Raw genomic sequence first — 60948 nt, forward strand, 5'->3', positions numbered from 1 at the left:
AGCTATTTTAAAATTTTAATTCTAGAAATGTATGCAGTACTAGACTGGTCTCCACCAGAGATGTTCTGGAGCAACACAGGTTTCCAGTATCCCTAAAATGCTACTGGGTAGCTAATTGCCTGTATAGAAAGCCAGGTCTAATTGAGACACAGGATCCAGTGATAGGCATCGATTTTATTATTTTTATCAATAATAAAATTCTGTTACTGTCATTCAAGCCAATAGCAGGCTTTTATTCGGGACATAGAATCAACGGTCTTCATTGTTGCAGAGACAAGTTGTTCCCAAAAGCTTGACCCCAGAATAAGGTAACAAAAGCATCCTGCATTATAGCTGGAAGTGAATAAGATCACCATAAACTCACAAGTAATATTGTGAGATAATTTTAGATTCTGTTTTGTATGTTGTATTTTGCTCTATGTAACTAATACAAATATTGTGCATATTATTCTGAAACGTTTTAATCAACATGGCTTTGAAGTTTGCCCATGTTCATACATGTAGCTGAGGCTCATTCTTTTTAAACTGCAGATAATAGTAGATTTGGGGGATGTACACAGCTTCTCTGTACTCCTATCCACGGACGTATTTAGTCTGCTTTCAAATTTCCAGTTACAAATAACACATCAATAAATATTCTTACGCACATGCCCTTGTTTTCCATGAATGAGAGCTTCTTTAGGCTATGTGCCTAGAACAGCTATAAGCATTATTGCTAAATGCTCTCCATGGTGATTTTACCAATTTGACCATTGTGAGCAGTGTCTTCAACAGAGAAGCATCCCCACTGCCCCATGACCTCACCGACATTGCCAGTCTCTTTAAACTTTGCTAATCTGCAAGTTATAAAGCAGTAACTAATGTGTGATGGCGCATCCCTTATTATTAGTGAGGTTGGGCCCTCCTATGTGTCTTGATTATTTGATGTACTGTTGCTTTGAATTTCCTGTTTATATCATTTGTTCATTTTCCTATAACCTTTTTTCTTTGATTTTCAGATGTTCTTTTAGAAAATATGGTGTAAAATGCCACACAGTATCTTTCCTCTTGTTTAAGATCTTCAGCAGAGGGTGAGGCTGAAGCAAGGATATACTGAGCACCAGCCACAAGCCCACTGAGGGAGATGTTCCCTAGGAACTGGCCCCACCTGCACCCCCACCCCAATGAACAATCACTCCACATATGAGGAAAGCTCATAGGTCGCCTTTTGGTCTTTGTGTTTGGTTCAGGAAAAGAGCTTATTTCTTCCTCACTCTACCAGAGTGAGGGGAGATTCTCCAAGAGAGTTATTCCAAAACTTCAAGTGCTATCAATAAAGTGGGACTGGATTTTGATTCCTGCTGTGTACCAGCTTAGCTGGTAGATCATCTGAAATGTCGCTGAGCCCCTGAACTAGAGAAAAGTAGACTTGAGAAGAGGTGGCTTGGTGAGGCCCTGCCCGATGAAGTGGGGCGTGTACACATGCTCTCCTCAAACTTAGGCACATGCCACCAGAGATTCTGATTCCTAAGAAGTAGGGAGATGGAGCCCCAGCACACCCACAGACTGAAAGTAGACTGTGGTGGGGAGCTGAGCTGAGCTGGAAGCTCCAGGTACAATGTAGCACAGACCCCACAGGTGTGCATGTGAGGGTACTCACTGCATGGCAGCCTCAAAGCACAGCTGGGTTTCTCCAAAACCCACCTTTGCCAGGGTCTCTACTCAGATGTGAGTTCCTCATAGGACATGAAGGTATCAACATCCATCTACTTGATGCTCTTGGGCAATGATCAGGGATGGCAGTTGTGATGCCCCAGGGAGAGCCACCATATGTAGTCAAAGACAGAGACGTGGTTTTTTCTGCATCTCTCACTGCTCCACCTGAGGTGGGAGATAGGGAGGAAGAGGACAGGTATGTGACAGCAGCCCATCACCACCTTTATTCCAGCCACTAGAGTCTCAGCTCCCATCTCACCTGAGCAGAGTAGAGGAAAAGAACATCTTTGAATCAAATGATTAAAGTTTTAACATGAACCAGAGCTGCATCTGATAAACCTCAAATGACTTCAAAGCCCCAGAAGTGACTGTAACACTATGAAACCTAGCAAAAATAACTGAAGGGAGCGTCTACCTAATGGAAAAAGGGGAGTGGCAATGAGGAAAAAATCAAGTTTGTAGCACATTGTCTTGAACTCAACTACCTGGCTACACCTGTCTTCCACCTGCCACAACAGTCTATAGGGCTGCTGTGATTATAAAGTGAGATTTCATTTGACGCTCTTCCTACCTTGACGGCACATGTTCATCCATCTACAGTCTACAGCAAAATGTTCATCCATCCAATCCTAAAGCCTAGGGCTGAGTGTTGTGTCTTTATGGGATCGTTCCTCTGTGTCTCTGGGGCAAGAAGGAGGCATGGAGAATCCGGGCTTCAGTCAGCTCTCTGTATGAGTTTTTACCGCTTCCTGACAAATCAAGGTTCCATGTTTTTTAAGAATCCCTTTAGGAAGCAAAGGGAAAGCACTAGGGCGCCCCCTGCAGGACGCATGAAGCAATTGCGGGCACCCACACGGGCTTGGGACTTAAGGCTGCTCACCTGGCTGGGTGCTAGGGTCCCTTCTTTGTCACTGAGGTCAGACTAGCAGATACCTCCCTCCACCCCGCACCACCGCCACTGCCACCGCTCCACGCACCAGCAGGATCTCAAAGCATGATCTCAGTACTTATTTCAGGCTGGTTTCACCCGATGACAGTTTCTCCGAGTACTGAGGGAAAACCACTGTAAATTATTTATTCTAAATAAGCCAAAACAGAGTCTCAAATGGACACACCTGGTGGGGGTATTAACCATGGCCTTAACTGAAGCCAGCTGGCTTGGAGGAGACGATGGCTCTGTTCCAAGCTCCTAGATGGCTCCTGGCGGCAGCGCTTTCCCACGCTCAGGCCTGATGTGGTGTGGAGCCGGGCTGTCACCTGGTCCCTAGGTCAGAACCAGTTGCGGAAGCGGGTGCCTCTTCCTTGGGTCGGAAGGCGGGGGTGTCACAGTCAGGTCAGCCACAACCCCTTGTGCCTAGCGTTTCATTTTTTAATAAGAAAGACAGAGGCTCTCATCAAATGGCTCTCTTCCATGATTTCCTTCCTCCTCTCTCTCTGCACCTCCTCACCCTCCTACCGCCAGCCATCTTCCTGCCCCTTCCTTGTGGCTGTTTCCTCCATCCATTAGGTCATGCACGCCATCAGGGCAGAGACATGCTTCTGCGCTCACCTCTGTATCCATATAGGAGGCCCATGTGTTCAATGAGTGGCAGAAGGTGAAAAAAAAACTGCAAAAGGCCAGTTTGGAACTTTTGTCACAGCATGGCTAAATGACCACCTGAGTTCTCTCATTTCTCCCTAAAGTGGCTGCCATGCACCTTTGGCTTGGAAGGTAGACAGGTGTGGTGGAGGGAAGTAAAGGGTAGTCCTTTGAGGTCCCTGAATGCTCTTTCACAAAGGTGAGGTTTCCCAAAATCCAAGCAAAGCCCGCCTTTTGGTCTCACACCCTAGAAAGGTGGGACAGGCACCTCCTAACACTAGGGTCCCCACTGGACTCCTGGGAGCTGCCTTGAACAAAGCCTGAAGGGAGTCCCCGTGCTCATCACTGAAACAGGAATCTCCCACCATTTGATATTTGTCCTTCAAACCCATAGCTCGGATTATAGATACAAATAATATTAGGCCAGATGGTCCTTACCTGGCTTGGAAGCCATACTACTGATATGCAAATTTCCCTGGGCAGGAGAGACCCGAGCAAATCTTGCCATTATTGCTCTTGGGTCCATGTTCTCATCATTCATTCATTGGGCCAAGCTCTGCAGAGTCTAGGGTGCCAGCAACATGCTAGGGGTCCTCAATTCCAGAGACAGCCACAGCTATACCTTCCTAGGCATTTACTGGCTATTGTATGAGTTGAGAGATAAAGACCCTTTATTTTCACACAGAATAAGATAGAGCCTACCTATTATTCATTCGATTAGAAAATCTTTTGGCATTCTGACACCTAACTGATATTGCTTGAAACAGAAAAGTTGGAAAACTGGAAAAGGAATTGATTTTCAAGCATGGAGGCTGGGAGTGAACATCCTTCGTCACCCACCCAGCTGCCCCCAATCAAGTATTTGGCATGATTTCGATGACCAGATAATTGAGTGCTTACAAGAAGACCTACAGTCTTCTCAAGATTCCAAGTATCCCCTTTAGAAATGTCTCGAGAACCGGGCATGGGGGCTCATGCCTGTAATCCTAGCACTTTGGGAGGCCAAGATGGGCAGATCACTTGAGATCAGGAGTTTGAGACCAGCCTGGCCAATATGGTGAAACCCTCTCTACTGAAAATGCAAAAATTAACCAGATGTGGTGGCACACACCTGTAGTTCCAGCTACTTGGGAGTCTGAGGCAGGAGAATCACTCAAACCCAGGAGGCAGAGGTTGCAGTGACCTGAGATTGTGCCATGGCACTCCAGCCTGAGTGGCAGAGTGAGACTCCATCTCAAAAAAGAAAGAAGAAAGAGAGAGAAAGAAAGAAAGAAAGAAAAAGAAAGAAAGAAAGAAAGAAAGAAAGAAAGAAAGAAAGAAAGAAAGAAAGAAAAGAATGAAAGAAAAAGAAATATCTCAAGAGTATCTGTGCTCTGTCAACTGTGATATGAGAAATGAAATCAGAGAGGGTGACATGAAAGCAGGGTCAGGAATAGCCCAACCTCCCAAGCTTTCTCTTTGTTTTTGGTGACTTCAGCCCCTCACCGGAGAGCAGCTCTCCACTGCAACTGCTGACCTCAAGCCCTTGCCTCCTCCATCTTCTTTCTCTCTGGGACCACACACGTGGGAATCATAAACACAAAAGACCCTAAGACTCAGCATGGACTTTTTTTGTTTGTTGTGCCTTGGTTGGGACTGGGAAAAGAGATAACATGAGTCAGGTTTTATGGTTGCTACTGTTTTAAGTAATCTACTCTCCCAGAGTGGTTACTGGGAAAGGCTAGATGCTTCTCCCCTTCTTTCTGGAGCTCTGTGCTTTCTTCATCCGTGTTATGGCCTGTTAAGTTTTTAGGATGGACCCAACTGGACAGACGCAACAGCAGAGCCTGACTCTGCAGCAGGGCCTTTGCTACCCCTAGCGAGACCTGCTTGAGAATGTACCCTGCTGAGAATCACCAGCAGCAGAGCAGATGCAATGGATAAACACACAAGACAGGAGACTAGCAGGGCTAGGAACTGCACAGCCACACTTTGAGACAGAGAAGTGCATTACTAGATCCTTCAAGACTAAAAACATCCCAACACAGCTTGATCACTTCTTTTGAAATGCACAAATATAAATATATATATATAACAAGAAATGTCCCAGTGTCATTACCAAACTAGAAACTCAGACTTGAGCCTGGGACACCTTAGAACACTTTTGCTTTCTGACATCTTCAGCCAACATTGGCGGGAGCCACAATTGGTACAAGCTTTCTGGAGGGAAATTTGGAAAAGTACATCAGATGATCAGATATCAATCTATTCAATAGATAAATTCTATTTCTAGTAATTAATCTAAAGCAAATGATCAGATGAATGAACTTTGTTTGTAAAAGTAACAAATTGGAACAAACTTAAACATCCATGTGATGGCTCATCTTTTATGTCTACTTGCCTGGGCCAAAAGATGCTCAGATTAAACATTATTTCTGGATGTGTCTGTAACGGTGTTTCCAGGGGAGATTGGCACTGGAATCAGTGGACTCAGTAAGACAGATAGCCTTCCCCAGAGCAGGAGAGCATCATCCAAATCCCTTGAAGGCTTGAATAGAGCAAAAAGCAGAGAAAGGAAGAACACTTCTCCACCCCTTTTTAAAATCTGCCTCACTCACTGCCTGAGTGAGCTGAACCATCTCTGCTGCCTTCAGACTGGGATTTATATCATCATCACCACTAGTTCTCAGGGTGTTGGACTCCAGCTAAAGAAACACTTCACTGGCCTTCCTGGGTCTCCAGCTTGCATAGAGCAGATGATCACGGGAGACAGTTGTATATACATATGTTCTGTTTCTCTGAAAAACCCTGACTAATGTAATTCATAAATCTAATATTGGTATAGCAAGCTCGAATCTGTGAGAATATTTATATATATACCAAGGGGATAGTGAATATTTTTATAGCTTCCTGTTTTCATAAATTTACCCAATGAGCAAATAATTAGGAAGGAAAAAGCAGTTTATATTTTGAAAACAAAGTATCTCCTTCCCTGGTTTCATCTGACTGTTCAGAATAGCCAGGGTGTCTTATTTCACAACAAACTTGTCTAAATGTCCAACGGTTGCGAATTTGCTTGTTTTAAAATAATTTTTTAACTGTTCTATTTTTCATGAATGAACTCTCACGGCCAGTCTTGTTTCACAAACTCATGTCCTCTACCGCTCCCTGCACTGGATTATTTTGAAGTCAATCTGAGACATCATAGGATTTCATTCACAAATGTTTCAGTATGTCACCTGCAACATAAGATGCTTTCAGAAATCTAACAATGCTACCATTAACATACCTGAACATTTAACAGGATTGCTATAACACCGTGAAATATCCAGTCAGCGATACATTTCCCTGGGGCCATGTTTTACAACTGTGTTACCCCTGAGCAGGTTACCTAATCTCTTACACATGTACTTTCTGCATTTTAAAATGGAGGGGATGTAGGATAATTGACTGAGAATGAAGTAATGTACTTGAAGAGCTTGGCTTAGGGTCTGCCACACGGTAAATGTCCCACCCCACCCCCTACCCCGGCGTCATCAGATCATTTGTGATGTAACACACATTTTTGTTCACTAGGCTTTTGTATGAATTAACCCTTACTTTGTAAATGTCCTGTTCATGTTCTCTGGCTCTTTTTGTAGTGGGCAATAAGGATACCAACATTGTAGTATCTCCTTTCTACAGAGGAAGAAACTGGGCACAGGCTTGTAAGTTGCCAGGGAGATGTAACTAGCATATTCCATCAGCAAGTAATGGAGTTGTGATTGGAGCCCAGGCACCCTGACGCCAGGGCCAGCTCTCTGAAATCACTATGACTAGAGTCCCCTCTTGTGGGTATATAGTAAGGAGAGCCTGCTGGTCCCTGCTTACCACTCTTGGACAGACTGCAGCAGTCTCAGAAGCCCAAGAGTTAGGAACACATTCAAAAATGGCACTATCGTCACCTTCTCCACGGCAGAAAAAGACGAAGAATATCCTTGGCCTTAAGTTGGAAAGTCCCGAGAGGCTAATGTGTGCACCCCTGGGTGCCCGCCCACCTGTAAGTCTCCATTCTGGCCACCTGGGTAGGTTGCGGCAGCCTGAGCGGGGCTCTGTGAGCTTGGAGCCGGAGAGCAGTTCCTCAGCACCCACTAGAGGGCGCAATGGCCCCTTGGACAGGCACCGAAGTTTTTGTTTGCCAAGCTGGGGCGTCAACGTGTTTGTCCTGTGTCTCAAGAGAGGAAATGTTCTTCTCTTTCTCAAGGTTCTTCACCCAATGGGCTGCTTTCTTTTCCTCTTGATGTCATCCTTTCACACAGGCAGGAAATTATGTTCACTTCTACTACCCTGTGGTCATTTAACACCACAAACAAAGCTGATTGACCGGGAAGTCAGATAATTAAAAGGAGAGCCATAATAAATTCTTGATAAAACCTTGTTAATGGAAGAAAGCAGAGTAGCCAAACAATTGTGATTGACGTGGGGACCAGTAGCTTGAGAGGCTGAGCTCTCCAGATTGCAGAGGAAAGGCATACGTGGGTTATTAAAACAAGTTGGCAAGCATTTTGAACAACTGAGCTAGACTTGAGCAAAATAGAACACATAGAACAAAGCTTTTTCCATTCATGTGTGTATACTGAGCTACCTACTAAATTATGTTTCTCACTGTACTTTGAGGTTGTAAATATATGAAAGCCTTGGCTGGGCTTGGTGGCTCATGCCTGTAACCCCAGCACTTTGAGATGGAGGCAGGCAGATCACTTGAGCTCAGGAGTTCGAGACCAGCCTGACCAACATGGTGAAACCCTGTCTCTACTAAAAATACAAAAATTACTCTGGCATGGTGGTGTACGCATATAATCCCAGCTACTCGAGAGAGAGGAGGCAGGAGAAGCACCCGTGCCAGGGAGGTGAAGGTTGCAGGGAGCCAAGATCACGCCCACTGTACTCCAGCCTGAGGAATAAAGCAGGAGTCTGTCTCAAAAAATAAATAAATAAATAAAGCAGTGGATGCCAACCTTTCAGCTAAAACCCAGGGGCCTTAACTTCTGCTCTCCTGGCTGTGTCCTGTGCTTGACCCACTCTGGGACAGGGAGAGAATGCCAATGTGGCTCTGTGACCTGGACACACTGTGTCCTGCTGGAAAATCATCCCGCCTCTGCCCAAGTCTCTCTCCTTATGCTATGTTTTCATTTTCCAGAAACATGTTAACTAGACTGGTGGCAGTGTTGGGAGTTTAGGGGAGTAAGCCTTGATGACAATAAGAAAAGAGAAGGGTCTGGGTGCGGTGGCTCACGCCTATAATCTCAACACTTTGAGAGGCCAAGGTGGGCGGATCACCTGAGGTCAGGAGTTCAAGACCAGCCTGGGCAACATGGTGAAACCACATCTCTACTAAAAATACAAAAAATTAGCTGGGCTTGGTGGCAGACGCCTGTAATCCCAGCTACTCAGGAGGCTGAGGCAGGAAAATCGCTTGAACCCAGGAGGCGGAGGTTGCAATGAGCTGAGATTGTACCATTTCATGCCAGCCTAAGCGACAAGCAAAACTGTCTCAAAAAAAAAAAAAAAAATCGAAGAAGAAATTTGGAGAAATGAGGCCATCAGGGAGAATGAGGGGACCAAAACACTCACCAGGACATAAAGCTTTGGTCTCCAGGCTCCCCGAGGCCAAAGGTGGGGGACATCAATTAATCCACCACCATCTTGGTGAGTGTCAGACTGAGAAACAGTGCATACACTAAGTGTGGAAAAAACAGCTATTGCACATGACCCTTATGTTTCTCTATACCTACAATCACAGTTTAGGTTTTGCCCAACTTTTCAGTGGACCACACCACTAAGGTAGTGAATTTAAGGGGAAAAATATTTGAATGTTGACAAGCTAACTGTCAGATGATTGATTACAGTAGAAATCGCTTTTCATTTTTTAAATTGATAAAAAAAATTTACGATTTTGACAGGCGTGGTAAACAAACAAAATTGATTTGTATTGCTCAAATGAGAATAAAATTTATTTCACAAATTACTGATATTTTTAACACTTACAGTTCAATTGTTCATTGTAGAAAAACAGGAGAAAGGGCATTTTTTTTCCCCAGGTCGCGTGTTTTTAATTAGAGCTAACAAGGTGAGGGGGTTACAAAAACTCAAGTCGGCATTTCCTGTAGACCAGCAGGGATCAATTTTTCATCATGATAGAAAATCAAGAGTCCACTCTCGGGCTGTTGCCCAACACACCCCTCAGCGCTGGAGTATGGGGGCAGCCGCATACTTGAGCCCCTCATCTGTCACCAGTGCCCACATGGTCCACATCTCGAGGGGGCTCAGGAGGTGCACCAGCAGGAGTCCCTCAAACAGGCAGGGGCCTAAGGGTTCCAGGGGCCGCCGGTTTCCAAATGTCTTGAAGCCAGCATGATGTGTAGGGCTCAGCCCTAGCCTCTTCAGGCATATACCTGAGCGTGATGCCGGGGCAGAGGCAAGGAGCTAGTGCAGCGGAGCCAAGGCTGATAGTGCCCATGGAAGCACAGGCTTCCATGTAGGGCTCAGCCCACCATGACATGGGGATGCCCCCAGCTCTCACCCACCATGACATGGGGATACCCCCAGCTCTCACCCACCATGACATGGGGATGCCCCAGCTCTCACCCACCATGACCATGAAGACGCCCTCAGTTCTCACCCACCATGACCATGAAGACACTCACGGTTCTCACCCACCATGACCATGAAGACACCCCCAGTTCTCACCCACCATGACATGGGGATGCCCCCAATTCTCATCCGCCATGACCATGGGAATGTCCCCAGCTTTCACCCACCATGACCATGAAGACACCCCCCAGTTCTCACCCACCATGACCATGAAGACGCCCCTCGCTCTCACCCACCATGACCATGAAGATGCCCCCAGCTCTCACCCAACATGACATGGGGATGCCCCCAATTCTCACCCACCATGACCATGATAATGTCCCCAGCTGTCACCCACCATGACCATGAAGATGCCCCTCACTCTCACCCACCATGACCATGGGGATGCCCCCCAGCTCTCACCCACCATGACCATGAAGACACCCCCAGTTCTCACTCACCATAACCATGAAGATGCCCCCAGCTCTCACCCACCATGACCATGGGGATGCCCCCCAGCTCTCACCCACCATGACCATGAAGATACCCCTAGATCTCACCCACCATGACCATGTCGATGCCCCCAGCTCTTACCCATCATGACCATGTTGATGCCCCAGCTCTTACCCATCATGACCATGTTGATGCCCCCAGCTCTCATCCCATCCTCCTCTTCTCTAAGCCTAAGCTCAACCAGGTGTCTAGAATGCCAACCCCAGCCTCATCCTGCAGCAGAAAATAGGTGTAGAAATGAGGCAATGTGGAGCGAAATAAGTCATCTTCCAACCATAGATGTCAATCTAGCAAGTCTTAGGCAGTCGTGAGAGTACTCTTCTTGCTTCTTGAGCCTAGTTCGGGGCCTGAAATCAGGAAAGATCTGCTTTCTGCCTTTCTGATGTGGTGGGAGACGGGGGCCGAGGAGGAAAACCTGCCATGGGAATGTGAAAATCTCCACCTCACAGTCAGTTCATCTGGTGGTATATCCCTGAGGCTTCCGTTTCTCTTGGGCTATCTTTGTAAGGTGGTTATGCCAGAGCATCACAGGCGAGCAATGGCAACTATGAGAGCCCCCAGAGGAAAGGTGAATTTGGATGAGAAGAGCCAGGGCTCTGAGGTCCTTCTCAAGTGGAAAGCCCGTCTCCGGAAACAGCCTGGGAGATGAGGGTGGAATTGTATGAGGGAACAGCAGCATTTCTCACAAGTCCCCGAGTGTGCGGGAGGGGACATCCACACACAGAGTTTCCGTCTCTCCGAATACTACTACTGGAGATGTGTGGCCTCTGCCCTTCAGACCCAGCAGCCACTGTGCCTAGAGCCAAGATCTCCCTCGGTAGCTCATTCCAGACTTCATCTGGAACAGCCTCTGTTCTTACAAGGAAACCAGGAAGGAATTTTCCACTCCACACAGCTCCAGATCAATAACCAAACAAGCATGTGTAGGAGAGAAGTCTATAAATATGAAACAGGACCAAGTCCCAAGGAAAGGCCAGCCAACCATGGCACGGCAGGAAGTGGTCTGCGTCACTGTGGGGTCCTGATGGGTGTGGGAGGCCCTGGGGGCTGAGGCTCCCTGAGCACTTTCCACATTTTGGCGGGCCAGCTCCTCACGGCCTCCCATGGTCTGACAAGCACTTTCGTATGTATATCTTCATCTCACTTGGTCCTCCAGGGAAAGACCACATCTTACCAGGCCCTTTATTTAATGTGACTTGTTCTCTCCCAGGACTTTTCTCATGAGCCGACTCAGGGTATTTGAGGGGAGATATCAAATTGAGGAAGTGGGTTTTGTGGCTGACTCAGTCATTATAGGAAGGCGGATGGAAAGGTAACCCAGGGAACCAGCACCTGTATTTTAGCTCTCTGGTGCTATCCCCTCTCTCAGCCCTGCCTCTGGGTCAGTCCCTGGGGATTCCCAGAGCAATCTCTAATTCCCTTAAGCCAGGGTCTTGGAAAGGAGTGACGAGGGTTTACAGCTAATTTTTAGTATTAAAAAACGTTGTGAATCATTAAATTATAAATTGGCCTGTGATGAGGGCACACTGGCTCATTGGAAACTGACTTCACTTTGCCTGGACTAGAATTCTGGAGCCTATCCCTGAGGACTAGGGATAGGGCCCCATTGACCTCATATTTGCACCAAGCCCATTTGGGAAACGGGAGTGAATTGAGGGTGGCCGTCCGCTTTTCTATAAGCTGCCTCACTGTCCCTTAGCCGCTGAATCCTTAAACCTTCTTTTTTATGCAAATTTGGACTCCAGACCATCACCAGAGCTGTCACCTGCCAACTTGCCTACACGTCAGTGGTGACACTGGGCTACTTTAATTATTAATATTCTTGCTGCACTGCATCCCTATGATTTCATTAGGAATTAGTAGAACTTTAAAAAATTTCTCTGCATCTTGATTTCTCCCTCCAACATGGAGTCATAATTCCTCATGGAGGATTTGCTAGTTTAATTAAAGCAGGCTCTTTCTCCTGCTGCACCCAAGAGGAAAATGAGCATTGCTGATCTGTTCCGCACTCTGTCCCCTCAATCACTGCTGTTCTCTTCTCTGAGCTGGTCTCTGGAGGTGGCCTGTAGTACTGGAGCAGGGCAGGGTGGCTGTAGGGTGGCTGAGGGCATTCCCCTTCCTTCTGTGGAGTGCGTTTGAGACCAGGTCACAATAAGGAACCCCCCCCCCCCACCGAGGGCAGTGGGCACCACCTCTGGCCATTTGACTAACCCCTGTGCTGTAAGATGTAGACCGCAATGGGTAAGTGTCACTGGCTTGTGGTCTGGTGAGGATTTGGGAAATCCCCCCCACCCCATTCCAATTCGAAGGCATCTCAGCAGCCTGCCCCCTTCCTTCCCAGCCATTTCTCTCTGCAGGATGGAGGGAACCAGAGGCAGCCACAGTGAGGGGGAGTGGGAGAGACTCTGGGATGTGTCCTCTCCAAAAGGTACGCCCATGAACTTTAGAAAACAGATTCTCTAACAATTAATTATTTGTAAGCAAAGGACCACACTCACAGGACATCATCCGAGGTTGTCAGCAAAACAGAAAGCCGATCCATCGGAAGAAAAGGTATTTTCTGGAAACATCCGACTTACAGGAGACCAGCAGGGTTGGTGAATTATTTAACAGTTTTATAAGTCAAAAAGCTTCCCTCTTTTCAATATGTGTCTCTAGTTTCTTTTTATTGAAAAGTATCAAAAATGTAAGAGTATTAATGAGTTATAGCAGCCATTTTCAATGTTATTATTCTTCAAATGCATTTTATGTATGTCCTACCTAAGAGCAATGGGGAGGTATAGCTTAATGGGTGCAGAATTTCAGCTGGAGAGGATGAAACAATTCTGGAGTGGATGGTGGTGATGGCCACACAACAGCATAAATGGACCTGATGCCACTAAACTCTACACTTAAAAATTATTAAAATGGTACATTTTATGTTCATGTATTTTACCAAAATAAAAATTTTAAAAAGCAAATGTTAAAAAAAAAGAGGGTATCAATGTCAAGTCGGGGCCTCTGTAGGATGCTAAATAAATGTGTAATGTGAGGTCACCTTGGAACATAAATTCTTCAGAAAGGAGTGCTCTCCTTAGCACCGGAGAGTCCATCCAACACTGGGCACCACCCACTGCCTGTGAATGAAGGCACAGCGCCTCCCAACCCACCCTGCTCCCCATGCCATCCCGGGGCCACAGGCCTCCTGACACCCTCTCACTCCTGCTCCCATCCCCACTGGCTGGCTCCCAGGGCTGACTCCCTTCCAGCCCCCACTGACTGCTTACTAACTGTCAGTGTTGCCAACTACAGCTTCAGAGGGTTGAGCTATGCCTAATTCTCTCAAGACAGGGTCTTGGAAAAGAGTGATGAGGGTTTACAGCTAATTATTAGTATCAAAACTCTTTGTGAATCATTACATTATAAATTGGTCTGTGGCAAGGGCACACTGGTTCATTGGAAACCGACCCTGCCTTGCTTGGACCAGAATCCTATCATCTGTGTGCTAACTGCATGTCTCACAGGCTGCTCAGAATTCTGGCTGACATACGTCTAAAAGGAAGAGGAAAAGAATTCTTGCTTGCTTTGGCTTGTCAGATAAAGCCTCTTGAGGCATGGGCTTACTGGGAGGGTAACCAAGAGGTAGTCATGGCCACATCTGTGGGTCCCCACTGGTCTAGGTGGCTTTTAACTCTCTCTGGAAGAAAGTGCTAAGGCTGTGGTCACAGTTGTTTGTCTGCGTTGGCAGAGTGAGAGAGGCGCAGACACAGCAAATGACACCTGAGCACAGGCCCTGCGGACACTGGACAGTCATGGACAAATCCTGCTATCCTTGCCAACCCTCTCCTGGTGCTAGACTGCCCTCCTCCTGTCCCCTGACAGTGCAGGCTCCCATCTCAGACTCCATGGGTGCCTTATCATGGTCAAACTTTCAGGCATGTCCACTGCCATCTCTAAAACCCTCCATGTCCCATTTCCAAGGGGCCCAAGCGCCATATCCACCCAGGGCTTCATGAGTGCTCAAGTGTATCAATGAGCCCACAGGCTAACGAGGGCCTTCTGCAGAAGCCCTGTCTTTCCCTGAAGCAGCAGCTCTGATCAAAGCAAACAAATGACAACAACCGCAACAGACCCGCTCACTAGTATGCAACTGCCAGCTTCAGAGCGGAGAGCCCCGATGAAATGCGTCCTCCTCCAGCTGTGAGCCACCGTGCAATGACAAATGCCCTGTCAGTGCGTGGCGAACCTCGGGTCCGCCTCCCATTCGCTCACCTGCCACGCGGTTGCAAGGCGTGTGCTGCAGAAGCTGGACCGGAGGAGACGGTGGACACCTTCTGGGCGGCATGTGATATCTCACTGTCTTCCAAAACTTGGTCTTCGCGCACTGTGACTGCTCTGTGAAGTCCCCGTGCCACCGGATGGCCCCGTGCTTCTGTCTGATATACTGAATCGACTCCGGCATGGCTGTGTAGTCCTCCATTTTCTCCAGCTCAATGAGAATGACCTTCATCCCATCCTGGATGAGAGCATTGTAGACCGCAATTTGTTCTTCCGGCAGGTTCTTTAACAGGCCAAAGCCCAGAGATTCGGGGACCACAATGACCATCAGCCTCCTACACAGCTTAACATTTTCATCGATGACATTGGCCACGGCTGGAAATAAAGAAAGAAGGCTCAGAAGAGGTCACAATTAAAACAGCCAGGGTCATAATGCTACTGAGAATATTAGAAACAGGCTCTGAGAGGAGAAAATGGACTTTTTTTTATTTTTTGAGATGAAGTCTCACTCTGTTGCCCAGGCTGTAGTGCAGTGGTACAATCTCGGCTCACTGCAACCACTGCCTCCCAGGTTTGAGTGAGTCTCCTGCCTCTGCCTCCTGAGTAGCTGCGATTACAGGCACACACCACCATGCCCAGCTAATTTTTGTGTTTTTAGTAGAAACGATGTTTTACCACAAGCTGGTCTCGAACTGCTGACCTCAAGTGATCTTCCTGCCTTGGTCTCCCAATGTGAATTAATACAAATTTTTGTTTCTCTTTTCTTTTCTTTTTAACATTTCTCACCTCTTCTGTGAAGCCTTTGTGGCTTTCCCTGAAGCACTGATCCTCTGTAGTCATGAATCATGTTTTGCATGTGGCTTCTTGGTATGTCACTTTCCCCGGCCAACAAGTATCTGATGATGCCTGACTTTGTATTCCCAGACTAGCCGAAGGTCTGCTGTACATTAGCAGATGAACACATTTTTAAAAATGATTTTAAAAGGATAGGAAACATGTAGTTAGCTCAAATGTTGTGTTAATCTTGAACCTGTGTTTTCCTTTTGTTCTTTATAGTTATTTAAACGACCAGGATTGATGTGGCTAATTTTGAAAACAAATAACATGTCCTGATGACTGCTTGGGAAAGGGAGGGCTCTTTAAATTCCCAGCTCTGCAGATGCTATTCAGTCTATGGTCACCTCTCATAGCAAATTAAAACAGACCAGAACCTCCCTGAGGACAGGCCCTTTTGCTTGGCTGATTTTCTAGTGCCTAGAAGAGGGTCCATCACATAGAGGTTTTCAGTAAATATTTGTTGAATAAGTGAGTGAACTGACATTTGCTGGTGACTAGGAAAAAAAGTTTATTTCAGATTTCAGCCATTTTGCTGTGTAGCCTTCCAAAAAGGAGAACAAAGGGACAAGAAGGCACTGTTGTGTGAGTGTCTTGAGATGTGCTGAGCTCCATACCCGAGGTTCCTTCGCAGGTTTTCTCATTCAGTTTTCTCATCTGAGTCAGGAAAGCATCCCTCTCCCCATTTTACTGATGAGACAACTGAGGTTCAGAGATGATAACTGAATTGTCCAAAGCCACCTTCTTCAAACGGGAAAAGTAAACTTAAAACTTCCGTTGTATTTGGGGAGGGGAAAGGCAAGTAGGGTTGAGGTTTATAAAATCAGCTTTAAGCACGACCTGATTTACATATTCAAACCAATGGGGAAATCACCCAGCAGTTTGTCTTAGGGACGTGAGGGCAAATGACCACTTGCCACCTTTCGTCACTGGCTAGCTGTTCAAGCGAATGGCTTAACCATATCCTCACTCAAAGTGAGGCGCGCGCTGCTGCAAGCAGGAATCCCAGCACCGCGTGGCAGGGAGGAGCCTAGAGCGGGCAGCAAGCTTGGGCCTAAGCTCCTTGGCTAGGGGCTGGGGGCTGGGGACTGGCAGGTAGGGGACGCTGCTCACAGACGTCCTGTGGTTCCACGGGGAAGGCCGGCAGAGTCGCCGCCATTAGTAAAGTGGAGGAACCGAGGGGTCGCTTTCCTTCTTTTCTTATTTTTATACCTCACTTAAAACGCACCTTGTCCAGGGAATTCATCTCTGCCGAATATAAAGAGCTTATATCCACATTGTCTCTCCAGCACCTCTGGCAGGATCTTCAACACCAGGACGTCCACGGCATGCCTCTGGCTTTCCTTGTGGGGCTTGGGGTATAAAACGTAGGCGTCATACAGCTTCCCATCTGAAAAGGAAACGAACAAGCTCATGGAATTGTTGCTACCAAATTCTTTCATGTTAACAAACCGGAAGCCTGAGTGGCTACCGTGCCGTCCTTCGGCCTGGATTCCATGACTTCAGTGTGCCCAGCTGGCTGACTTGGTGCCAGGGGCTGCCAAGCAACATCACCTCCTCTCACAGATGGACCCCTGAGGGAGATGGTCTTATCCTCACTGCAGAGAGTGAAGCTGAGGCTGGGTAGGTTGCATTACATTTGCAATTCCTAACCCCGCCCCGTGTCTTCTGATTCTGAGACCACCACTCCCGTGATGTGGCCAGAAATTAGAATTAAAGGCAGGAGACTCGTCCAGCTCAGTCGCACATGCCTGTAATAACGAAGTTCAAGCAGGAGGATAATTTGAGGCCAGGAATTCAAGACTACCCTGGGCAGCATAGCAAGACTTTCCAAAGAAAATAATTTTTTAAAAGTTAGCCAGGCAAGATGGCTCACGCCTGAAATCCCAGCTATTCAGGAGGCTGAAATGGGAGTTTAGGAGTTCAAGGATGTGGCTAGGTGTGGCGGCTCAGGCCTGTAATCCCAGCACTTTGAGAGGCCAAGGTGGGTGATCACCTGAGGTCAGGAGTTCAAGACCAACCAGGCCAACATGGTGAAACCTTGTCGATACTAAAAATACAAAAAATTAGCCGGGCATGGTGGTGGACACGTGTAATCCCAGCTACTCTGGAGGCTGAGGCAGCAGAATCGCTTGAACCTGGGAGGCAGAGGTAGCAGCGAGCCGACATCACACCATTGCCCTCCAGCCTGGGCAATAAAAGTGAAATTCTGTCTAAAAAAAAAAAAAAAAAAAAAGGAGTTCAAGGCTGCAGTGAGGTATGATCATCCCACTGCATTCCAGCCTGGATGACAGAATAAGACCACATCTCTAAAATAAACAAACAAACAAAGCAGGAAATTCTATCCATTTACCCATGTTACCCTCAGCGTGTCTTGCATGATGGAGCACTGTTCTAACTGCACCAGGCAAAAAGGGATGACTCCCTCCTGATTCAGAACCACCAGTGAATTCCATCACTACAAACCCACAGACTCACGTCTGTGAAACAAGAAAACAAGCAATTGAGCAGACTCTAATAACCCGCAGTGCTGTTGTGAGAAGTCAAACCCAATGGCGCATGTCATCAGCATCAGTATTTATTGAGCAACCTCAAAAGCGGCCCCTGTGTTGATCAATGCGGAGATGAACAAGACACAGACCTAACTGGGCAGACCATTCACATGCACAGAGATGAAACAACACAAGGCACTACGAGGCGACGAAAGCCAAACTAACAGAAAAGACAGGAAGAAACGAAAACTCCCATGCTCTGGGGCTCTTGAAAAAAAAAAATTCACAATGAAAATGGGACAGTTCCTGGATTTCAAAGGCTGGGAGAGTTTGGGAAAAAGAGTGAGGGTCTAAGAGTGGATGGTAAACAAACTTGCAGGGGAGCATCATCAGGACATGGAAGGAGAAATAATTCCCTACTCATGAATCGTGTGAATGAATAAGGAACTTTGGCAGGACCAGAGGGCTTGAGTGGAACACGAGTAAGTCTGAGTGTCTCATTGGAAAACGCGATTTCGAGCTTTAGGCTGTCTAGAAACTCAGGCAGCCTAGTAGGTACTAGAGAGGGGTGGTGTCTTTTCTAGTGCCTTTTCATGAGAGGTTGTTTGGTGAGTAGACTCGCAGAAAGGGGTGATTCTAAGATTAACAAGGGAAAGGAAAACGTTGTACTCTTCCAGTTTTTGTCCAAATAATAGAAATAAAAACATGCACAGATCTTGACAGTTTACATATCACCTTTTCTCATTCCATCAATGCTCACACCTACCACCGCTGACCCTCGGGTCCTTGCTCACCATTCTTGGCCATCTCTTATGGAGAATGGTAATGCACACATACGTACACACGTGCACATGCAGGCACATGCAGTCAAACACATGCATGCACACACAGGCATGCACATATGTGCACACTCCTTCTCTGCCTCCCCACCCCATCATGAAAGGAAGCTGTGTGAGAGTGGAGACTTTGTTGGCTCCCTGCCCTACTGTCAGCCCCTGGAGCAGGACTGGGTTCAGAGGAGGCCTCCATCAGTGCTCACCAAATGTTCAAATGAAGCTTGATTTTAAGGAGGTTCAAAGAGCTTCTATCTATGTTGGGGACAAAGTTGAGGTCAGACTCAGCTTTTTAAAGTGTGATCACAGGGCAGGTACAAAAGGGATCACTAATTTGTTTCTTGAATTGTCAAAAACCCAACACAACTAAAACTCCTTGTGGAATCTTAAAGGTCACTGATTGGGAGCACAACTCAAATAAGTGGATACGTTTCTGTGTAAAATTTCATGGCACACATTCGACTTTCCAAAGCCAGAGGATTTTTTTTTTCTGTAGATAGAAGATGGAAAAAGAAACATTTCATAAGGTTCTTATGTTTCTGAACTTTTAGATAAGGAATTAATTTTCCTATTTAAAAATGTGATATTTATCCTTTGGTTTCTGATAATGGGCTGGGTGAGTTGATGCTGGGTTCTCCACAGAGAATAGCCTCTCCAGGAAATAAATACGGTATTTCCTGGTCTTTCCTAAACTTCTAAACTACACCAAACATGCAGGCTTATTGCCACCTGCCTCAGGCCCTGCCACTAGTATCTCTCTTCTCTCAATCTGTTTCTCCTTTTTTTCCTACTGCTTCTGATTTCTTTAAAACAACAAATAAACCATGTCTGCTAAGTGTATTCTCTCTTTTGCAAATGTTTCCTCTTTCTACACAAGGCGTCTGAGGATAAAGGTACTTGTTGCTGTCCGGCTTCAGGATCCAAAGAGATCTGAGTAGCAAGAAAGTCTCACATCTTTTAAAAATTCAAAATATACAAATGCACCCAATTTTTTTAGTTATCTTTTTTTCTTTCTAACTAAGCTTTTGAATAGAAATAGAATTTGCTGATGTTCTCAAAATGTAGTGAGTTTTCATCACTTTCAAATGACTAATTCATAATTTACTGACCAATATATTAACTGCAAAAGATTAAGTTGTAGTCTTTTGCTTTTTGCATCGGGCCACTGATTTTGAGGAGCCTTGCCAGGCAGCAGCACCTCAACATTTCCCAGCTTTGCCTCTCATGATCAGCTGTGTGGGACATGGTTGTATCTTCAGGTTATGAGTAAGGAAGCTGAGGCCAGCAAGGCTGAACGATCTCTCCAAAGTCTCCCAGCTGGTGAGTGCATAGCCCTGATCTAAACCCAGGTCCACCATTGCTTTTGCTGTGGCTAAAATGAAAAATGGGAGCAGGAAATCTCACAAAACGTATCCCTGATTAGTCCTGTGCAACTGTGTCAGTCTGAATTTTCCAGAAGTGGCCCCAGCAACATTTCCAGTCCCACATGTTCTTCCAAAACTTTGCCACACCCTCACAAAGACACAGAGTCTATTTCTACTCCCTTAAAATTGTTATGTCTTTCTTGGCTCTTGGCAAAAATATGTAAAAGCTCATTCACAGAAATTAATATTTATGAAATATTACCTAAAAATCATTCAATTCCCTACTTTCTCTCCATTTTAGGCCTGATCAAACCAGAATAGTGGAAACGTCAGATTCAATCTGGCCTTCACACAAATGCTTTTACTGAACTGCAGGAGGTTTGGTGGGTTTCGCCCCAATAGGCATAGAAGACACTAGAAGAAACGCCACACAAAATGTGCTGTTAATTTACCAAGGGAACGTTGTTACGGTCAAGCTTCCCTACCCCATGCCCTTTTGAAATGAGGACTCCCTATGGAAAAAAAAAAAAACAGCAAAATCTGCCTTTGGAAATTAGTCTCAGAACAAGCCATGTTCCTGCATGAAAATTTGAAAGGTTGTTGTGAACAGCACACAGTGGATCTTGTCGTTGCCTTTGCTTTAGCTCGGAAAGAAAATTCACCTTTAATAATTGCTGAAGATGTCATTCACTCTACCCCGACCTGTTTTCCCCTTGTCCTCTTGGCTTCCCTTTGTTCACTGGATCTATTTGACTTGATTTCATTTTAACCATTCTATTCTACATGCGCGTTCTCCAAAGACCTATTTGGAGTAAGGTGAGGCATACCGAAATCTCTCTAGGAGATGTGTACACAGACCCTTCCATCCTCCTACACGCATGCACCCCTGCCAGGAGAATTTTCGAAGCTCCAGTTGCTTGCTGGAGAAGATACAGAACTTGCTGACTTCAGCCAGGCCTGTCAATGGCTCCACCTAAAACGGTGAGTCATGCACACCAAATTATTAATTGAGTGATAAAGCTTAGCTGACCCAGTCAGGATAAACAACTCATCCTAAGGAGGACATTATTTCTCGCTTCCTCATTTTCATCTGTTAATCGGTATTTCCTGATTTAACTCAGAAACTATCATCAAGGGGAACAAGGACGTAAACAGGCCCTGGGACTAATTTCAGAGTCTCATTAGTAGCTCACTGGGAAAGCCAACACACAGAGATATTATGGGGTCGTTCTTGTAGGCGGAGCTGTAGAGAATTTCATCATAAAATGCACACATACTTTCCTGAATCAAGCAAAATAAAAATAAAGAAAAGAAGAACCCCTGGCTGCCTGTCGGCCTCCCTTGCCAAATCCTCTTCCCACTGGTGCAGAATCTGGGCTAAGTCCCAGTCTTGGCAGAGGGCAGGACTGCCTAACTCTCATCTGCCCAGCCCCCCGCTACTCAGCGTGAGTCACTATTCCTGTTTTCTCTTCCTGCTAAACTCGACCTCACTAGCAGCCTCCCCACACACTCTGCACAACACCCATAAGTCACAGCTATAGTCACGCTCCTGGGAGTCGCAGTGACTCAGTGAGAGAGAGAGAGCATGAGAGAGACACATTATGGGGCCTGAGCTTCCAGGAAGAATACGTAAAGTGACACAGCCTTCTGTTAGTCAAAAAGTAGAAAGCAACGGGACCACTCACATCTGTGTCAGAAAACAGTAAGTGGTAGGGACTGAACTGTCTTCTGCTCAAAGACATGGGTGTGCTCAGACAGAGTGGCTTCTGCAGAGGCCAGAACCAAAAACGGAGACCCCTCAGGCCCAATCGAACTATCCACAGTGCTAGAAGCACTTCAGGTTGTACTGGGCACTTAAGGTTCAGGTGACTTTTGTAATTAAAAAGGAGTTAATTGCTTTCTACATTGTTCGGGTTGCTAATTTTGAATCCTGAAATTTAATTAGGAAAACGTCCAAGTTAGAATATCTATGTTTTATCAAATGTGTGGATAACAACTTGTGCCGTGTATTTTATGTGCAAAGAAAGCACCTGATGCCAGGGACCTCTTTTATGTTTTAGCTGCCCATAAGACATTCTTGGACACCCAGTTTCCCTCCCTTTCCTGCTCTTATCACTCAAGCCCCTGGACTTAAAAGGTATACATTTGTGCGTCTCCACACAGGTTCAGCTGCACGAGCTTCTTTGAGCTTATATTTATTTTTCCATCTAATTAGGAAATATTAAAGCAGATTTATTACTTTTTCAAGGCCTTAATAGACTGTGTCTGTTCTGAGACAAAACAAAACAAAAAAAAAGTAGCATGAAGAGTCACAACCACCATGGTGGGAAATGCCAGGCTCTCAGGAGTCAGGATCACACTGAGGCATTTCCCTGCCAAACAGCACTGGAAGGGATACTGACACCCACAGCTGTGGTGATGGGGATTTGTTCTGACCTCCAGACAAGCAACAGAGGCTGCCCTGTGCCCCACACCCCAGCTGAATGCTTCCTTGTACTTCAGCTCAGTTATTCCCACTGTCAAAAAGCAGGATTTAATCACTTTCCCTTTCTTTCTTTCTCTGTTTTTTAGGTGGAGTTTCACTCCTGTTGCCCAGGTTGGAGTGCAATGGCGTGATCTCAGCTCACGACAACCTCTACCTCCCAGGTTCAAGCAATTCTTCTGCCTCAGTCTCCCGAGTAGCTGAGATTATAGGTGCGTACCACCATGTCTGGTTAATTATTTATATCTTTAGTAGAGACAGGGTTTCGCCACGTTGGCCAGGCGAACTCTGGCCCTTGTGATCCACCCACCTTGGCCTCCCGAAGTGCTAGGATTACAGGCGTGAGCCACCGTGCCTGGCGTCCTTCCTTCTTTTCTCCCTTCCTCCCTTCTCCTCCCTCTCTTCCCCAACCACCCGGTTGCTTTCTTTTTTTTCTCCCGACCTCCATTCTTCCCTCCCTCCTCCCTCCCTCTCTCCTTTCCTCGGTCTGTTTCTCTCTCTTTCCTCCCTCCCTGTCTCCTTCCTTCCTTCCTCTATTCCTTTCTATAGCTGAGAAAAAGAAAAAAGTTAAATATCTTTCTAAGTTTACACAGGGAGTAAGTGGAGAAGTCACATTCAAACTTGGGTTGATCTCTCTCCATAGCTGAGAGTTGAAGACTTAAATCCCCTCAGGCACCAAGTACAGGGCCTAGAGAGAGCTCCAACCGCAGGCAGCCCATCCCTCTCCATGAAACAGATTCTACAAAAGCACCCGCTGTGCTGAGCACACATCATGGATGGAGAGAACTTTGCTCTTGGACAAACTTTCCTGCAGTGGATGGAGGATAGACGTGGAAACCTTTGTAACATGGTTGCAGCAGGACGTAGAAGATGATCTCCTCCTGCTACTTAGCCAACATTTCCTCAATCACAAGAGCCTTAAACCTTATCTGACCAATTGGTGCTGGTGGTTAGGGACAAATCATTTCTCTAAAGCATAGGCAGTTCCAAGGAGATTCCTTTTCCTAAATTTGCCAACAACTTAGTAAAATACACCAAAGTATATTTGAAATAGTTGTATATGTATAAGAGGCTGCCAATTTTGAGACCTTTTTTCAGTGATTACACACACTTACCTTCTACAGTCCCAGTAGGATGGAAGGCACTTCGATACCAAAGAACAATGTCAATCTTAAAAATGTTGTAGATGTACACAACAGACACAGCCACAGCCATCAAGGCAATAAACCCTCCTATCAGGTAAGCTCGAAAATCTGGAGCTACAAATGACAGCAAAAAAATAAAACAATTATAATTATGATAATGATACAAAGAGTCCATTACATTGTTTATGAATATAGATCATATTATGAATGCCAAATGGAAAGGTATTGGCTGTCAATGAGGGCACTGCTTAAATATTTCTTTAAAGCCAAATAAGGAGTATGGGAGCAGAATAATCTGATCTGGACCATGATTGTTACGAAACAAGTCAGCTCCTGGGAACCTATGAGAGTAAAAGCCTGCAGAGCCCTAGTTTCCAGTGGCAGACGCAGCATGGACCCAACGGCGTGAGGACTGCTTTGAAAAGACACATGTCCAGGTTCTGCTGAGTCAACATGAGACTGTCCAGAGGTGAAGGGTGAGTACGTTCATGGGGCACCTTCTCCAGCTGTTTCTGCTGTCTGTTCTTGATGCCAATCCTATTATAACTGCTTTCTCAGCCACTCAAAGTTGCACAGCTGGACTCCCATCATTTTGAAAGAGCCAACATTTGTCTCCCCTGGAAGCCAGCACCGCTCACTCCACAAGACAGGCCAAGAGCCACACTCTTGCCTCATCCTTTCTGTGCCATCGATTTCCAGGCTGGGTGCCTGTGCAAAAGACACAGTCTCAGAAAGAATGTTTACACCCTATTCTGCTTCGTGAGTACATTGCAGAGCAATTGTGAGCCTAATTGGTGGGCAGGAGACAGCCAAGGAGCAGAACCAGCTCCTCTGGAACTTCAAGTCCCTGGAAACATGCTCCTACACATCCAAGGAAAGGAACAGCATGGCTTCTGCCTTACCACAGCCCAAACCCATACACCAAAGAAGGCCCTCTAGGAAGGAAAGAATTTAAAAAAAGGAAGAAGGAGAGAGGAAGGAAAATCCATCCTATTCTTAAAACCCACCTCACACACCACTTCCTTCTTCAGCCCCTTCCTGATCCTCCGGTCCTCACTGGATGGTGGGGTGGGCAGAGGAGGAGAGGAAGATGGGGTTCTTTTTTTCTGAGCCCCTAGGGCACTTCAATTTTTAAAAATTTTTATAGGCACATAATAGTTGCACATATTTATGGGGTACACGTTTGCAAATGTTTATGGGGGATATTTTGAAACAAACATACAGTGTGTATTGACCAAATCGGGGAAGTTAGGATACTATCTCCCCAAACATTCATCATTTCTTTGTGCTGGGGATATTCCAAATCCATTCCTCTAGTTATATCGAATTATACAATAAATTATTGTTATCTATAGTCATTTTGTTGAGCTACCAAACACTAGCTCTCATTCCTACTATCAAACTGTATTTTTTTTACCCGTTAACCAACCTCTCTTTATCCCCCGTTCACCACTACCCTTCCTAGCCTCTGGTAACCACCATTCTTCTCTCTGCCTTCATAAGATCAATTTTTTTTAGTTCTCACGTATGAGAAAACATGCAATATGTGTCTTTCTGTGCCTGGCTTATTTCACTTAACATAATGACCTCCAATTCCATGCACTTTGCTGCAAATGACAGGATTTCATTCTCTTTAATGGCTGAATAATATTCCATTGTGCATCTATGACACAATTTCTTTATCCATTCATCCTTAATGGACGCTTAGGTTGATTCCATATCTTGGCTATTGTGAATGGTGCTGCAATAAACATGAGAGTGCAGATACCTCTTTAATATTCTGATTTCCTTTCCTTTGGGTATATAAGCAGCAGTGGGATTGCTGGATCATATGGTAGTTGTATTTTTAGTTTTTCGAGGAACCGCCATAATGTTTTCCACAGTGGCTGTAAAATACTCATCAAAGAGCTTACGGCCACCTACCCTAGGCCAGGCCATGTTGTAAGCATCTTGAGGCCCAAGATTTCCCATTTACTATTGCATGTCATTAAATACATGGCACAATAACTAAGAACACATTTGGTGCCCAAAAAATTCATTAAGTCCCATTGCAGCCAGTATAGATGTGCTACACTACACACTGGTGTTCAGTCCAATCCTGGCCACCTGTGACAACCTCTCACTTCAATCATAGGACAGATCCCTCCTGCTTTCCCATCCTCCACTCCTCTTTGCCCTTTCCCAGCTCTTGTTATAATTCCTTCTGGGGGCGACATTGCCACCTCTCCCTTTGGGAAGGCTTGTGTCTGGGAGTGTTCGGTGTCTATTTCAGAGATCTTGGTATTGTTAACTGTCACAACAGGAAGACTATGCCCATAGTACTGATGAGGCTCAGAAAGCCTCTGGCACGGAGATAGAAGTGATGCTCTAAAATTCTCGGGCTCTTTACTCATTGCATTCAGGAGCGTTGATGCCCTCTGTTCTGTAAACAAGCGAGAAGATAATTAAATTGGAAACAGGACATTAATGAATAAATCTAGAGGACTTGGGGCTTTGAAATAGAAATGAAAGGGAAGCACACTGTTGATGTACCAGATGTCCTGTTAAGGTTAAGGTTGGTATTCACCATCTGGGTCATTTGACTACTACAGCCTTCAACTGAGATGGTGGGTGAGCACAAGTAATATGCAAATTCACAGAAGAACAAAGCCAATTTAAACAATTTTCTAGAGACCCTGCTTCAGAAGAACCAAATAAGATTCAAAACTGGAAGTGTCTTCAACAAACATAAGGCAGTCAAACGGAGAAGCTATAACATTAGCTCTGTCCCCAGGTAAACCAACCAGAGGTTTGGACTTAAGAGGGTGAAGTTCCTAGGAGCTCAGTCAGGACAGACAACACAACATCAGCAGAACCAAGGTTACTCCACATTTGAGATAAAACGAGTGTTGCCAGGAACTAAGGGATTTAGGAAGCATGAGCTTAAAACGAAGGGGATGAAGGACTCCATGCCTCCACAAGCTTGACAAGTGTGAACTACCTGGTCACAGCATTAGCTCCTCTGAGCCTGGACTTGGCCTCAGAATCCTTCGGAGCACAGTGCTTTCAGATAGCTCAACAAGTCAGTATCGGCATAGAAATCACCACTGGTCAGCTTCAGTCTAGGTTATCCAATAAAGAACTCAAACTTCTAGATTGGGGTAGATTTAGGTTATAACCACTTCAGGTCTTGTAGAATCGGCAAGGCTTCATACAACAGCTTCCCCTCTTTTCTCTGAGGTGGACTCTGGTTTGTTTGTTTTTGTTTGTTTGTTTTTGGAAGTCAAACTGTGATTTATTAGGCAGTCCTTTCAGGGTTAGCAGCACATTTCTGACCACTTTGTATGCTGGTGCCAGCTTGGAGTGCCCCAGGTAGGTGCTCCCTGGGGTGTCTGCTTCAGGGCTGCTGTGAGGGTGCAGGGTAGGGCTCCTCCAGCTGGGAAACCATGGGTCTCCCTCTCTTTCTCTCTGGCCTAAGCCAGGCTGCATTTCTGCTGTAAGCTAACGGGAGTCAGAGGGGAGAAACGCCAGCAGGCTCTGCTTGGGTGAAAACAGGTTTTCAACCTGTCCTCACTGACCCACCGCACATTTCTCCACTGGTCCCAAAGTCACCTCCTTGGTCACAATATGAGCCCACAAAAGAGCCACCTTTGTCTCTGATCTGGCTCTCTGTTCTGTGGCGTAGAGGAAGGTGACAACTGGGAAATGAGTGGCAACAAGTAGATCGGGGAGGCCCTGAATGCCAAGCCAGAGTTTCCGTTTCATCGCCTAGTAGTAAATATCAGTGAATCACACTGAGGAACAGTATTGCATTACGTAGAAATGTTAATGACAGACTCTCACCTGGCAGTTCTACTCTCAATGATATATCCTGGAGCAGGCGTCCCCAAACTTTTTACACAGGGGGCCAGTTCACTGTCCCTCAGACAGTTGGAGGGCCGCCACATACTGTGCTCCTCTCACTGTGCTTACCACCAATGAAAGAGGTGCCCCTTCCTGAAGTGCGGCGGGGGGCCGGATAATTGGCCTCAGGGGGGCCGCATGCGGCCCGCGGGCCGTAGTTTGGGGACTCCTGTCCTGGAGGGATGCCTCTACATGGGTACACAGACACATGAACAGGAATTTCCATAGCAGTATTATTTGTTAATAGTTCCAAACTCAAAACAGTGCAAACCACATATTTATAGCCCAGTGGATAAACTGTGACCTAGTTATTCAATGGAATAGGATTCAACAATGTAAATCAATGAACTACGCTACCTGCTATATCAATGATACACTGATAAGCCCCCACACCTAAGAAAATAAAACATACTATATAATTCTCTTAATATAAAACTCAAAAATAGGCAAAAATAAATTGTATTTTTAGGACTAGCAGCATAAATAGAAACTCAAGGAAATGACTTTCCTAAAAGTTGGAGGATGGTTATCAAGAAGGGAAGATCAGGAAGAACATCCAGGGGTTTTTCAGGCAATGCATTTTTCTTACTCCAGGTGATAATTTCATGAGTGTTTGCTATACAATGACTTGTTATATGATGCAGATATTCTGCACGTCCTGTGCCATACATGTGCATGTGTTATAACATATATGTATGTTATATTCCACAATAAAAAGGTATAAAAGAAAATCCCAGCTGCTTCTTACAATTGTGGAAGAAAGATACTATTCTCCTCATTTCACAGGTTGAGACACGGGCACAGAGAAGTTGAGTGACAGTGCTGTGCTCACACAGCTCCTAAGCAGACAAGGTAGGATCTGACCCTGAAAACCTGGCCTTAAAGTCCAGGGCAGGAGCCACTCTACCATCCAGCTTGTTAGTGGGAGTGGACAGGAGGGGAGGAATCCACTGAACTTGGCAACTCACTGGGCCTTGGCATGAGGGAGGATTAGGGAAGGCATCAGAATGACTCCAGATTTTGAGCCTGAGCAATGTGAAAGATACGGGAGTCCCTTAACAAAGGTAAGAAAAACAGAACCAGGAGGTTGGAGAGTTTAAACATGCTTTCTGACATCAGCCAGTATATCAGCACTCCCATATGCAGTTAGAAATGCAGGGCTGTCATGGGGGAAGACAGAACACAGCTGGATATTTAGAATCTGTTTGCACCTGCCTGGGGATGACAGTCGACACCATAATGGGGAAAGAGATTACAGGGTCGAGGACACAGAAAGAAAATCAGCACAGATGATGGAGCCTCATAGAGGTACCAGAGAGAGAAATGGCAAACACAAGACTGACTGGGGAAAAGTGACGGAAAGGGACACGTTATGACAAGGAAAAGCCAATGAGAAGAGAAAAAATAGGCAGTGGTGACAGATGAGCCCAAGGGTCCTCCCACATGACACAACCCAAGGATTCCCCATGCACCCAGGGTGAGGAGAGGGTACTGTGCTCACTCACAGTTAGGGCAGCTGAGGCCAGAACAACACTGGACTTCAGGACACAAAAGTGAGGCAGAGAATGTGCACACCCAGAGCTGCAAGCTGCCATGTGCAGATGCCTATTCACCGGTATTCTAAGGGAGATCAGGGACACTTAGGAGGCCAGGAGCTCGGCGAGGGCAAAGGCACAGTTGCTAACTCCGTACAGCAACCACCATGCTTTCTGTTACGGTCTAGAAAAACATTTCTGGTGGGACTTTAGCTGGATATATGCAAGCGTAAGTGCAACTGATCATTAAAGAACACCAGCAAATTCAAGTCCTCTCTTTTTCATGTAGCTAGCCATGTGCGCGCGCACACACACACACACACACACACACACACACACACACACACACAAACGATATTAATAGACTCAAGAAGAACAACTGTCTTGGTAAAGCTCACAGCATTTAGCAAAGTATTTCATATACTTCCCCTGATACGTTATGAATTCAAAGTTGTTCTCAAGATTGTGGCTTCACCCTCCACTATCTATACACTGACTTTATCACTTCCAATGGATAATCAGTTAGCTCTGTAAGGTGCTCAGAGTGTAATTTGTATACACATTGAGTCAGACAGAAGCCTTCCTGCTTAAATATTCAGAATTCAGCCTCTATAGATAATTTTACAAAGTTACATGGTAAAAACATACGTAGGCATTTTGACTTTATATCAAATTATTTATGAAAAATCTAAAAGCTCAAAATCAAAAGCAAAACATGTGGCAATCATGCTAAATAAAGAAAAGCTTTTGTTTTCTTTCTGTTTTGATGTATAAAATCTCAGTGTATTGAAAACATGGCACTTTCAAAATATACTGCAATAAAATCACAGCCTTGCTCCAAGAACATGATGAGCCATTGCATGAGCTTTTCTGTAGATTTCATATTGAGTTTGTTCTTTTAATCTCACCCTGATGCCTCACACTGAGCATTTAGAGTCACTTCTCCTTCAGATGTGTTTCCAGGCAGTCGTTTTGAACACTCTGAACAGTGTGTAACCCACTGGAGTATTACCTGGAAGCTGCAGTATAATGTATGCTGTGGACACTCCAGCATGGCACATGAAAGGAAGGCCATAATCTTCCATTTTCACTTCCAAGAAGGTGATGTTTACTGTGTACAAATTATGTTCTTGAAAAGAGACATAGCTTCTACAAAAGAAAAGAGCCAGTCATTAATACATGAGTTATATTTACCCAACATATTTTAGAATCTGTTTTCTGGAGATAAAGTGTTTTCTTGGAGAACACTTTGGACTATCATGTTATCCTAAGAATACTTTGCTGACCGGCCCAGTGATGTATGTAGAATGTATATTTTCAAATCTGCATTTTCTTCTGCATAGTGTCAAGGATGTATGGTTCTGTTAGCTACAGACACCATCCTCAGTCCCACAGGCCCTTCCCCTATTCCTCTCTACATATCCTAATTTATCCACACTGCAGAACCCAATACAAGCTCCTCTGCCTTCTGACTTCATTAGTTTTATTTACACCACTCCATTTATACCATCATAACTTGAGTTTATACCCATTCAATTAGCTAATTATTATGCACTATCTTCCCTTTGGTGCTTCTTTAGTATAGTAATAAACTATACCACTATTTCTTTCTTCTTCTATTGCAAAATACACATTTGTGTCATTTCCAGTGTTTGCCTAGTATGTCCAGGGCATTAAGCTTTGAAGGCCTATGGTTCATCATATAACTGAATGGAAATGGGACTAATCTTAAGCAGTAGTGGAGAGAAATAGATCTTACTGCTCTGAGGGATACATATGTCCCTCACTATATGGTAGGTGGAATTGATAACATGAATCATTGAGAGGCAAAGACAGTAGGAGAAGGCAGTAGTGACACCAGATTCACTTAGATGGAGAAACACTTGATAGCTTTTAGAGAATTCAGAAAAACAAAACACCTACTCCACCCCTTCCCTGATTCGTTTGGATTCATTATAGCAAACATCCACTAAAGTGTTATTGACTCTCCAGCATCGTAGATTTGTATTATCCTTTGTGTCTGTTATATTGCAGTCCACAATGAGGGTAGTGCCTAAAAAAACAAAATCATCAATATTCAATGAAAATTCTACAAACTTTCAAATTTATTAACACCTGGATAACAAGTGCATCTTACTCTCGAGCCTCGAATACCTTTTGATTACCAGAAATACCCACCCAGGCTAATGTTAATCTACCTTTTTCTCTTCCTAGAGAGAAATCATGAGGAGCAAGTGGACTTCCAGGACATCCATTGTAAACAGATACACATACATTGCCAAACATCATCAAGTATACAAATGCCATGTAAAAACAATTTTACATGGCAGGAAAGGGGGAGGTGATTTTATGCCTATGTTAAGGATGCAAAAACTGAAATTTGGGTAGATGGAGTGACTTACCCAAATTAATTAGAGGAAGAAATGAGATATTAACTCTAGATTTCTAACACCAAATCCAGTGACATTTTGACTTCAATAAATGTGGCCGCAACACCTTCCCTCTTTCCCTTATCCTTTCTCTACATGCATTCACAAATTATATTTCATCAATTTATAGTCTCAGTGGATTTTGTCCCATTAGTATAGTAAATTGTAACATTCAAGGAGTGCCCTTTATTCTAAGTGATTTTTTTAAAAACTGGATTGTGAAATACAACACATATACATGAAAGAGTATAGAATAGAAATGTAGAGTTAATGAATTATCATAAAGCAAATATCTACATTTTCACCCTATCAAGAAAACAGGATATTGTCTGAATCCCAGAAGTAATGTCTTTTGTCCATTTTTTAATCAAATTATTTGTGTTCTGTTTTTGTTTGTTTTTGTTTACTGTTCAGTTGTTTGAGTTCCTAATATATTCTGAATATTAACCCCTTGTCAGATGCATAGTTGACAAACATTTTCTCCCATTCTGTAGATTGTGTTTTCACTCTGTTGATTGTTTCTTTTATTTTGCAGAAGCTTTTTGGTTTGATATAATCACATTTATCTATTTTTACTTTCATTGTCTGTGCTTTTAAGGTCACATCCAAAACACCCTTGCCCATTTCAATGACATGAACATTTCCTTAATGTTTCCTTCTGGTAGTTTCATAGTTTCAGATCTTATATTTAAGTCTTTAAATCATTTCAAGTTGAGTTTTGAATATGTTAAAAGATAGGGGTCTAGTTTCATCTTTGTGCATGTGGATATCCAATTTTTGCATCACCATTTATTGAAGAGACTATTATTTGTTCAATGTGTGTTTCTGGGACTTTTGTCAAATATCAGGTGGAGGTTGATTTGTGTGTTTATTTCTGGACTCTATTCTGTTCCATTGATCTGTGGCTGTTTTCATGCTAATACCATGCTATTTTGATTACTATAGCTTTTCAGTATATTTTGAAGTCAGGTAGTGTGATGCCTCCAGCTTTATTTTTGGTTTTTAGCCTTTTGGTTTTTTCCTCAAGATTGCTTTGACTATTCAGGATATTTTGTGGTTCTATACAAATTTTAGGACTGTACCTTCTCTTTTTGTCAAAATAAGGTCATTGGTATTTTAATAGGGATTGCATTGAATATTTCCTTTCCATACTTGTTAGTTGCTTTCAGTAGTAAGGACGTTTGAGCAATATTAATTTTTCCAATTCATGAACAAAGGATATTGTATTCAAAGTGTTGAATGAAAATAAAAACTGCTATCCAAGAATACTATATCCAGCAAAGCTATTCTTCAGAAATATAAGAAAAATGAAGTCCCTTCCAGACAAGCAAAAACTGAGGGAACTTATTGTTACTAGACCAATTTTACAAAAAAATGCCTAAGGAAATGATGCAACTGAAAGTGAAAGGATGATAATTACCACCATAAAAACATGTGAAAGCACAAAACTAGCAGAGGTTCAAAATCAAATTCAGAATATTTCAATGCTATAATGGTGCTATGTAAATCTTTCAAGCTGCTATTACTAAGTTTAAAGGTCAAAATGTTCAAAAATAACTACAGACACAATTAGTAATTGAGGAACACATAACCTATAATGATGTGAATTAAGGCAACAAAAATATAAACTGTTAGGGGGAGGATAAATGTCTAGAATATTTTTATGTGACCAAAGTTAAATTATAATCAGCTCAAAATAGTCTATTATAATCACAAAATTCTTTATGAAGAAACCAGGATCTGCAAAACAACCAGAATACAACTAACAAAATGTCAGGAGTCATGTTCTCATGTTCTTACTGATCAATAATAATCTTGAATGTAAATAGATTAAATTATCTAATTCAAAGACATATAGTGGCAAAATAGATTAAAAAACAAAACCCAACAAAAAACAAGAACCAACTATGTGCTGCCTACAAGAGACTTACTTTATTCACAAACTCACAGTAGGTCCAGTCAGAATACATATACATTGAAAGTGAAGAGATGAAAAAAGATGTTCCATGCAAATGGAAAACAAAAGCAACCAGGAGTAGCTACACTTATATCAGGTAAAGGTTTAAAATTATAAGAAGAGACAAAGTAAGTTGTTATATAATAATCTAGTCTGTTGTTGAATTCTCAATTGCATTTATTTCATTCACCGACTTCTTAAGCTCAGATTTCTTTCTGGTCCTTTTTTTAATAATATCTCTCTCTGTTGAATTTCTTATTCAGATCATAAATTGTTTTTCTGATTTCATTGAATTATTTGCTTATATTCTCTTGTTATCTAGCTGGGTTTCCTTAAGATCATTATTTTGGATTCCTTTTCAGACATTTAGTAAATTTTATTTTATTTGAGGTTTGTTACTAGAGAATTATTGAGCTCCTTTGAGATGTCATGTTTCCTGTTTTTTCATGTTTCTTGTGTCCCTATGTTGATAGCTGCACATCTGGTACAACAATCACCTCTTCTAATTTTATGGAGTAGCTTTCTTAGAGAAAGATTTTTTCTGTAGATGCATCCTAGCATGTCAGTTAAATAGAGCATGTTGTCTTTGGTTCTAGAGTCACAGAAGTGTAGTCTTCATACAGTTTCTTCAATTACAATCCACATCTGCAATATCTTTGAGTATCTCAGTGGCCTAGGCTGCAAGAGTTTGTACTGACAGTGGCATGGCTTTGCAGGGTGCTGGGCTACCAGGTTGGTTCTCAGGCCAAGGGTGTGTGTGCATGCACAGTAGGTCCAATGGAAATGGGGTGTGGCCTTGCCAAGGGCAGGACTGCTGGCCTGGTTCTCAGGCTTAGGGTGAGTATATACACCCTCATGGGTATGAGGGTGAGCAGAGTAGAACTGCTGGCCAGGGGAAGTTTCCCCATTGGGCAGGACTGCTTGTCCATACAGAAAGCAGAGCACTATGTGCATTTGAGCATGAGGATCACAGTATTTCACAGGGCTTATACTCCAAGTAACCAGGATTGTGGAGTTGTAGCCACCGGTATGAACATGGTGGAATGATGGCTGAGCCCTTGGGGGTGGAGAGATGCAGTGGCTACTGGCCCCCACAATGGGACTCACTGTAACAGTAGCTACAATTCCAAGATAGTGCCATGCTGTAGCAGAGTGAGTCATGGGGGATAAGGGTGTGCACAAGGTAGTTTCCTGCATTGGAGCAATACAGCCATGAGAACTCCAGGCTGCTCCCTACACGACTCAGGGCCTGTGAGGACTGCAGATTTCTTCTGTAGCAAGAACTGCAGGTGTCTGTCATACTAATGAAGGCTGCAGGGGTCTTCTGCTTACCTTTTTGCTGCAAGAAGTTTCTCTTGGCTCCAAGTCAATCTTGGTGGGGGAAACAGAGTTACAGAGAAAGGGTAATTTCCTCCCCTGCCTATGCTGCCATCCTGAGTTTCTGTGCTCCGTAGGGACTCCATCATTTCTATGTTGTACTCTAGTGCTCTCCTTCAGACACTCTAATCAAAATGTAGCTATTTATTTGATATTTTGGCCCTTTTGTAGGGGAATTAGTGCTAGAAACCCCTAGTCAGCAATCTTGTTGACATACTAATGATCTATATTTTTATAATACATTTTAATACTTACGAGGAAATGGCTCTCTTTTTTCTTCTATTCAATTTTTCTTGGCTAACTCTTTCCAGCATTTTTGACAGAAATTTTAGAAATGCTTTTACAAGTTTTAGGATATTCAGTAAAATTTAATTGGTATTATATTAAACTTGAATTATTTAATCTAGGAGAAATAACATTTTAATACTGTTTCTATTTAGAAACATCTTTTGGAATTTCACTAAAACACATATTCTTTTATGTTCCACCTTAAAATGTTGCATTTTTAATCATGTAGACAAGTCTTTCTAATTTCTTGTTCAGTTGTTCCTTACTATTTTGTTACTTGTATTGCAAATGTGAATGCTGTTTTCCCCAATTACAAAATATATGCTATTTTAGGCATGTAAAAATTCTATTAACTTTGAGTGTTTATTTTGTATTAAAATAACATTAGTAAGCAAATGCTCGTGATTATAGTTTTTTGCTTAATTTTGTTAAAATTTCTAAGTAGAAACCAAGAGATTAAGTTTTACAAATTATAAGTCTATTTTCCTCCCTCCAAGACTTCTAAGATTCCCTCTCTTGCCTTTTAATTATCTAAACACATTGGCTAGAATTTATAAAGACAGGAATGGGAAAGGAAGTCAAGAGAGATAAAACAGCCAAATTTGTCTTTTAAGACTATTCATATAGTGAGTAATGTGTAGACAATTATCCTTTATTATGGGCATTATTATTTCCTTAAAAGTTTAAAAGAATTATTCCAAAAACATATGGGCCTAGTGGCTTTTAAACAGATTTCATCTCTTTATCATTTGTTGTTTTATATAAACTTTCCTATATTTCTAAATGTTTTATATTTGGTTGTCTCTGCATTTAGGGGATTAGATTTGCTGGAAGTTTATCTTTCTCCTCCATCCCCACCACAACGCTTCTGCCCTTACCCAACTCTGGGACAGACTGTATTAGTTTATTTACCTTTAATAAATTCATATTTTCTACTTTTATTCTTGTTATTTAGTTGGTCTTTTTATAGAATCAAATGGTTAATTGTATATTTTAATCATTTCTATACTTAATAATAGTGTTATTTAAAGATATAAACCTGTTTGGAGTACAGCATTGGTCATACACATGAAATTTGATATGAAGTATTTTCACTATCATTATTTTCTAATATTCTTTAACTATGGCTTTGGTTCTCTAGCCAAAAATACAATAACTGAAAGATGGATTTTTTGTTGTTGTTTACATTTTTAAATTTTGTTTAGTTTTAATTGACAATAATCATATATATTCATGGGTACAATGTGATGTTTTGATATGTTTGTATTATAGACTAATTAAATCAAGCTAATTAACACAGCCATCACTTCACATACTTAATGAGTGTGATTATTTTATTGTTTTGGATTAGTTTTAAATTTTTACATTCACTGCATCATGATTATGCCCCATGATCTATACAATTTCTCTTTTGGACTCTGAGTTTTACATAGATGTTTCTGAGAGTGATCTATGTATTAGACACATTACTTTTACTATATTATTCGAACCATGTAGAATCTTAACTTTCCTAGTAAATTTCTCAGAGCAAGAGTATGTTAAAACCTCTCGCTACCACTGAAACAATTGTGTTGTTTTATGTATTATATTTCTGAGACTTTTAGCATTATGTATTTTGATGCACTACTATTTGACATATGTAACTTTCTATTTTGGGAGGTGTTGGGATTTTTGCTTAATTTGCTTTTTCTTCAGATGTTATACAACATATTTATTTTACTAATGATTATTTTTAAATTTTAAAAAATAATTTGACCCCTTTTTTCTAGTTAGATCACAGAGACAACGCTTATCGATTCTTTTTCATGTAGGTTAAGCAATACAATATAATGATTTTTTTCACTCCTTTAATATACCTTGCAGTGTGAGGGAATATAATCCAGAACTCCCGGTCAACATTATTTAACAGTAGTTTTATATCATATTATGTATTGTCTTTTTCAAGAATATTTGCATTTTCATTGCCTTTACATAAATGAATTTATAGTAATCACTTTAGGCCTATAGTGTTCACTGCCAGACTTCTCTGCCACCACAACTTTTCCAGGCTTCAGCTCTCTGGTGTTTTATTTTGATTCCTCTCCCCATGAGCTCAGTCAGGAATATCCAAAGCTAGAAACTAGGAGTGTATGGGATTTATCTTCATCCTTAAGGTTTAAAATATTCACCAGGAGAAGCAGACATAATAAGCTCTTCCCCTAGTGATTTCAATGGCTTCAATGATTTACTCACCTAGCTGTACTTCAATTGAATTATTTTTTGGATAAATGATTTTAGGGATACTTCCTCCATATTCAACTCTTTCTGTTAAGAAATCATACCCACAGGAAATTGTATTAGAATCACATATACACATTCCCAAAAACTTTGATGCAGTAACATGAAGCCCTGCAAGGCAGATCATCAATCAGCTCTGTTCAAGAAAAATTAAAACCCACAATGTGACAAAATCTCACTCCATAAATACACATTTTCAACCAGAAGTAACTGAATTGCCAAAAACAAAAACAAAAATAGCTAGAAGCTGAGCTATGAGGAGAGTTCACTTTGGTCATTATATTTTGGTATAAACTATACATCATATTGTTTATAATATAAACTAGTAAGCTTGTATAATAAAATTTAATTAATAATCCAAAAACACTTTCAAGCTGTGGCTATAAGCAAAGGCCTGGCTTAGGTGCTAGCTTGAGAGAAATAGGAACCCTCTTGCCTTACCTTCAAAAAAACTCCTTCATGCTGTTCCTATTCCATGGCAACCATTAATCTGTTTTCTACTTCTATAGTTTCGTCCTTTAAGAATGTTATATAGATGGAAAAATACATAATATCATGTTTTTGAATTACTTTTAAATAGTCTTTAAAATTGGTGAGAGTGGGTAGAGGTAAAAATGAAAAATGTCTAACCAGAAGTTGATAATTGTCAAAGTTGGATGAGAGATCCATGAGGGTTCATCACATCTTCAGTTTTAATCTTCCTCCTCCAACTCTGCATTTGCGTATTCTTCTATTATTGTTCCAGCTCTTTCATCCTACCACCAAACTTTAGCAGTGTCTCCCTGTATTGACTCCCTGGACTCCCTGTCCCTGAGCCTTTCTCTCCTTCTTTCCTCTCCCATTTGTCTACCAAAATTTAACCATCACCTACTTAGTTCCATTATTCCTCCTATATATTTGGGGTGGGATATGGAAAAGCTGTAAGAGAGGAGCTAGAAAAAATACAAAAAAACATATCTTTTGTTGTATATTCCACAAACTATTTAAATGTACCATGTCTCAAACAAGAGTTACCTCCAGCTAGTTAAGGTAACATCACCCACTAGAACACATATATGTAAAATTCAAAAACATTCTAGGCAACAGCTTTTCTTTCACCTTCTTCAATTAATCAATCACCAAATTCAACTACTTTTACCTCCTCATTTCTCAGTCTGTCTTTTTCTTCATTCCTAAGCCTTCTATCTTCCACTCTTTTTCTAAGCAATTTCATTCACACCCACCTCTTCAAATATCATTTCAGGGCCAATGACTTTGAAAGTCATATCTCCAGTCCTTCCTCTAAGCTCCAGGCCCACACAAGCCATAACCTACTCTGGATCTCCACCATCCAAAGGCACCTCATACTACTCAATGCAGCAATGACCAAACTCATGATCTCACTCCTAAATCTCGTTTTCCTCCAGAGTCATTTTATTTCACTAAATTGCATCACCATCCAGTCAATAGCACATGTCAAAAAGCCTTGTTAACTTTTTTGACCATGTCATATTTCTCCCCATATTCAGCCCAACGCTAAACCCTGTGGGTTTTACCTCTTAAGACGCCCTGAACCCATCCACATCTCTCCATCTTCAATGATAGCATGTTACCTGTGCCTTCATGCCTTACCTGCACTTCTGATCCACCCTGCAATGGATCATTCTGTGCACAGCAGCCGGTCTGCTGTTTCGGAAGTGAGAATCAAGCCATGCTACTCCCCTGCTTTCAATCTGTCTGGCTGGCTGTCATTGTTCTTAGAATAAAATTCATACTACTTACTCTGAATTGCTGGTGCCTAGTTGATCTTGGCCCCTGACTACTTATCCAGCCTCATCACTTACCATAATTTTTCTCATTCATCATCACTCTAACCCTGATTTCCACTCTTCAGATACTCTGAGTTCCCTCTTATATCAGGGCCTTCACATTTGCTACTTCCTCAGTCTGGAAAAAATCTCCCCAACTTCCCAACTCTATCACCCACATAATGCTTCCTGACCATCAACATCACTATTATCAGAAAGCTTTCCCCAAGCCACTGCCTTCTCACCAGGCCCTCATCTGTTTGATCTCAGATTTTTTCCTTTTCTTCATTTCTTTCATCTTCCCTGTAATTACACATCTTATTAGTGAGTTATCTGATTAATCTCTGCCTCCCCTCCCTCTCAGCCTTCAGGCTGCATCAGAGCAGTGGTGGTGGCTGTTTTCTTCACCACCATGCTCTCTCTGCCTGGCACAGAACCTAGCTTTGTTCAGTACTCAGCAAAGAGTTCTTAAATGATTGCTTTAAGAAGAAATCCCCCATGGCCTTCTCCCAAGTTGAGACTATCAGCACTCTTTTGGATATTTTATCAGCCTCATTAGTGGTCTCCAAGCTGCAAAGCCCTCTTCACTTCTGACTTCCTTCCATCTCAATACTGACGTCTCCCAGCACAAACGCAGCCCCAGGACTCTGCACCTGCACAGACCCTTCAGTGGCTGCAGGGTAAAGCCTATGCATAAGCAGCCCCCTGGACCTTGCCCCTGTTTAACTCCACAGTCTTGGCTCCCACCCTCCCTACCAGATACTCACATAGGCTCTAACAAAATCATTTAGATCCAACATAAACATAATGCTTAACACTTCCATGCTTTGTCCTATAATGTTCTGTCTGTTCTCTCTGCCTAGAGACCCCTTCTCACTCTTATGAATCATACTCATTCTTTACTTTTATGAACCCTATTCATTCTTTGAAATTCGCCTGGGAACTCCTTTCCTCTTGGAAAGCCTTCCCAGACCATTTGCTTGCCACCCATGGCTCCTTCTTATTCTTTTCCTGCTCCCCGGGCACTGTCTATGACTCTACCCTTAGCACATGATATTAAAATGATCCATTTAAACTCTAGATTCATCACCACCAGACTGACAGTTTCTCAGTAGAAGAAACAATGCTTTTCATTCTTTAATTATCAGGCCATACCATAATACTGGCATAAAACAGATCACAAATAAATGTTTATTGAACATGAAGTAGAGACTACTGAACCCAGTTACTTCTTAAGGGATTCTTCATTTTACCTGACAAATTTCACCTTTCAAAATTTTCCTCCAGTTACTAATGTAAAATTAATTCATTAGAGTAGTCAATCATTTGGTTAATAAATAGATCTGTGCCTGGTCTAGGCCAGGCACTGGGCTCAGTGCCAGGGATTCAACTGTGAACAAGATGAGGAAGGTGCTTTTTTCAGAGAGATAATGGTCAGCATAAAACCCAAATGCATGAAAATCAAAACACCTTATACAATTAATTTTCTTAATTACTGTGCTTTTAGTGAGAATAATTAAAATTGATGACTGCCCAAAAATATTTAAATCAAATGAACAGTTGCAGCAAAGAACATGGAAGGACTAGAAAGGAAGGGCTTTCTGGGAGAACAGCTGGAAGACAGGGAGTCACTGGACCGTACAGAGTAAAGCGTCCTGTCCTGGAAAGGCAGCAGGGAGCCATCCATGCTGAGCAGATCCCCCTAGGGATCCAGACCATCCAGAAATAGCTCAGTCTCCCCAAGTACTCTGAAGTGTGATGGAAACTAGTGACAAATAGGAAGGTCTACATCAAAGAAGTATCAAGCCTTTAGTTCTCATCTAGATGCGTAAATATGGAAAACAACTTTCTACAAAAGAAAAGAGTGAAAGGCGCCACAGCAGGAACTCCGTGACTTCTTGCCCAGTGTGTTCGGAAAAACCAATGCTGGCCTGGGCATGAATGCCAGAGCTCTGGCTCTGTTTCTGATAATAACTAGCTTTGTGACCTTCAGAAAATTGCCCCCCTCCTGGACCTCTGTAAAATTTATGGCTTGGGGAGAGAAAGTAGAGCAAGACAGCAGAATAGAACAGTCCACCAATTGTCTTCCCTACAAGAACATCAAGTTAACAACTATCTACACAGAAGAAACACCTTCATCAGAACCAAAAATCATTTATAGTATCTGGCTTTAACTCTGTATCGAATAAAAGCACACTACCAAGACAGAAAAACAGTCCTCAATCACCAATGCCACCCTCTCCAATCCTCTGCAGTGGCGGCATGGTACTGAGAGTGTCGCTGGTTGCTGGGGGAAGAAGAACACAGCAATTGTGAGGCACTGAACTCGGTGCTGTCTTGTTAGAGCAGAAAGAAAAACTGGATCAGACTCAGCTGCTACCGGCCCATGGAGGGAGCATTTAAAACAATCTAGACAGAGAGGAATTACTGATCCAGTGATCAGCACTTGAACTCCCAAAGGCTAAAGAATTACTGATCCAGGGGAATTACTGATCCAGTGGTCAGCACTTGAACCGCCAAAGGCTAAAGAGCTCCAGATCTTAAAGTAAACCTGACAGGCAGTCTGGGCCAGAGGGACTGCAACCCTTAGGTGAGTCCTAGTGCTGCCCAGAGACAATGGACTGGAGTGGGGAATGCAATACACCTCAGTGTTCCCATCTAGGGCAGCCAAGAGAGTGTGGGCATCACCCCTCTTTATCACCCCGGACTTCACAGTTTGCAGCTCTAAAAGAAGCACTTTCCCTCCACTTAAGGAGAGGAGAGGGAAGAGTGGAGAGGGCTCCATCTTGCATCTTGGATACCAGCTCAGCCACAGCAAGAGAGGACAATGATCAGAGTCATGAGGCCCCTGTTCCAGGCCTCCTAGACAACATTTCTAGACACACCACGGGCCAAAGGGGACCCGCTGCCTTAAAGGAAAGGATCCAGTCCTGGCAGCATTCATCATCTGCTGACTGAAGAGCCCCTGTGCCCTGCATAATCAGCAATTTTCCAGGGGCTACACTGAATGCCTTGCACGAGCCTCTGAAACTTACTGGCTTCAGGTGAGACTAGCACATTACCAGCTGTGGTAGTCACAGGGCAAAACTCCTTTTCCTTGAGAAAAGCAGAGGGAAAAGTTTGTCTTGCACTTTAGATATTAGCACAGCCACAGGGGGTAAATCACACAGCAGGCTCTTGAAGTCCCTGATTCTAGGACTTGAATCTTGGATGGCACTTCTGCACCAGAAGGAAGCCCACTGCCCTAAAGAGTGAGTCCCATGCAAGGCAGCATTCACCACAAGCTGATTTAAGAGCTCTCGGGCTGTAAAGGAACATCTGTGGTAGTCTGGCAGTAGTCCTTGTGGCTGGCAGTGGCGGTGGTTATGGATGGCAAGGCTCTTCTGCTTTTGGAAAGGGGAGGGAAGAGTGGGAAGAACTACATCTTGTGGTTTTACTGCCAGCTCAGCTGCAGTACAAAAAAAACACTTGCCAGACTTCTAAGGTTTGTTTAATCTAATCCCTGACTCCTAGATGGCACCTCTGGATCCACCCAGGGCCTGAGAGACCTCACCAGTGGCAATCAGCCCTGATGGGAGGAACACAGGCCTGGCTGGCTTTGCCACCAGCTAACTGTAGAGCACCAGGGCCTAAGCAAACATGAGCAGTAGCCAGGGAGTGGGTAAAGCAGGCCTGGGGTAAGATCCAGTGCTGTGCTGGTTTCAGGTCTGACCCAGCAGTCATAGTGGTCGTGGCCACAGTGGTGCCTGTGTCACATCACCCTCAGCTTTAGGAGGCTCAGAAAAGACAGAGAGGCTCTGGTTTGTTTGGGAGAAAATAAGGAATGAGAACCAGTCTCTTCCTGGTATCAAGAGAATTCTCCCAGATATTTTCCACGATCATCAAGGCAGTATTTCTACAAGTCTGCAAGAACCACAGCATTACTGGGCTTAGTGTGCCCCCTAAAGCAGATACAGCTTAGATCAAAACACTTGAACCCTTTTGAATATCTGGAAGGCTTTCCCAAGAAGGACAAGTACAAATAAGCTGAGACAGTGAAGACTGCAATAGATACCTCACTCTTCAATGCTTAGACACTGAAGAACATCTACTAGCATCAACATCATCCAGGAAAATATGACCTCCTCAAATGAATTATGTAAGACACCAGGGGCCAATCCTGGAGAAACAGAGATATATGATGTTTCAGACAGAGAATTCAAAGTAGCTGTATTGAGGAAAGGCAAAGAAATTCAAGGTAACACAGAAAAGGAATTCAGAATTCTATCAGATAAATTTAACAAGGAGATTGAAATAATTTTTTAAAAATCAAGCAGAAATTCTGGAAATGAAAAAATGCAACTGGCATTTTGAAGAATGCCTCAGAGTCCTTATTAGTGGAATGTATCAAGCAGAAGAAAGAATTAGCAGGCTGGAAGACAGGCTATCTGAAAATACACAGCCAAAGGAGATGAAATAAAAAACGGTAAAGCTTGCATGCAGGAGCTATAAAATAGCCTCAAAAGGGCAAATCTAAGCGTTATTGGGGAGGTAGAGAGAGAAAAGAGTAGAAAGTTTATTCAAAGGGATTATAACACAGAACTTCCCAAACCTTGAAAACAATATCAGTACTCAAATACAAGAAGGTTGTAGAACACCTAGCAGACTTAATCTGAAGGAGACTACCTCAAGGCATTTAATAATTATACTCCCAAAGGTCAAGGATAAAGAAAGGGTTCTAAAAGCAGCAAGAGAAAAGGAACAAATAGCATACAATGGAGATCTAACACATCTAGCAGCAGACATTTTAGTGGAAACCTTATAGGGCAGGAGAGAGTGTCATAACACATTTTAGAAATGTTTACCCTAGAATAGTATATCCATAAAAATAACCTTTAAACATGAAGAAGAAACAGACTTTCCCAGGCAAACAAAAACTAAAGGATTTCATCAACACCAAACTGCCCTACAAGAAATGTTAAAGGGAGTAATTCAATCAGAAAGAAAAGGGCATTAATGAGCAGTAAGTAATCACCCAAAGGTACAAAACTCACTGGTTATAATAAGTACACAGAAAAACACAGAATATTTTGACACTGTAACTGTGGTGTGAAACTGTTCTTATCCTAAGTGGAAAAACTAAATGATGAACCAATTAAAAATAATGACTACAACAACTTTTCAAGATGTTGTCAGTACAATACGATATAAATAGAAGCAACAAAAAGTTAAAAAGCAGAGGGATAAAGTTAAAATGCAGAATTTTTATTATTTTCTTTTTCCTTGTTTGTTTATGCAAACAATATTAAGTTGTCATCAGGCTAAAATAATTGGTTACAAAATAATATTTTCAAGTTTCATGGAAACCTCAAACCAGAAAACATACAAATGAGACACTAAAAAGCAGGAAACCAAATCATATCACTAGACAAAGTCACCTTCACTGAAAGAAGACAGGAAGGAAAGAAAGGAGGAAGAGAAGACCACAAAACAAGCAGAAAACAAATGGCAGGAGTAAGCTCTTACCTATCAATAATAACATTAAATGTAAAGGGACTAAACCCTCCAATAAAGAGACATAGAATGGCTGAATGAATAAAAAAATAAGACCCATTGATTGTTTCCACACTTCACCTATAAAGACACACATAGACTAAAAATAAAGGGATGGAAAAAGATATTCCATGCCAACTGAAAACAAAAAAGAGCAAGAGTAGCTATAATTAGAGAAAATAGATTTCAAGACAAAACTATTTAAAAAAAAAAAAGACAAAGAGGTTCACTGTATAAAGATAAAAAGGTCAATTCAGCAAGAGGACATAACACCCAACACTGAAGCACCCAGATATATAAAAGCAAACATTATTAGAGCTAAAGAGAGAGACAGACTCTAATACAATAAAAGCTGGAGACTTCAATATTCCACTTTCAGCACTGGACAGATCTTCCAGACAGAAAATTCAACAAAGAAGCATCTGACTTAATCTGCACTATTTGGTCTGGGCAAAAAAAAATTCTTAAGCAGTACTACATAAGCACAAAATGGACAAATGGGATCACATCAAGTTAAAAATCTTCTGCACAGCAAAGGAAAGAATCAACAAAGCAAAAAGGCAACCTATAGAGGAGGAGAAAATATTTGCAAACCACCCATAGGGATTAATAAGCAGAATGTTATAAGGAGCTCAATCAACTCTATAGAAAAAAAAACAACACAATCTGATCAAAAAATGGGTAAAAGATCTGAATAGACATTTCTCAAAAGAAGGCATACAAATGGCAAACAGGCATATGAAAAGGTGCTCTACATCACCGGTCAGCAGAGAAGTAGGAATCAAAACTACAGTGAGATCATCTCAACCCAGTTAAAGTGGCTTATATCCAAAAGACAGGCAATAACAAATGTTGCTGAGGATGTGGAGAAAAGAGAACCCTTGTCCACTGTCAGTGGGAATGTAAATTAGAATAACCACTATGAGAACAGTTGGAAGGTTCCTCAAAAAACTGAAAACTGAGGAACCATATGATCCAGCAATCCCACTGCTGGGTATAAACCTAAAAGAAAGGAGACTGGTATACTGAAGACATAACTGCAGTCTGATGTTTGTTACAGCACTGTTTACAATGGCGAAGATTTGGTAGTGTCCGTTCACAGATGAATAGATAAAAACAATGTGGTACATATACACAAGGGAGTACTATTCAGTCATAAGAAAGAATGAGATCCTGCCATTTGCAACTACATGGATAGAACTGGATCATTACGTTAAATGAAATAAGCCAGGCACAGAATGACAAACATCACATGTTCTCACATATTTTTGGGTTCTAAAAATCAAAACAATTGAACTCATGGACATAGAGGGTAGAAGGAGGGTTACCAGAGGCTGGGAAGTGTCGTAGGGGGAATGAGGGGAGAAGTGGGGATGGTTAATGGGTACAAAAAAATAGAATGAATAAGACCTACTATTTGACAGCACAATAGGGTGACTATAGTCAATAATAACTTAATGGTACATTTTTAAATAACTTAAAGAGGATAATTGAATTATTTGTAAATCAAAGGATAAATGCTTGAGAGGATGGCTACCCCATTCTCCATGATGTGATTATTACACATTGCATGCCTGTATTCAAAACATTTCATGTACCACATAAATATATACACCTATTATGTACCCACACAAATTGAAAATTTTTTAAATTAAATTAAATTAGTGGTTTGAGCTAAATTACTTTTAGGGATTTTCTTCCCCTAAGGCTCTACTTTCAAACCTCCAGGGCATATGTTCAAGAGAGTTGGCTGCTCTGGTCTGAGAACACAGGTCCCATGCACAGCAGGATATCCCAGGACCATATCCAGAACTCTGAGCTGTGCAACACTCAAGGCAGGGGAGACCTCGGCTGAAATGAGAGTCACGTTCATCACATCTACCATTTTCTAAATACCTGCGTTTCATCAGGCACTCCAGAAGCTAATCTATGTGCATGATCTCATTTAATTCTCACAAATCAACCAAGAGTTTTGAGCGTTCTGTTGTTCAGATGAGGGGACTAAGCTGCTCATGCCCTTCTGCCTCACGCTTCCCAGCTTCTGATTCTAACCGTGGCAGGTCTGAGACCCTGCTAGCCTTCAGGAAAATCAAGACCTAGAATCACTCCTACCCAAAGTCAAAAGCCGGAAGCCAGTTCACACAAAGCCAAGAGAAGACAAGGCGACAGGTAGACATGAGCATACTTACTGGTGCTCACAGTGATGCCATTTAAAACCTTGTACTTCTTCCCCGAGTGTAACAGTATGGTTTGACACACATAGTTCCCTCGATCCTCTGGCGAGACGTTGCTCACAAAAAGCTTGGTTTCCCAATGAGTGAACCGCTCCCCTTTAATCTCGTTACAGTCCTAATACAAATAAAAACAAATTCAATTCAATGAATTCTTAGAAACCTGTGTGATCCCTAGAATTAGGGTAATCTGCAATCTAACTGGAAGACAACAGATAGCTAGCAAAGTGGGTAAATACAAAAATAGATGATAGATTAATGATAGATAGATGGATAGACACAGCAGAATTCCTTGCCCAGTTTGTTTGTAATGTGTATATATATATGTGTGTGTACATGTACATGTTCAAGTGTGTGTATATAGATATACACAGATTTGACAAAGAATATTTTACAGGCTAAAGTGAGTTATACAAACATTAAGTCTAGTAGGAGTTGAGAGAAGAATGGCCGATGTGAGTTGGAAGGAAGACTTCACAAAGGACAACTGAGCCTGGGTAAGTTTTTGGCAGGAGGATATGAACGTCCTCCAGCTTCAGGGACCCATGTCTCCCAGCAGACTCCCACTTAATGACCCAAGTCCCTTTATGGAAACCCAGGTGAATAATGACTGCTCCCACTGCATTGCAGGACCATACACTTTCTGCATTTATCAAGCATTGGACTTTATAGAAATCCAAAATAGTTTTTCACCAACATCCAATTTGAAGGGCTGAACCGTGATCAAAGGATGCTGGCCAAGTTTATGGAGGGCAGATGTCACATCACTTCTCACACTCGCCATGCCTCCTCCATGAACGAGGCAACAACCTCACACCCAACCAACCAGAAGACCAGTGAGTCTCAGGAACGCTTTCTCTCTCAACAGCTACCCAGAAGGCAAGCCTCACCATTCCTCTGTCCTGTCCTAAGCTCACATTCTCATGTTAATAATCACTTCTTTCATCCCTTGGGCTCACTTCTGAATTTTCCCAAACATGTTCCCTGTCCTTCAAGAAGCTACATTCCACAGAGTGACTTCTTAGCTAATTGAGTCCATTTGTTCATTCAAACATTTGAGTTCCTGCAGTTTGCTTGCACCGTGACCGGCCTGGCCATGTAGGGCTAAGATGCAGTCCCTCTCCTAGGGAAGTGCACAATCTAAAAGATAAAATCAACATGCAAACCCCTAATTAAATAAATATTTAACTGCCCAACTGTGAAGCTCTCTCCTCACCTAAGCACGGTTCAGTCTCACTTCGTTCTCCACCCTTGGAGCAGCATGAATAGAGCCACCCAGCAGGACGTAGTAAATAATTAATGCCACAAGCATTTGTTCATTTATAATGTGAAATGCTACTTTCCACCATGCTTACATTATTTCCCTGTAAATACCTGGTATTGGAAACCAATCCTGACAACTGCTTATCAAACGAAATGGGAATTACTAATCAGCGTTAGATGTGTGAAGGCATCTGATTCTGATATTGTGATGTCTCCTTCCTTAGGATACAGACAGGCACTTTTTTTCCTGAGACAGGTTCTTGCTCAAGGGATTCTCCCACTCCAGCCTCTTGAGTAGCTGGGACTACAGATATTTGCCACCATGCCCTATTTTGTTTTTTAAGTGGAGATGGGGTTTCACCATGATGCCCAGGCTGGTCTCAAACACCTGGGCTCAAAGAATCTGCCCACCTTAGACTCCCCAAGTGCTGGGATTACAGGCATAAATTACGCACTCAGCCCAAACAAAGCACAATGTTTAGTCCTTGGACTTCATAAACCTCTTCCCTGGGCAGTCCTCCCTGGATAGTCCCCGGCTAGGCACAGTCGCTGGGCCTCCCTTTCTGTGCTTCCATGGTCAAGCAGTTCTCTTTTTTTTTTTTAATTGCATTTTAGGTTTTGGGGTACATGTGAAGAACATGCAGGATTGTTGCATAGGTACACACATGGCAGTGTGATTTGCTGCCTCCCTCCCCATCAACTATATCTCTTTCTGATTGATTCATTCTTTCTTTCAAGATGTGACTATTTTAATCATCTTAAAGTTCAGCGTTGACAGCTGAGGGCCATTCTGTCACTTTGCTATAAGTTGCATTGCCTCTATTCCGAGCCACTGGAACATTATTTCAAAGTTTAAACTTTAAACAAGCTTGGATTTAAATTCAAAATCTTTAGGGTAATGTCTCACTAACAAGATTTAAGATTAAAATATTAAGAACAATAGAGTCCACATTTGGATATCTTATATATTCCAGGCATCATGAAGAAAACTCCTGACCCAGCATGTATGATATTTCAGAGACATAAAATAGCCTGAGAATTCTTGCTATGATGCAGTGGGTACAGAAGCGTGATGGAGATAAAACTGGTGAGGCAGTCAGGAGCCCTGTCATAGAAAACTTTGAAGAGGAGTTGAGCATCAGAAGCTTTCTGAACAAGAGAATAAGATAATCAGATTTTCTTTTGAGAGAGATCCTTCAGTTGCCGTGTAGTAAAGGATTAAAATACTGCCATGCTAAAGACCCTTTAGATTTAAATAAAATCTAAAATTTTTAAATAAAATCTAAATATAAGCAACTTAGATTTTATTTCCATAAACTGAGGCCAAATGGAACCTAAACTAAAACAGGGCAGTAGGGATAGCAGGCACAAAACAAAACCATGATTGTAAGCAATTTCAATCCACAAAATTTAGTGACACATTTGGAATACATAGAGGGAGCGGGACTTCTACAGCCTGAACTTAGGTACGCAAAGGTGTTATTAGGTAGAAGAAGGAATGCAAAGAAATGGAGAAAATGATCCTATTTGGGGTAAGATTACAAAGTAGCTCTAACCATGGTGCATGGAGCGAGTGGTGGGGATGGGAGGGTCTAAGAAGAACGTATATTAGACTGTTGGACGAAAGAATCTGGAGTTTGGAAGAAAGCTCAAAGTGGAAGAGAACTGGGAGCCATATGGGGAATATAGAACCAAATGGATGGTTCTATAAATCATCCACTTGAATGTAAGCAAAGTGAGCCCAGAAGATGACCACGGCTGAAACCATGGGGAACCCCAAATCATAAGACCCACATAGAGAGGAAAAGAACTCACTGATGATTACAGAGGAAGTGCCAGAAACAGAAATGCTAAGCAGAGACAGAGAATCAGTAAGTCTTATGAAGAAATGAGAAGGGAGCTCCCGGCTGATGGGAGTGCCCAGCAATGCTGAATACCACAATCTGGCTGAAAATGAATGTCAATTTAGCTACTGGAGAGCCCAAAGTAACTTTAGCAAGTTCAGACTGAGCAGTGGTAGGGGCCCAAAACTACTGTGCTGAGGAGTAATTTGGGATTGAAACAAAAACCAAATTGGAGACATTACCGCTTTTCCAGGTATACACAGATGTCTTAATACCCAAACCTTGTCCTTTGTAATCTCTTCAGTTTCGAAGACTTCCTAGAGACTTCTCTCAGTTTTCAATCCTCCCATACATAAGCCAGGATTTGCCATAGGGATTTGCCATTATCCAGAACCCCTGTCTCCAAATTATTAAAATTAAATGTATTACTTTCTGATTGATTCCCTATTCCAGCTCACTCATTCCTTTACTTTAACTAAATAATAATCTCTAATATTTATTTTTTTAGGTACTTATTATGTACTCATGTTGAACTAAATGTTTTGTGGATAGATTAGGTCATTTAATCTTTGAAATAGAGCCATGAGGCCATATACCTCTGTCTGGATTTAGCAAACAAAAACCATTCTGTATTACATGCAGAAAAGAATTCAAGACAAGATACTAGATGCTTTGCAAAACCTGTGAAAGTGCTTAGGAAGTGGCATCGAGGCTGGAACCACACTGCAGAAGTGGCTTTCCCTGACAGCTGCTACCTCTACCACAGCCCGGAAAGTGGGGAATTGACACCACTTGCAATTCAGAGACCGGGGTGCTACTTATGCAACTCCAGCGTGCCAAGCCATGCCACATCAGGAAAAGCCACCCCAACAAATAAACCAGAAGACTCAGCTCCCACAAAACTGGAGACTAGACACTTCAATACTGCTGGAGAAATTTCCGTGTCTCCAGGGTCATGATTTCCAGTAGAAAAACCAGGAAGATGCACCATCCTCACCTTCGCCTTTCAATGAAGACAGCTGGAGACATGGAATTCCATCCAGAGCCTGAGCAGTAGGTGACTCAGTGAAATGTAAGGTGGTTTGGTTGTTTTGTTCTTGTGGCTTTTTAGCTTTATGATCTCTACAAGACAAAAAGCCTCACCATGGTTGGTGAGTGTCTACTCACCATGGGTATCACACTTTTCCACCTGAACTTTTGATCCATTCAACTCACTTTTCTATCTTAACTTGGATTAGCCGACCTGACCTCTCTATTTTCTTCTAAGTTCTAGGCTGGTTCAGCTATCATTTCCTTTCCTGTCCATCCTGGACTCACGTGTCCATCACTTCAATCACTTCCCTTCCAGTACCTCAACTCTGTAGCCCTCGGTCCTTCCAGCATCTTCACCTGCAAAGCCCCCATTCTGACGGATCCCTTCATCCCTTTGCTACATGCTTCCAACCAGATGAGCAGAGCACTGTAGGAGATAATCACATAAACAGGCATCTCTTGGTACCACTACAAATTCATGGTCTTCACCTTAGAAATTCTTTGTGTTGCCATCTATTTACTTACATTACTCTTTTAAATTTTCCCCATAATGTCTTCTTACAATTAGAAAAAAATAGAGGCCCTCAGATACGAGTTCTCCCACTTCCTCTCCCCCTCCTTTTCTCTTATTTTATCAGTTCTACTTTATAACTTTCTGAAATGAACCCCACTTCTTAACTTGATTTCTAGGATAGCCCAAATGATCAGCATGCTACCATTATCAAGCCCTTCCCATGTATTCACTACAGTGCCTACAAAAGGACTTTTCTCAAATGTGAATTTGCTCATGCCATCCTCCTGATGGTAGGATTCACTGCCAAAATTCTTTAGATTGGCATAAATGGTCTTTATTTTCTAGCACCATCTTTCTACAGGTACCCTAAACTCTAACCAAGGCCCCCAAACACCATTCTCTTTCTAACCCAATGCCTTTGCACCTGCTGCTTCCCTCTAATTACTGACCTTTCCCATACCCACCAGGCTGATTAAGCATAGTTCAAAGGCACCTTTTCCAGGAAGCATAGCCACAGACATTCCAGGGTCTACCCTAATTTTGCTTTCTTTATGTTCTTCTCATGCTGTAATAAAATTCTTAGTTTATTTGTCTGCTTCCTCTGATAAACTGTAACTTCTTTGAAGACATATGTCATCCCTTGGCACAGGACCAGGAAGATCACAGACTCCAAATACTTTCAGAATTGATTCCAACACTCTGGTTTTACAGATGACAGCATTGAGGCCCAAAGAGTGAGTCCAGGTCTGAGCACAAGGTTGTAGCAAAAACAGCGGTACCTGGGTCTCCAAATCTGAGCAAGTAGCACAGTATCAGGTGATCTCTCCTGATTGACACTGCTGGCCCCCAGCTTCCACCTACCTTCACAAGCCCAAGGGTTGTTTTTAAAATAAAGGCATCTGAGCCCCACCCATGCGTGGTCTGCTTCAGTTACTAGAGGGTGAGGTTGAACATCTGAATTTTTAAAAGATCCATAGGATCAAATCTGATGCCCTCTTAGGATTGCTAGTCATAACTCTTGAGTCCATCTCCAAATGCTGCATAAACAGAAGTTAGAATAGCCAAGGCAACATTTCAGAAAAGAAAAAAAGCAGAGAACTTACACAAAACTTGCCAGACTTACCGAATGACATGATAATTAGCAAGGATAAGGGCCAGGTGCAGTGGCTCATGCCTGTAATCCCAGTACTTTGGGAGGCCAAGGCAGGTGGATCATTTGAGGTCAGGAGTTTGACAGCAGCCTGGCCAACATGGTGAAACCCTGTCTCTACTAAAAATTCAAAAAATTAGCCAGATGTGGTGGCCTGCATGTGTAATCCCAACTACTCTGGAGGCTGAGGCAGGAGAATTGCTTGAACTCAGGAGGCAGAGGTTGCAGTGAGCCAAGGCCATGCCACTGCCCTGTAGCCTAAGTGACAGAGTGAGACTCTGTCTCAAAAAAATAAAAAGAGAGAAAAGAAAAAGAAATAGAAGGAAACACTACAGAGGGTTCCAAAACAGATCTGCACACAAAGAGCAATTTGCTTTAAGTCAGAGGTGGCATGCAAAGCAATGTGAAACGAACAGGTAAACTATAAGTCCATAGAGAAAAAAATTCCAGTTGACCCTATAAGTCCATAGAGAAAAAGATTTCCAGTGGAAAAAGAAAAATAATGAAACTTCTAGAAGAAAATGTAGGAAAATATCTTTTTACCTTGGGGTAGGAAAAGATTCTTAAGTCACAGAAAGTACCAATCACAAAGGAAAATCAATACATAAGACTGCATTAAAACTAGGAATTTAAGACCTCACTACCAGAATAGAAAGGCTAGCCATTGCTTAGAATAACACATTGTAACAATTACTGATATCTAGATAAATAAAGAACTACTACAAATCAATGAGAAATAGACAAGACAAGAGGTTAGCAAACCACCCATGGGCCAAATGTGGCTCACCACCTGTTTTTGTAAATAAAATGTTATTTAAACACAACCACACTCCTTCATTTCTATATTGTCTACAACTAGTTTTGTGCTATTAAAGCAGAGTTGAGTAGTTGAAACAGGGACCATCTGGCCTACAATGCCTAAAATATTTATTATTTGGCTTTTCACAGAAAAAAAATGGTATCTCCTGGACAAGGTATCCTGTAGGCACTCAGGAGGCTGAGGCAGAAGGGTCACTTGAACTCAGGGGTTCAAGGTTACAGTGAACTCTGATTGTATCACTGCCCTCCAGCCTGGGTGACAGAGCAAGACCTTGTCTGAAAACAAAAAAAAAAAGTTCACGAGCAAGTACTCAAAAAAATCACACACACACACACACACACACACACACACGTGCGTGCATCCAAGGGCCAATAAAAAAATTTTTTAAGAATATCAGCATTATCATTTGTTAATTAAAGCTGAAATGAAATACAATTACTTATTTATCCAAACAGCAAAGATTAAAAAGACTAATAGTACCATGTGTTGTCAGACATAGGAACATAAAAAACCCTTATACACTGCTGCTGGAACTGTAAATTGGCACACTAATTTGGAAAATATTTTGGCATTTTCTACATACTCTTATGGCCCAACTTTTCACTCTCATGCAATACGCCCCACAAAATTGTATTCATAAGTGAGAAAAGTGTTCATACTAGCTTTATTTCTAAGACTCAGAAATTGGAAATGACTCAAAAGTCTAACAACAATAATGATGAAACAGTATACAGCAATGAAAATGAATGAAATATAGCCACATGCAACAGCATGGCTAATTCCCACTGGTTTGCTATTGAGCCAAAGCAACTAGACATAAATATTACATATGATTTTATTCAAATCAAATAAAATTTGAAAACTGACAAATCTAGTCTATGATAGCATTAATCGAGAAAGTGGTTATTTTGGGTGACTAGGTAGGCATAGTTTTGCAAGATGGAAGAGGCAGGCCTTCCGAGGTGCTGGTATTTTCTGTTTCCTTTCTTGAACTTCATGGGGAAGAATATTTAAAAGTTATGTTTGTTTTCTGATAATCCATCAAGCTTGTCCACTTATGATTTCTGCATTTTATATGTATATGTTTTATTTCAATTAAAAAGTTTTTTTAAATGTGTTCCAAACAATGATACCCAAGATATATAAAGATATAAAATCTCCTGTAAGTCACAAGGAAATATGAGCAGTCAGTTCAGAAGAGGATCCAGAAATGGCCAATCAATATATGAAAAAAATGGTCAATCTCACTAATAATTAAGGAAAAGCAAAATAAAATAACAAATAGGTATATTTTATACCCACCAAATTGATTTTAAAAATGAAAGTCTTATAATACAAAGTTTGACACAAGGTTGTAGGAAATCTAGAATACTCCTGGTGAGCCAGGCATGGCGGTTCATGCTTATAATCCCACCACTTTAGGAGGCCAAGGCAGGAGGATTACTTGAGGTCAGGAATTCGAGACCAGCCTGGGCATCATAGTAAGATTCTGTCACCACAAACAATTTAAAAAAATCTGCTGGGCTCTCACTTGAGCCCTGGAGTTAGGCTGCAGTGAGTCATGATCACTGCACTCCAGCCTGGGCAACAGAGTGAGACCCTGTCATAAAATAAAATAAAACAAAATACTCCTGGCAAAAGTATAAACTAATACAAAATTCTGTAAAGCAATTTGTGCAACATCAACAAAGTTGAATACTTTATTCATTGGCATGTCCTACAAATAAGCAATTCTGGGGCTAGTAATCATACGTCAGAGAAATGCATGCACTGGCAAATGTGCCTTAACAGACAGGTATAGGGACATTCACCTCTACATTTCTTGTGAAAGGAAACTGAACAACCTAAATGAACATGAAACACGTAACAGAAAGGATCAATAAAGCCAAAAGTTAGCTTTTGAAAAGAGTAATAGAACTGACAAGTCTCTGATGAAACTAATCAAGCAAGTATGTGTGTGTGTGTGTGTGTGTGTGTGTGTGTGTGTGTGTGTGTGTGTGTAAGAGAGAATGAATAATGACTAAAGGTGAACCATACTTGGAAGGTTTTAACGTTTGCAGGAGCAGACATTAAAAGAGAAGAGCTGCTAAACAATTTTCCAGAATATATGAAACTTTTAATGAACTGGGAAACTTCCTAAGACACGAAATCTTACCAAACTCACTCAAAAAAAAGTAGGAAATTTGCATAATCCTTTCGCCATTAAAGAAATCGAATCAATAGATGAAAACTTTCCCATAAAGAAAACTCATGACCCAGAGGGGTGCGCTGGCAAGTGTTAACAAGCGGGAAGAACTAATTCCGATCTCAAATAACTAGCTTGTGCTCTTCCATGCCAAAGGTTACCTTCTATGTCAACATATGCTAGGATCATCCAGAAAAGAGGAACTTTGAAGATGAAAACACAAAGTGCAGAAAGATGAGCATAAAAAAGGAAGGGCTAGGAAGACCTAGACTATACATTTTCATTTGCTAGTATAGCATTATACAAGAATAATAACAGACACTGATCATGATAGCCATGTGTTGAGGAAGGTGTGAGGAGCCTAGAGCAAATATGGAACAGTAGCAGGAAAGAGGTTTTCAAGGGGTGACCTCTTATAATTTGTGATTATTGAACCATGCCCATGTAGTATGCATTTAAACAAACATAATTAATGTTAGAAAATAAAGAATAGCCAAGGATAGCCTGAAAAATAAGAATGAGAACTAGAGGAGACAGTGGATCCAAATAATAAAATATTACAAAGTTATAATAACTAAAATTTTTTTAAAACAAGTAATTAGGAAGGTAACATTATCAATGACTACTAGCTAACTATCTTAGGCACGCACATTTCTTTACCAATTCTGCCTTAAAAATACAACTTAACCTATAAACAACAGTGGGTTTTAAAGAAAAGGAGGAAACATGTCAATAAGAAAATAATTTTTTTACCTTATACCACATTGTGGAATCCAAAATACAACTCTCTGGGAAGTGCAGGTGACATGTGAGACTATCATCTTTTCCAACATGTAATATTTGCCTGTACTCATCTGATAAATTCGGCAAACCACTTACAGAAGGGTCACACCAATGTTTTTCAAAAACAGTTAGGTTTACATGTATTCTATGACAGCTGTCTCGACCCCTGTAAGATAGATTGAGACATCATAAACTCTTTTAAAAATCACAAAATAAAATAATTCAGCTCATTTTCAAATGTTTTCCAATCATTTTCACAGCACTGTGCAAACCCTCTGCCTCTAACAAAGCGCCCCACGAATTATTCATTACAATAGGACAAATGGTTTTCATACAGTGGAGAAACTGGACGACACCTTAACCAAGTAATGAAAAGGAACATCACCATTCAGGGCCAAGTGGACACCACGTGCCTCTGAGTAATATTCTGAAGAGGACAAAAAGCATTCACCTAGCATTCCAGCCAAAATGGCACAGCCTGAACCTAATCATGAAGAAACGCCTGACAAACCTCAGTGAAGGAGATAATACAAAACAATTGCCTATAGTCCTTTAAAATGTCAGTATCACAAAAACCAAAAGACTAAGGAACCGTTCCAGATTAAAAGAAATTAAATATTCATGGCAACCAAATTTGATGCATGATCCTAGACTGGTAACTGCACTGGAAAGAAAGAGAAAAATTATAAAGGTCTTCAATGAGACCATTGATAAAATTAGAATATAGATTACAGATTAAGGTATTATATGATGGTGATGTTTCCTGAATTTGATAACTATACTGGGATTATGTAAGAAATAAATAAATATACATTGAAAGGAAATGGGAAATATACTCTTGATAGGAAACAAACATTGAAATGTTAAGGGCTAAGAGGGGTATGATGCATACAACTGAAATGGTTTAGGAGAAAAATATTGTTTATAATTTATATCATATATGGTGAAAGAGAAAATTAAAAGATAAATTTAAAAATATATTCTTAAAAATGAGGAATCTAGACAAGGGGTAGGAAGAAGTTCTTGATACTATTCTTGCAAAATTTATGTAAATTTAAAATTATTTCAAAGCAAAAGGTAAAAATATACAGTTTACTAAACATATATTCTATCTGAGTGTTATTAATAAAAATCTTGGAGAATTCATGTTCATTTTCTTTCATGACAGATAATATCTTGGTCTAATTTCTATTAAAGAATATTTTTCCTCATTTCACAGCATCCAGATTTAAATATTTTAAATCTAGCTGTGACATCCAGATTCATTGATGTGATGTATGATCTTCAAGTATAGTTAATAATTCACAGCCTAACCTAAAATAGGAAAGCAGACTTCCACATGCCCTGAGCAGTTTATTAGCGACTAAATCTGTAGAAAGGAGCCAGGCAGAGCTAACGACCACTTCCACTTGTGAACCACTCAGTTTTGTGCATTTAGTCTGTATGGTGTATAGAAATGAGGAATCTGGCAGGAATCGGAGTGGGATGCCCCACAAGCCATGCTGGGACACAGAAAGGGGCCAGCAAATACTGCAGAATAAACACAAGAGAGAGAGAATGGAGTACCTATTTTATACATTGTCTCAGTTAACTTTCACCTCAACCCCATCAGCCAGCATTACTTCCATTTCATTGAAAAAGCCAAGCCTCAGAGAGATCAAGTAATTTGTTAAGGTCATGCAAGCTACCCTGGGAGAATCAAGAAGTTGTGGCCCTCAGGCTAAATTTGGTCTACAAATGTGTTTTATTCATGCCCTACAAATTATAAAAGTTGCACACACAAATTCCAATTTCCAGATTTCCTCAAAAAGTGAGAAGATGGGCTTGACCTGAATAGATAGCTACCTTTGATGGGCACATGCTCTCCAGTTGACCACAGTCACCACCAGGCCTATGTTACTCACTCATATTTCTTAGCACATGTTCTCCACTGAGGTCAGGAACATACTTGATGCTTACTCCCTGCCTTAATCAGATTCCTTATGAAAAGGGCTCATAGGAGGCTTATTCCTATCTGGATGTGCCATTTCCCACAAAAACTCTTGGCATTTCAAGAAAGATGGCAGCGGCTGGGCGTGGTGGATCACACCTGTAATCCCAGCACTTTGGGAGGCAGAGGCAGGTGGATCACGAGGTCAGGAGATCGAGACCATCCTGGCTAACATGGTGAAACCCGGCCTCTACTAAAAATACAAAAATTAGCCAGGTGTGGTAGGACGCTTACAGTCCCAGCTACTCAGGAGGTTGAGGCAGGAGAATCGCTTGAACCGCGGAGACAGAGGATGCAGTGAGCTCACATTGCGCCACTGCACTCCAGCCTGGGGTGACAAAGCGAGAGTCTGTCCAAAAAAAAAGGGAGGGGGGAGGAAGGAAGGAGGGAAGTAGGGAAGGAGGGAAAGAAGATGGCAACAATAATATTGAAACAAACACACGTTGTGAGCGGGTCTGGCCTGAGGTGCAATTTCCATGGGAAAAGATGCATATCAGATTCCAAAAATGATTTACAAATCTGTTCTGTTTAAAAATGTGTTCCTTGGAAATCTTCTTGGAACAATTATAAAAACATACAACAACATACTTCTTCTCAATGAGTTTTCTATGTTCATTAAGAATTTTCCTAAAAGAATTTATACATACACACACGAGTTAGTTCTATTTTAAATGAGGAACTTACTTTATAACACATTGGTAGATTCCTGAGTCCCCCAATGCTATGGGGAGAAACAAAATCCAAGTCTCGTCCTGGTGAATTCTCGACTGTATGCTTTTGGACATTGGGATTTTGCTAGAATTTTTATACCATGTTACACTGACTTCCCCAGATGTTACTGGAGGGAATGTACAATTAAAAGCATAAGGCTGATTTGCTGAAGGCATTTCATTTCTCGTAAAAATGTCCTTGCATCCATCTAGGGAAAGAAAAACAAAACAACCATGTAAGAAAACTTCGGTTTTATTTACTATTAGTTTTTTAAAATGCCACTTCAATTTTCCAGCCAATTTGAAATTTTATTTGGGAGTTCCTTGAGTCTGGAAATTTCTCAAAAATAGCCTGTTGATTATAAAATATAATTCCAAGTTATTCCAATGTATCCATAAGTTATGCAAATGCATCCATAATTTGCTCCGTTCCCTCCTCACAAGTCTTCCGCATTAGGAATGATTCCCCTCTTTCCCGTCTAGTCTACGACCCCTAATTCTTTTCATCCCCCTCCCACAGAGTGAAGGAGCCCTTCGTGTCTTTTCTGTTTCTGCTCCGCTACCCAGTTATTTTACTCTGTCTTGAGTAAAAGCCATTTCATCCCAAAACGATTGTTTTAAAAAAAAAAAAAAAAAAAAAAAAAAAAAAAAAATTGTTTCACTTTTAAAGTTCATTTCCACCAAATTTCTTAGAAGAAATCTGTTCCATTGATGATTTCCTTGCTCTCACCTTGTGTCATAAAATAACCCCTTATCATATAAAATAGGCAGCAGTAACTCCATCTGAGCATTTTTACTCCAGTCTTCACTTGGCAATTTGCCTAACTCCCTCCCCTCCCCGAAGTCACCTCCAAGCTCCAAGGCGACATTCAGGGCTGAGCATCCCAGCAGTCGCCTTTTCCTCTTCCGCGGGACTCCGCCTGGCGGTCTGGGGAGAGTAAGGAGCTGCGCTCCTGCTGGCGCGATCCTCGGGGTTCGCACTGGGGGCGCCCCATGAGGGGCCAGGAGCCTGTGGGACAAGGGCGGTGTCTGGGAACGGAGGACACGCGGAACGTACCTGCTCTGACAGCCAGTGGAAGGGCGACGGACAACCCGCAGAACAGCAAGGACCACATCCCCACACCCGGCTGCAAGGAAGGGAGAAGAGGGTGGGAGGGGAGGGCGCTGGGGGCCCGGCCCGAGGCGTCGGCTTGCGCGACTTCGGAGTCTCAAAGACAACTGCCCAGGTCGCTGACCTCCCCTTCTTCCTGGGGAGCCCTCCGTCTTTGCCCCCACGTTTCCCCAAACACTGCCCTTCCCCTGTGTCCTTCCTCTGGGCGCCCGGCCTTTAGGATCCAGGGCGGGGAGCTCGCCCCGCCGCGGAGGGGGATGGGCGGGCAGCGGGCGGCGGAGGCGGTGCGGACCAGGTGGGAGCCCCTTCTGCCACGTGACAGCGAAGCAGGCTCGCGTCCCGAGCCCCCGCGAGGGCCAGGGCGCCCCCCAGCGCATCCCGCGGCCTGGGTCCCAGACGTGGGACCCCGTCCCCGCCCGCGTCGCGCGCAGCCTGCCCTACGCGCCTGCGGCCTCAGGATCCGCCG

The 60948-nt window shown here is 42.4% G+C and overlaps 1 protein-coding gene across 1 annotated transcript; it reads right to left on the bottom strand.

Moving 5' to 3' along the window:
• Positions 1-12941: 12941 nt before the first annotated feature.
• Positions 12942-60486, bottom strand: IL1RL2 (interleukin 1 receptor like 2). Its single transcript, XM_010333644.3, has 10 exons — positions 60429-60486; positions 59346-59580; positions 56642-56837; positions 47042-47198; positions 37486-37563; positions 31126-31255; positions 30215-30351; positions 23756-23899; positions 16698-16859; positions 12942-15010 (listed from the first exon to the last, which is right to left on the bottom strand). The coding sequence occupies exons 1-10, from the start codon at positions 60484-60486 to the stop codon at positions 14517-14519; spliced, it is 1791 nt and encodes a 596-aa protein (XP_010331946.3). The 3' UTR covers positions 12942-14516.
• Positions 60487-60948: the final 462 nt, after the last annotated feature.

This window comes from Saimiri boliviensis, chromosome 1, assembly GCF_048565385.1.
Source record: "Saimiri boliviensis isolate mSaiBol1 chromosome 1, mSaiBol1.pri, whole genome shotgun sequence".
Taxonomy (NCBI): domain Eukaryota; kingdom Metazoa; phylum Chordata; class Mammalia; order Primates; family Cebidae; genus Saimiri; species Saimiri boliviensis.

Excerpts from the sequence above, each read along its gene's own strand:
- IL1RL2 (XM_010333644.3), bottom strand. The coding sequence starts at position 60,486 with ATGTGGTCCTTGCTGTTCTGCGGGTTGTCCGTCGCCCTTCCACTGGCT. Across the intron at positions 47,199-56,641 it reads ATTCCACAATGTGGTATAAG|GACTGTAACGAGATTAAAGG; the intron begins GTAAAAAAATTA and ends TATTTGTATTAG. Across the intron at positions 37,564-47,041 it reads AAATGGCATCACTGTGAGCA|TAACAGAAAGAGTTGAATAT; the intron begins CCAGTAAGTATG and ends GGTATGATTTCT.